Raw genomic sequence first — 63,918 nt, 5'->3', positions numbered from 1 at the left:
AACACAGTAAGACCATGTGCTATTGCAAAACCATAGATATCATAGAGCCCTGGGAGCAAGCTGTCAGTTGCAACCTTCAAAGGAGAAAATAGTGTCAAAAGTCATCAGGAAGTCCCATCTCCAGACAGAAGAATTGTCAGTCTAGGACTTGTTTATGTCTGGGAGAGAGGGAGAGGGAGAGAGTGCCTGTGTTTAAGATGTGAAGCAACTTTTGCCTACTTGGAGAGTAACACACAGTAACAGGCTACTAAGTACCTTCACTCCTAGTTTCAGGAAAGATCTGGCCCTGATTGCTGCTCACCAGAAAAATTCCAAGGCTTAACTCACTATTTGACTTTGGGGCAAGCAACTCTGGAGGGAGAAAGAAAAAATGGAAGCAAATTTAATTTATAGTCCATTTTAACAGTATAACTGTTATGTATTGGTTTAATAGGGACCCAGGTGGCGCTGTGGGTTAAATCACTGAGCCTAGGGCTTGCTGATCAGAAGGTCGGCGGTTTGAATCCCCGTGACGGGGTGAGCTCCCGTTGCTCGGTCCCAGCTCCTGCTAACCTAGCAGTTTGAAAGCACGTCAAAATGCAAGTAGATAAATAGGAACCGCTACAGCGGGAAGGTAAACGGCGTTTCCATGTGCTGCTCTGGTTTGCCAGAAGCGGCTTTGTCATGCTGGCCACATGACCTGAAAGCTATACGCCGGCTCCCTCGGCCAATAATGCGAGATGAGCGTGCAACCCCAGAGTCAGTCACGACTGGACCTAATGGTCAGGGGTCCCTTTACCTTTACCTTTATTAGTGTACATGAGTTCTGTAACTACCTTTCCCGTTCCAGGTGATTCAAATGGGTGCGGTGACAGTTGCTATTGATTAACTTGTTAGAACAATTTGGATCCTTACTCTGATTGGGTCCCGCCAAAATCTGAATGTATCCTTTCCCCAACTCCTGTTCCTGAGAGTACAGTATATAAGGAGCTCACCCTTTCCCTCCAGTCAGTCAAGTTCCTACTGCAATAAAGGAGATTGTTCTTGTTAGACTTGACTCCTAGCATATCCTTGCTAGCATGCTGAATCACTACCCAGAGCTGATTACACGAAGAGCTGAAATCGTATAGGCACTGCAACCACGACATAACAATAACATTTCTGTATCTCACAACAGCGTGCAACATACTCTGTCAAAATATGCAGGCCTAAAGCAGACTTGTTGTTGTTGTTTAGTCGTTTAGTCGTGTCCGACTCTTTGTGACCCCATGGACCCTAGCACGCCAGGCACTCCTGTCTTCCACTGCCTCCCGCAGACTACTGCTACAGAAATGCAGGGTCTATTTTATTTAGGACCGAACTTGTTTATTTACTTTGATTCCTTGCCCTCCCTTCACCACAAGGTCCCAGGGCAGGTTAGAAGATAAAGATCAACACCACCTGAAAGAAAATAAGGCATCTGGTGAAACCACTTTTGATTGTTGTCTGGTTAGGACAGATTCCTTTTAAAAGCACCGAGGCTTCTGTTTTCTTCCAGTTCTGTTGCCCTGGTTTAGTTATTGTCCTTGCTGTGTCATACATACACTTAAGGGGGAATGCGGGTGGCGCTGTGGTCTAAACCACTGAGCCTCTTGAGATTGCCGATCAGAAGGCTGGCTGTTTGAATCTGTGCGACAGGGTGAGCTCCCATTGCTCAGTCCCAACTCCTGCCAATCTAGCAGCTAAAAAGCACGCCAGTGCAAGTAGATAAATGGGTACCGCTGCGACGGGAAGGTAAACAGCCTTTCTGTGCACTCTGGTTTCCGTCACGGTGTCCCATTGCACCAGAAGAGATTTAGTCATGCTGCCACATGACCCGGAAAGCTGACTGGACAAACGCCGGCTCCCTTTGCCTGAAAGCGAGATGAGCTCCACAACCCCATCGTCGCCTTTGACTGGACTTAACCGTCTAGGGGTCCTTTACCTTTACCTTTACATACACTTAAATTTTTGTTGATCATAAACCACTTTGAAAGTAGCCTACTTTGAACTGACGGGAAGGATTTTGAAATAACAGCACCACCCTGTTTTAATAATCACACAAATTATTATACTGTACTTGAAATAGTTTGTTGAGGCACCATGCAGATCATAGGATAAGTCAGGCTCAGCCCCAAAAGTACAAAATGGCTGAAAAAATAGAAAAGGAGAAGTTGCCATAAGGCCTCTGTTCCATCAGAATCTGGCATGGTTTGATGGCTGCGGACGGAAGAGGAGGAAGGAGAAGAAGCAGGCCAGGCCAGCTTTAAGGTCCTTCTCTGGGGATGGAGTTTCTCCCCTTGTGACTCCAAATGTTGGGAAAAGGGGAGCAGATCCACCCTCACTCTCCATTGCCCCTTCTGAGAGCACAGAGCCTTCTTTGGGATGGGAGAGAACTTAGACCAGTCAATGGGAGGGGGCCAGTTTGGAGGCAGATGCGGAGCTGGGGACAAGAGGGGCAGAGGCACGGTCTTGTCACACGGAACCATGTGCCTCCTCCATAGGTGCAATCAGAGCATAAAGAGAGCTCATTCATATCAGGCCCATCTAGTCCAGCATCCTGTTCTCACAGTGGCTAGCCAGGTGCCTCTGGGACACCCACAAGCAGGAGCCAAGAAGAAGAAGAAGAAGAAGAAGAAGAAGAAGAAGAAGAAGAAGAAGAAGAAGAAGAAGAAGAAGAAGAAGAAGAAGAAGAAGAAGAAGAAGAAGAAGAAGAAGAAGAAGAAGAAGAAGAGTAGTTTGGATTTGATACCCCACTTTATCACTACCCAAAGGAGTCTCAAAGCGGCTAACATTCTCCTTTCTCTTCCTCCCCCACAACAAACACTCTGTGAGGTGAGTGAGGCTGAGAGACTTCAGAGAAGTGTGAGTAGCCCAAGGTCACCCAGCAGCTGCATGTGGAGGAGCAGGGAAGCGAACCCGATTCACCAGATTACGAGTCCACCGCTCTTAACCACTACACCACACTGGCTCCAAATGTTGGCTACCCCCAACTGTGATATCCAGCAACTGGCAGCCCTGTATTAGGAAGTTTTTAATGTTTGACTTTTTGCTATGTTTTCATATGTGCTATAAACCACCCAGAGTGGTTGGGGAAACGCAGTCAGATGGGCTGGGTAAAAATAATAAAATAATTTATTATTATTTATTATTACTATAGAGCAGTGGTTTTTTTCTGGGGGGATGCAGGGATACGCATACCCTTAAACATTTTGTGAATCTTTGTACTTTTGTCCCTTTACTGTATTTATTTTTCCTGATTTGAACTATAAAAATGGTGATTTTCTTGAGTCAAAATGAGAGTACCCCCAAACATTTTGGGGGGGGGGAGCACTGCTATAGAGGCCTACTGCTACCAACATTAGAAGTACTTAGTGTCATGTGAGAAAGACACTAGAGAACAAGAACATCAAAGTCATTCGGCCTGGTAAAACTGTTGAAGCCTAACTGTTAATTGTAAAAGTCATTTTGAACCATGTGACTCACTTACCTTATATGTAGCGACCATTTTGTCTGAGTCTCAGAGTCGTGCTAGTATGGAACAGAGCCTGTACTCAGTGTGTGATCTCTTAAATGTTTTTGGAAGTATATTATGAAGATGTTTATTTTCAACTTAGTAAAGATTTTATTGCTTCAATGAAGAACTCCGCGTCGTTAATCAACGCTGCTTGAAACTTAGATCATAGCCATTGTGGCTAGAAGCCTTATACATACTCCACAAATGGCTCCAACCCTCTTCCTAAAACCATCCACGTTGGTGGCTTGTCATCACATTACACGGGAGCAAATTAGTTTAACTGTGTGGTGTTTGGAGACCTCATTTTGTCAGCCATTCAGCTTCATTAGATGACTGGATGGCTTTCAAGGAGGATCAGGGCTGTCTTAAGCGCCCCTGGTGCCATGGTGCGCTGGATCTCTCCGGCGCCCTCCCGCCCCGTTTCCCAGCATGGTGGGCGGGTGGGCGCAGCATGCACCTGTGCGGCGGGCCGGCGGGCGCAGCTCGCGGCACTCTCCTGGCGGGCCGGCGCCATGGTGCCCTGCACCACCCAGCCTACCCGTAGGGCCGGCCCTGAAGAGGATGAGGACAAATTCATGGAGGATCTGCTTGACCAGTACTGCCAGAGGCATGGTGCCTCTGTGTACCTGCTGCAGGGAATCCCAGAGTGGGGAGAGTGGCAGTGGCAACTCAGGTCTTGCTTACAGGCTCGCCACACACATCCAGTCAGCCACAGTGCAAACAGGATGCGGGTTTAGAAGGGCCACCGGCCTGATCCAGCAGGCTCCTGTTCTTGTGACCTTAGCATTATAATAGAGAAGGAGAAAAGGGAGAAAAACCTCTCCCATGCCACTTTCTCTACATGATTTTAAACCCCTCTATACGTCTTGGCTTACGCGTGACATCGGTAATGTCTACCCCTGAGCAGCAGCAGCAGCAGCTCTCTGGAGTCTACAGCAGAGATCTTTTCCAGCACATTGGTCTTGAGGCTCCAGAAACTGAGCTGGGAACCTGTCCCATTCAATTCAAAGTGTTGGTGCTGACCTTTAAAGCCCTAAACAGCCTCTGTCCAGTATACCTGAAGGAGCGTCTCCACCCCCATTCGTTCTGCCCGGACACTGAGGTCCAGCGCCGAGGGCCTTCTGGTGGTTCCCTCGCTGCGAGAAGCCGAGTTATAGGGAACCAGGCAGAGGGCCTTCTCGGTGGTGGCCCCCACCCTGTGGAACGCCCTTCCATCAGATGTCAAAGAGAAAAACAACTACCAGACTTTTAGAAGACATCTGAAGGCAGCCCTGTTTAGGGAATTTTTAAATGTTCAATAGATTATTGTATTTTAATATTCTGTTGGAAGCCGCCCAGAGTGGCTGGGGAAGCCCAGCCAGATGGGCAGGGTATAAATAATATCTTTTCTTCTTCTTCTTCTTCTTCTTCTTCTTCTTCTTCTTCTTCTTCTTCTTCTTCTTCTTCTTCTTCTTCTTCTTCTTCTTCTTCTTCTTCTCTTTCAAGACCTGGGAGAACTAAGGCAGCTTTCCCATCACATTAAAAAAATTGCAATGCCTATTCTCGTTCTCACACATCTTATTCTTATATGGATGCAACAAGCTTTAACTAATGGGTAGGGGGCAACAGGGATATCGGGGAACACTCCTCATATTATTGTACATGAGGCCTTCCAGAATAATATCAGGAGGTGGACTCATTCCTTCATATGTACAAATCCAGTCCTTTCACCGAAGTTGATTCAGCAGTCCCTGCAAGAGGGGGATTGGGCTCCCAAGGCTGTAAACATTTTTTTAAAAAAAATTGGGCCAAATGTCTGTGTCTTTTCCACAGAGTCATCAATGTCATGCCTTGTTGAGACCAAAGGGCTGTTTAATTTCACCAGGCAGGATTCTCCCCTCCCCTTGCAGAACATTTAACTAGGCGAAAGGTTACGACACGGCCAGGTCTCCGCCGGATCAATGATTGACAGCACTGAATCACCAAGTAGTGGTGACCTGACCCTTCCAAAGAGCAGAAAGGGGCCAACTTTCAGTTCCAGCGGCAACATCAACAGACCCCATTAACTGCCTCCCCTCCCCCATTGCAGGCTCAATGGGTGGACCAAGACCCACAGAGCAAGTGGGGCTCAAGTGCAAAGTTGCTCCCCTTACACCTGAATGAACAGCACGGACCTTTCCCCCCTCTTTGGCAACTCTATATGTTTTTCTTCCGTGCACCTGAAACTCACATGATGCAATCGCATGGCAACCCCAGAGGGGTCATAGTTTAATACTAGCATGGTGCAAGCCAAGGGTCAACAGCGTGAGCAAGCAGAAACAGCGGGAACAGCGAAATGACTTGCATTTTCTCGACGCTGTTCTTGACAATGTCCTGAAGATGATCTGCAGAGCTGGAAGGAACCCCAAAGTTCAACTAGGCTCGATCCCCGGCAATGCAAAAAGGATCTCTGACAGATGGCCATCTAGCCTCTGTTGACAAACCTTCAATGAATGAAAGTCCACCACCTTCCAAGGTAGTCTGTTCACAACCACACAGTCTGTGGTGTAGCGTGGGCAAGGCTGGGGGAGCCATCACAGAGGGCACAGTTTGAGGGAGTCACATTCCTCACAACGCCCTAATGTGTCATGAGCTGTTGTGTCTTTCTCACATCGCACTCCAGTTGGAGGCCACCATGAGAAGGACACAACAGCTCACAGCGCCCTGCAAGCCCTGCACAGTTTTGGTGAATCTCGCAAAGCAGCGCTGGCTCTCAGGACCCCGCAAGTGCGTCCCTCAAAGCAAGGCCGCGTCAGCCAGCCGGACTGCCCACTGGGCAGGTGACACAGCATGGCCCTGTTTAGCTCCAGTGGGCGGGGGGCACTGGCAGTGCCCCCATGGCGCACCCGTCCACCAGTGGGGAACGCTCTGCCACTGCACACAGCTCTTACTGTCAGAATGTTCAGGGCTGATTTAGTTTTCCCATTTGTAGTCTCTCTTTCTCGACTGGCCTTTAATCCCATCCTCTTGGTCAGCCCAGGCAGGACCCCTCCATGGTGAGAATTGTCCATTTAATCCTAATCCGGTTTCCTGTTATTGGATCTAGACGCACTAATGATTAGTCACTAATGATGACTAATGTGCGAACACGCGGGCTAAAAACTCCTTTTGACAAACTAAGCAAATGGGGACGCTTCTCGTTTTAGCAATCCTCAGAAACTGCATACAATATCCTGTTTGTTTCTCAATTCTTGTGCCAGCTACCAATTACTTAAGCCAACGTGGGATCAGGATTTTGAGTCATCTGCCTTTCGTTCTTTTTGACGTTTGCACAACCAGGTGAATGCAAAATTGGGGTGCGGTGAGAATTAGCACAGTGGGGAGAGCAGGAAGCTCAGCCTGGAGAGATGGGCACAAGTGAGCACTTTGTCAGGAACAAATTGCCAGGAACAAATAATCCTATGCACTCCAATATTCCTGAGATGAAAATAAGGGTACTTCTGTCATCTCCCACCCCGCAAAAGGAGGAGTGCCACCACCACTTGGAACACAGCACAACACTTTCCAATGTCCTGAGAAAACCCCTTAATCCCAATTTTATTTTATTGCTTGGTAATTTTACAAAAAGGGGGGGGGGAAGCACACACACCAATAAATAAATTTTAGAAAGGGGCAAAATTAGATGCGGATGCACAAAGCACTTTTATTTTATTTTAAATCAATACTCCTTGCGCTCCTCTCCCCCTTTCTTCCTGGAAAGCAGGCAGCAGAGAAAAATCTCAGTTCTTTTTGACCAGGGGTGGCAAACCTGTGGTCTTCCAGATACATCTCCCATCAGCCCCAGACAGCATAACCAATGGCCTGGGATCATGGGAGTTGTAGTCCAACACCGTTGGGTGGGCCAGAAGTTGCTCAATCCCGTTTCAGACCTGTTGCTACCCAGCATGACAGTGAAGTTGTCTCTCCCAAGCAGATGCGTGGTCAAAGAAAGGCAGTCAGGACATTAAAAAAAAAACAAACCAGAGAATCCTAGAATTGACAGGTGACCATGAAGAGTTTTCTGCAACCTGTGCTCACTTGCTCGAAACATTAGGATTTGATTTTATTGCTTTCAATGCTGATGTGGTGCACCTTGAATGCTCCTGCTCTTCACCTCTGTTGCAACCTGTCATCCTGGATGATGTACAGTGGTACCTTGGTTCTCAAATGCCTTGGTCCTCAAACAACTTGGAACCCAAACACTGCAAACCCAGAAGTCAGTGTTCCGGTTTGCAAACTTTTTTTCGGAAGCCAAACGTGCTCCGTTCTGAGTGTTACGCTGAGGTCTGTCTGTTTTTGCTATTTGTTTTGTGTTTTTGTTTCGCGGCTCTTTTTCGTTTTGTTCTTGTGCCTGTGTGGAACCCAGTTCAGCTACTGATCGATTGATCGTGTGACTGACTGCAGTACATTGTTTGCTGCTTTCATTTTATGGATCAATGGTCTCATTAGATAGTAAAAATCGTGCTAAATTGCTGTTTTAGGGGTTGTTTTTAGAAGTCTGGAATGGATTCATCCATTTTGCATTACCTTCTATGGGAAGGCACGTCTTGGTTTTGGAACGCTTTGGTTTTGGAATGGACTTCCAGAACGGATGAAGTTCAAGAACCAAGGTACCACTGTAGTCCATTTCTTTGGGTATGTAAAGACATTGGGAATTGCTTTATCCTGAGTCATATCTCCATCTGGCCCAATATTACCTCTACAATGACTGGCAATAGCCCTCCGGAATTTCAGCTGAAATCCTTGCCCAGCCCTGTTGTCTGGAAATGCCAGGAATTCAACCTGGGACCATCTGCATCCAAAGCACAGGCTCTGTCTCCTGAGCTATGGCCCTTCTTCTTGGTCCTGCTACCTTTGACCTGGATAGCCTTGCTGCTGTTCTACTGCTGCTAGTCCAGGACTGGTACTGGACAGCCCAGGATTAAAGAGACGCCTGAACTAATCTTCCTCCAAGGTGGACCATTCACTGACCATCTCCTGCCAGATAAGCATAAATATACTGGGAGATGTTTGTGGAGAGGCAGTTCACTAGACTCATTCTTGGCTTTGTTATTGTCTGCTGGAACATCCTTGAGAGAAGACTTGAGTCATTATTCGTTTATTTACATTTTGTTCGTCAACCTCATGTGTTCTTCAATGTGGAAGTTGCCCTCTGAACTACCATAGTAGCTTACTCCCATGCAATGCTATCTTCAACCCTTCTCTAAACCAATCCTACAAACCCAGAAACCACCACCGCAGCCAGCGATAAATCGGCCTAGCAGGGATGCAGAACCGGTGGCCACCCAGATGTTGCAGGTCTACAACTCCCATCATCCCCTGACCGCTGGTTATGCCAGCTGAGGAGGAGGAGGAGGGTTGGGAGCATAGCTGCCAAGTTATCCCTTTTTTACAGGGATTTTCCCTTATGCTGAATAGGCTTCCTCGCGAGAAAAGGGAAAACTTGGCAGCTATGGTTGGGAGTCCAGCCACACCTGGAGGCCACAGGTCCCACACCCTTGAAACAAGACTCCCCTTCGCCCACAGAGTATGATATGGGAGTGGCCACCCCACTGAGGTCCTTGAGCAACACCAAAAAAACTCATTCAGGCAGGGGTTTAGGATCTCTCCCCAGATGTTCCTGGTTTAGGCTGAGCCTGGGAATGCTCCCTTATTCCCACACGAGAAGGTTTGGTGACGGCAGCACCCTGCGCTGCTGAGGCAGGCTTCATGGTGTATCTGGTGCTGATGGTGCGTCCAGACACACACCGGTACTCCGCATGCTCTTTCCTTTCCTTCCCATTCTGGCAGATGGTCAGCTCCACCGGCACCGAGGTGGTGGTCTCCTTCTTGACCACCTGAATCGTGAGCTGGGTGCAAGGAGGGATCTTGGCAGGCAGCATGACCTCCACCTTCTCGCTGGTGGTGGTCGACTCGTGCTTCCCTTTCTCCACCACCAAGACGTTGGCACCTCCCACGGTGACCTGGAAGGAGAAGCCGAGCTTCAGGGACGTGGTGTTGCTGAAGTGGAAGCTCTGGATGACAGTGGCGTTGTACTCCCGGCAAGTGTTGGCGGTGAACGCTTGCTCGTACTCGGTGCAATTGGTTCCCACGATCTCATCGATCAGAATGTCCTTCTCGTCCTCTACTTTCTTCTGGTCCCACAGGAGCTTGGTGGTGACGATGGGGCGGCCGGCCTGCAGGGGGCGCAAGTGGGACAAGCTGTCGTCAAAGTCGAGCTCTGTTTTGTAGTCGTGGACACGCTCCCCGGGCCAGGCAATGTGGCACCACCCGCCACGGTTCGGGTGCTTATACAGGAGCCAGACGCCGCTCTGCACCACGTGGGAAGAGACCCGGTCATTGAAGTAGCCATAGGTGAGGTTGGTCTCTTCCTTCACCACTTTGCTCTGGCCCTCATAGTTGGGGAGTTCATAGAGGGTGATCTGGGGGTCGGAGAGATCGTAGTGGACCAGTCGGAGGGAGGAGATTTTGTTGTTCTTATCGATCGCTTCGTAATCCCCTTCCTCAAAAGCAAAGCCGTCCCCCTCAAACTTGGAGGCTTTGTAGGCGACCCAAGGCTGCCCAATCACCTTCAGGGAGGAGATGCAATCGCCAAAATCCAGGTCGTGAAGGTCAGGGATGTCACAGGTGAACTCTTTGCTAAGCCCCTCAAAATTGGCCTTGTCGTACACAATTATCTTGTTCACACTGGGCTGTTTGGCAGGCATCCCAACCTTTGCAGGAGCGTCTCCCATGGCAAATGGGAGTCAGAAGCGGTGGTGTTGCCCAAGTCTCCACTCCTGAAATAAAAGTGGAAAGATTTAATTTCTTGGTTCAGTTGTACCAATTTCACATGGAAACAAAGACCTTTGCATGCATCTGCATGGGGCAACTTTTCTCCCTCTTCCTCCAAATCCTTCTAAAAAAAATAATCTATGTTTTTGGTTAAAACAGGGCCACATTCACACCATACATTGAAAGTATTATGATACTACTTTAAACACGAGTGGCTTCCCCCCCCCAAAGAATTATGGGAGCTGTAGTTTGTTAAAGTTGTTAGGAGATCCCTATTCCACTCACAATTCCCAGAGTTCCTTGTGAAAAGAAGAGGACTGCTAAACTACTATGTGAGGGGAATAGGGATCTCCTAACAATTCTCAGCACCTTTAACAAACTACAGCTCCCAGAATGCTTTGGGGGAAGCCATGAGTGTTTAAAGTAGTATCATAATGTTTTCAGTGTATGGCGTGAATGTGGCCTTAGTCCTCACCCCTACCTGAAATACACTCATTCGTAACTGAAATGTACAAAAGTGCAAAAGCCCTCATCTGTTGTTACCTTTGCCACCATTCCCACCCAACCTTCGTTGTCTTTTTCCGTTGTCAGTAGACAGACAGGATTAAGAGATTTTACGGTGCAGCAGCAACTAGGCCACATTGCACCATAAACTGAGATTACATTTCAAACTGTCCTCTTCATTCAGTACATGCATCAAACTTTCTTCTGTCAACATACCAGATCCAAACAGTTTCCAAGGACTTTAAAAAAGAGAGATCAACCAGCCAAGATGACACACATATTAACATATCAGTGAAGTGAGACCAATAGTATTGATAGGAGAGAAATTCGATTAAGTTCTCATACAAAGGCAAATCTACCTAATACACAAATCAAAACACACTCATCCTTTGAAAATTCCCACTCCTCTGAATTTTGCAACACAGCTCTCAGCTGAGGAACGTGTACAAGTATGTGCAGGGCCGGCTCATCGTAGACCCCCGGTGGCGCAGGGCACCATGGCACCAGCCCGCCAGGAGGGCGCCGCGAGCTGCGCCCGCCCGCTGGCCGGCCAGTTCGCCGGTCAGCTGCGCGCGGCGCCCACCTGCCCACCGCGCTGGGAAACGGGGCGGGAGGGCGCCGGAGAGATCATGCTGTGTCTGCCCGCCGCGCAGCAGCGTCGCGCCCACCCGCCCACCGCGTTGGGAAACAGGGCGGAAGGGCGCCGGAGAGATCCGGCGCACCATGGCGACAGGGGCGCTTAAGACGGCGCTGAGTATGTGAATGCTAAATTGTGCACTGAAATGCATATATTAGTGAAATAACATACAAAAATGTATTGCATATGGGAACATTGCAAAAATATGTACATTAGGAGAAAATTATACTAAGATGCTGACGAATGTCCATGTTGGCTTTAAAAATAATAAAGAAATCACAATCTGGAGGAAACAGGAAACTGAAATGGTCAGGTTCACTCATTCCTAGCCCACAAATACAGATCGGATGGCTCAATCCGCAGAAATAATTGGTACGCATTTTTAAAAATGTGGATGTTAAAGAAATGCAGGTTTCACAACTAAGAGCAACGGGGCCTTCCCTTTAGCAGAGCTGGCGAGGATGGGCCCTGCGTCCAATTCTTGGGACCAAATCAGATGTGTGTAGAAAGTGGAGAGAGACACATTTTCTCTCCTGCTTTCCTAATGCTAGAACTTTGTGCTATCTAACAAAGCTTTGTGCTATCTAATGAAACATTGGAAGTTTCAGGACAGACCTCTGTACTCACTCCCGCAATGGCTCTGTTCTCCGTCCACATTTGGAGGCAACGCGCCTTTGAAAACCAGCCTCCGGGAATCTTGCCTGCATGAAGAGGACCAGATCCAGCAGGACTTTTATTATGTTCTTTTGCTATGCTGCTTTTTATAAAAAAAAATCTGAATTACTGAGCTGCCAATTAAGCAGCAGTTTGTGTCGCAGGCAGGGAGGCGGGGAGAGACTTTTGTGCCATATCTAATGGTCAGGTAGGGTTGCTCCGTTTCCAAAAGTAAAGACCAGAACACCCCGAAAGTTGTTGTTTCCCCCCTAAAAGAAACCACTGAAATTGTTGAGCCAAAAAAAAAAAGAGGAAATTTTTCGATTGACTTGCCTAAGATCCGGACGTCAATTCTGCCTTTGAAATCCCAGTAATGTCTGGGACAATCCAGGCATCTGGCAGCCCTACTATGATCAAGAATACTGGGCATGGGAGGGGAAGGGTAATCAAGTAGTGACTAGCAAATCGTTCAAAATTGGCTCTTGAGGGGACTGCATAGGAATCAGGAAGGAGGTAAAGGCTTACTTGCTGTTGCAAAGACTGGTAGGCATTTTGAATGGGGGGTGGAAGCAACACAGATAGCTCGGTACCGCCTTTTTGAGAGTTTCCTGGAACATAGAATCATAGAATCATAGAGTTGGAAGAGACCACAAGGGCCATCCAGTCCAACCCCCTGCCAAGCAGGAAACACCATCAAAGCATTCCTGACAGATGGCTGTCAAGCCTCTGCTTAAAGACCTCCAAAGAAGGAGACTCCACCACACTCCTTGGTAGCAAATTCCACTGCCGAACAGCTCTTACTGTCAGGAAGTTCTTCCTAATGTTTAGGTGGAATCTTCTTTCTTGAAGTTTGAATCCATTGCTCCGTGTCCGCTTCTCTGGAGCAGCAGAAAACAACCTTTCACCCTCCTCTATATGACATCCTTTTATATATTTGAACATGGCTATCATATCACCCCTTAACCTTCTCTTCTCCAGGCTAAACATACCCAGCTCCCTAAGCCGTTCCTCATAAGGCATCGTTTCCAGGCCTTTGACCATTTTGGTTGCCCTCCTCTGGACACGTTCCAGCTTGTCAGTATCCTTCTTGAACTGTGGTGCCCAGAACTGGACACAGTACTCCAGGTGAGGTCTGACCAGAGCGGAATACAGTGGTACTATTACTTCCCTTGATCTAGATGCTATACTCCTATTGATGCAGCCCAGAATTGCATTGGCTTTTTAAGCTGCTGCATCACACTGTTGACTCATGTCAAGTTTGTGGTCTACCAAGACTCCTAGATCCTTTTCACATGTACTGCTCTCAAGCCAGGTGTCACCCATCCTGTATTTGTGCCTTTCATTTTTTTTGCCCAAGTGTAGTACCTTACATTTCTCCTTGTTAAAATTCATCTTGTTTTGTTTGCTTTGGCCCAGTTGTCTAATCTGTTAAGGTTACATCTGGTTAGCCGTTTTGGGGAGACCAAAAGCCTGAGCTTGGTACACACGCCTGGCTGTTCTTCCCGTTTTCTAAAAGGATTCTGTCCACTATAACCCTGTTGCAATGATGTAGCCTAATACATTTCATCAGAGAGGAAGGTGATCTGAGCCTCATGACAGATGTGAACCCATTCCCCCTGTATTGCAATGCTTGGATTGAAACAGTCTGGATATCTTCTGTGGCGCCACTTAGGCTGCAGACACAGCACACTTCTGAAGCACCTTTAAGGCTCTCCCCACCCAGAAAGGAATAATGGGAACTGTAGCTTACTCCTGGTGCAGAACTACAGTTCCCAGCACCCTTAGCAAACTATAATTCCCATGATTCTTTGGGGCCGACACTGCTTTAAATGTATGTTGTTTGCAAAGCCATATAGATTTACAACCCAATGAGCTTAGGGCTCCAAGGAAGAAACCAACCTACTCCTTCACAGATGTTGAAGGCTCAACGTATCAGAGCCAGTTTCACCTATTACATTACCCATGTTGGCCGCGCAGCACCTCTGAACTCAGGACTCCAGTTAATTTCTAGGTAGAAAGAAGTGAGGCCGAATCCCACCCCCACCCCCGCTTGCTTTGGGCCAACAGATGCAAACACAGAACCCAATTTATTGCACCCCTTCTAAGTTTTGGAAAATGTAAGCACCTGGTATGGGAGAACATGGGTATGTTACAGGAAGCAGAAATTGGGATATGATCACAGTAGTGAAGCATTCAGACAACAATGTCTCCCTTGATTCAGAGGACTATAACAAAACTACAGTTGTACCTTGGTTTTCAAACAGCTTAGTTCTCGAACGTTTTGGCTCCCAAACGCCACAAACCCGGAAGTGACTGTTCCAGTTTTTTGGAAAGCCGAACATCCGACGGGGCTTCTGCAGCTTCCGATTGGCTGCAGGAGCTTCCTACAGTCAATCAGAAGCCGCGCTTTGGTTTCCAAACGTTTTGGAAGTCGAACGGACTTCCGGAACGGATTCCGTTTGACTTCCAAGGTATGACTGTACCCCCCCCCCCCCAAGCAAATAAAAGTATCATATTTATCCATAGCTTTTAAACAAATGTGTTGTGGCATTTCTTTTTTTTTTTTGTGGAACAGATACTTTTTGAAGTAAACTAAATAAGTGATGCAGGACTCATTCACACAACCGCAAAAAAATGCAGGTTACGTGGCTGCACAGGTAAGCTCCACTCAACCTCCATGCTGAGCACATGCCCCAAAACAATATTTACTGCACCGATGCTCTTGGCTGCTTTCCACTGACTCGGGAAATGTGTGTTAGGTTTCGAGCTGGATAAGTTCATGAGCAATGACCCTGACCATTTCCCTGGATGAGCAGCAGATTCCTCACCCTGCTTGAGTTTCCAGCATGCCAATTTGGGTGTGTGAGTAAACCAAGCCATTCCTTCTTCTTGGCACTACCCACCTTGGCTGGTTCTCACCCGAGGGCGCCAAGAAATCCTGGCGAGGCAACTTATGGTAGTTTCAAACAGGTCATCAAGTAATAAACCTAATGACTGCAGGATTAGCATGCCCCAAACTCCCACTCGGTTGTCTATCCCAGAGGCTCAGAGTCAAGCATGAGGCAGGCAATGAGTTTGTAAAACAACAGAAAGGAAGACCAAACTGAAGTTACTAAGCGCTCCCACCACCAGGCACCTAATTCCTCTCCTCCCATCAGGGATCAAACTCTCTATCGTTGTGTTTTAATTGTTGTAATAACAACACTGGTTCTCTCGGTTTTTCATTTTTCCAATATCAAATTCAGTTTTCCACATTCCAGCAGCAAGTTTGCAATTAAGAAAAATAACCCTCTTGAAAATTCACCAGTGTTTTAGATCGAATTTCTCCCAGTAACACACATTTAGGGGTAGCTTTGACTAACATAGCATATTCCGGCAAGCAATTTTCATAAACATAATCATTTTCATGCAGGACTTCCCCTAATTTTTGTTAATGTTATTTTTTTGGTAAACATTGGTTGGATGACTGCATTACAAAATTTAGATACTGTACATGCAAATTTCAAAGGATGGTTAAGTTTCAGTTCAAATCTCAAATGCAGATTTGATACATTCACCTTTGAATGCGAACTGAGTTGAGTTTCTCCTCCATCCCTACTTCCTATACACTATTTGAAATTATAGTTGTAGGGTGTGTGTGTGGACCAAATCTTTTCCCACTCTTTCCCTCTTCCTTTGGCTTTCAAATATCTACAAAATATTGCAGAGAGCTTCTCAATGAGGTGGCATTGAACTATAGCTGGTTCGGTTAATTTCTCTGCAGGACTGGGCAAAAGGCAGGTAAAGAGCAATTTTTTTTATTTAAAAAAAGTTTTAAAAAATATTTCCTGCATTTAACAAAGGCTCAAGATACTGGTTCCCTAAGCTTCTTTTGCTAAAATGATACACAAACATAATCACTCCCTCTAATACCGAACTCAGGGTGGGTGGGTGCCGACAAAATTGTAACTAAAATAGTACCACCGAAAAGCAGAAGTGTGGTATAAGCATGCTCAGATGAACCCAAAATTTGCAGCATTATTATTATTATTATTATTATTATTATTATTATTATTATTATTTTAATTGGGGCGGGTGAGGACCAAGCTTGCTCAGGAGTCATGGTTAAAGTAAAATGTCTGTTTACACACTGTACTTTTAAATTGTAAACAATGCTGAAAACCCTAACAAGCTACAGATAGCAAAAACAGAAAATGGGGGTGGGGTGGGGTGGAACATTTCATCCTAGAGAACGGCGTAGCTGGCTGGCAGAACCCCAGAGCATTCCTGTTAGGTGAGGCTACCCTGCAACATTTTGTTGCAGATCCCACTCGTTTGTCCTATTTTTAGGACTTGCATCTCATCTCCCTGTGCTGTTTTCCCTTCCTTCTGCAGTACGCATTGCCCAAGTGTTCCAACTGCTGTGAAAGCTGAATGATCTACAGCAGGCATAGGCAACCTTGGCTCTCCAGATGTTTTGGAACTACAACTCCCATGATCCCTAGCTAACAGGGCCAGTGGTCAGGGATCATGGGAGTTGTAGTTCCAAAGCATCTGGAGAGCCAAGGTTGCCTATGCCTGATCTACAGCAAGGACAACATTCCTGTGCATGTTAAAAGTGTGCAAGTTGACACAGAACAGCAATTAAGCCCATCACCTACAAACTAGAAGCCGCTGGTCCAAATCTCAGCAGCGATCTCATTGTGGGAGGGGGCATGCAGAACTTGGCATATCAGTTCTTAACCATGTGCTCAAAGACTGAATTGAGGTTACTCTAATATTGTACTCCATGAATCTGAGAATAAAAAAATAACAAAATGCAAATATGCTGGGTAAATTGGGATGGACTCTTAGGTTCCTTTCCTGCTGAAAAATCACCATGCTGAATTAGCCAGACTGTTAGCAACCCACCACAGATTTAGCAGGACACCCTCTCCCCACTCCTAAACCCCATTTAGGTAGGTGGCATGGCTTACCCGAGACGACTGGCATCAACAGCTGTGTCTTAAAAAACGACCGTCCCAGCACAAGAAGTGTTTATATCCCCGTGTTACAAACACACCCCTTTTAATGGGGCTTTGAAGGCTGGGCTTTGATCTTGTCAGGACCTGAACAGCAAAACTACAGGTTTTATCTGCCTCACGCCAACAGCAGACACATCCCACACATCTCGGGGAGCCGGATTCTCCCTCGCCCTGGGCGTGCAGCAATCGTGTCACACCAACTCTTGCCCACTTCCTTAGCAGGGCGACTACCGCAGATTGTGGTAGGTTTGGCTTGTGACCTCATCCAACATTTCCACCCCTCCCACCGGACGCTACCCCAGCAAAGGCTCAAGGGACAACTCCCTCTGCTTCATCAACCTGTGTGCAACCAGATAATTTATTGAGAACAGGTTGAATCAGTCTCAAAAGCTTTTGCAACTCCCAAGTCAATCGCTGCAGTTGTTTCCAGCTGCTGTTGCAACACCGCCAGTTAATTCCCTTCACACCCTTGGGAAGGTTTACCACTGCAACTTTGAAGGAAGCAGGAAAGGGTTTACACAGACTTCCAGGATGGAAGAGACCAAACTTGCTAGGCCAGAGTTTGATCAGAGCAGATCAAGCTTTCCCGTGCTATGAATTACAGCGTGACATGGCGCTTAGTGTGTCGGGCAAGGGAGTGGGAGACCTGGGTTCAAATCCTCACTGGGGCACAAAGTTCGCCAGGTGACCTTGAGCCAACCACCACACCTCAGCCCAACCTCCATTTCTTGGTCTCATTCGAACTCAATGCAAGGGTGTTCCTCAGCTGCAAAGCAACCCTTAAACTCATGCACCCACAGCCTTGATATGGCGGAGGCGGCGGGTACACATGCAGCACCAGAAAATTTAGTGCCGGATTTATGTATAGGCTAAACAAGCTATAGCTTAGGGCCCCACTCTCTTGGGGGCCCCCAAAAAAATTAAAGGGGAAAAAAGCCGGATGCACATTTCCAAAATATAAGATAAAAAAGAAATAAAATGAAACATACATACAGCTACAGTGTTTTGTGCTGTGTAGGCTCCTATCACTTCAGATGGCGACAGCAGTCACGAAATTAAAAGACGCCTGCTTTTTGGGAGAAAAGCAATGACAAACCTAGACGGCATCTTAAAAAGCAGAGACATCACCTTGCCGACAAAGGTCCGTATAGTTAAAGCTATGGTTTTCTCAGTAATGATGAATGAAAGTGAGAGCTGGACCATAAAGAAGGCTGATCGCAGAAGAATTGATGCTTTTGAATTATGGTGCTGGAGGAGACTCTTGAAATTCCCATGGACTGCAAGAAGATCAAACCTATCCATTCTGAAGGAAATCAGCCCTGAGTGCTCACTGGAAGGACAGATCGTGAAGCTAAGGCTCCAATATTTTGGCCACCTCATGAGAAGAGAAGAATCCTTGGAAAAGACCCTGATGCTGGGAGATTGAGGGCACAAGGAGAAGGGGACGACAGAGGACGAGATGGTTGGACAGTGTTCTCGAAGCTACAACATGAGTCTGTCCAAACTGTGGGAGGCAGTGGAAGACAGGAGTGCCTGGCGTGCTCTGGTCCATGGAGTCATGAAGAGTCGGACACGACTAAATGACTAAACAAGCAGCTCCTATAATGTAAGTAATGGGCCCTGTCTGCTAGCCCGCTCCCTAAAATATCACTGGTTTGCTCATTTCTATACAGTATATAGGGTGCCTACATTCTGCATGCGCAAATGGCTTTAGATACCCATTAGGTCCATAAATTACTATATAGCATACATTCAACACAATAAACAGCAATGATTTGTTGTTGACAAAGGACAGCTGGACATATAAAGGGCCCCATTAATACCTTCAGGGCCTCATCAAACCCAAATCCAGCCCTGCCAGAAATGCAGAGCACTACGATTGATCCATGTAAGAACGAAAGACAAGATTTGCTTCTTCTTTCTTATAAAAAGTTTATTTAATCCCGGAAAGGGGCTTTGTAGCTGACGGGAGCCCACAATGGGCGAGGCACTGTGTTATGTGGTTGCACAAATGTGCACGGGAGGCAGTTAACAAAATTCACACGCGCACACACAAAAATCCAGAGATACGGAAATGAAACCCTGAACTGGCATATAAACAATTCTTCAGCAACATTGCCCGGAGGTAGCAGGCTCAGAAAGTGATGCTGGCATTTTCCCAGGCTGGAATCTGACAGCTCCCATCTCCCTTGGCTAGCACTCTGCTTGTGTCAGTATGCCTTAAGAGAGGCAGTATTAGAAACCATTGCAAGGCTGCTCAACTCACCAGGGGTCTCACGCTGGTGTGGGTGCAGAGATCTACACAGGCACTTGCTGGCTTGCCCCCGTGGGATATATGCTTTAGTATGGCAAAGGAAGCATCGTCCTTAGTGGGTGTGTGAGGGGGGAATAGTCTCGTTGCCACACTGAGCCCTGGAAACACTTGCAAAAGGCTTCTTCACTTCTCCCCAAAGGTCTTGGAGGTTCAGGAAAGAGGGTTGAGCTCTGGCTCTCCTTTCCAATGCAAGAGCTGGGAAAAGGAAGCTATCTTGAACACAGCGTGGCGTCATGCAAGACCTGTGTCCCTTTCGTACTGCAGAGGGGCATGTTTGTGACCAGCACGCAATAGGTTGGCTTCTTAAGGCTGGCCGTGATTTGTGGATGCCTGGCTAATGAAGAAGAGTTTGGATTTGATATCCCGCTTTATCACTACCTGAAGGAGTCTCAAAGCGGCTAACAATTTCCTTTCCCTTCCTCCCCCAAAACAAACACTCTGTGAGGCGAGTGGGGCTGAGAGACTTCAGAGAAGTGTGACTAGCCCAAGGTCACCCAGCAGCTGCATGTGGAGGAGCGGAGACGAGAACCCGGTTCCCCAGATTACTAGTCTACCGCTCTTAACCACTACACCACACTGGCTCTCCTCTCTAATGAGGACATAACTGGATGAACATCCAAGACCACTACACATTGTGTGTTAAAAGCACAACCATAGCTCCCCTTCCCCCCCAAAGAATTATGGGAGCAGCAGTTTAAGGGGCGCTGAGAGTTGTTAAGAAACCAATAGTCCCTTCAACGAGATTAAATCCCTCTTCACAGGAAACTCTGGGAACTGTAGCGGAATTGGGGGTGGTCCCCTAACAACTTTCAGCACCCTTAACCTGTAGCTCACAGGATTCTCTTGAAAAAGCCATGAATGTTTAAAAGCGTATCACGGTGTCTGAAATGTACAGTGAATGTGGCCTAAAGTCAATTTGCCACTGTCAGACTTAATGGCCCCTAGCGCCAATATCTGCCTCTCCTCCTGTGATTTGACATAAATAAAATTCTACAGGGATTGGAGACTTGGGCTAAGAGAAGGGCATTGTTCCGCCACTCAGGCTTGAATCTGCCAGAGGCTGGGCCCCACTATAGCTATCCTTAAAAATACATATCCCAGACTCTCTCTGGGGCCAATGCAAGGAGCTGGCGAAGGCCCTGCCAGCACTCTTTTGATGAACCACCTCCCATTAAAAAGACAAGGAGGCATGGGGCCTAATCATTTCAGGTGCCCCAAGGGAAACATACCTCCAAGATTCAGAGTCAATGGTATGGGATCCTATTCTTCTCTCAGATTCTAAGAATCTGTCAGTGGTTGGCTGGCTGGCAGGTCGAAAATATCTAGCGCCAGTGCTTTCCGAAGTTCCAAAATCTTCCTTCGATTTGCCTTTCAAGTTAGAAGCGGCAAACACAACTCCAGGTCCTCATTTGTACGGGACAGTCCTGGCACCAGGGGTTTTGATCAACTCCGACAAAGAAACCCAGCAACTCATGGATTTATTATTTTTCTCGTTTTCACTTATTGATGAGGTTAAGTGGGGCCTGCTTTCCCCCTGCCACCCCTTTAACTTCCCCCAAGTGAAAGGAAGAGGGGGTAAAACACACACACACATATATATTCACACACCCCACCAAGTCAAGGCACTAGAGGAAACTGGATTCAGACTTGGAATGGCTGGACAGGAATGGAAGCATGGGGGCTGTTCACAATAACCATGTCACTTTCCCGGCTGGGCCGGAGAAAACGTTTCTACGCCCAAAAAAACCACAGCAGGTAGATGATGGCCTAGAAAAAAAAAAAACAGGAGGAAGGAAGGAAGGACCCGGGGCTCCCCACCAAAGGAACGTCATGCCAAATAAATAAGAAGCTGACCACCAGAAGAAACAACCCCCGGCACCCGCGTCACATCAAAACGCCGATCCAGTCCTGGTGCCTGAAGGTCGGTCCAGGGGTCCACCAAACTCCCAATACTGACAAAGGCGTAACAAGAGGATGCCGGCACGGGCAGCTTTAAACACTGTTCACTCGCCGCCAGTCTTCTGCAGCCCCCGCTGGTGAACGGGGACAGTCCTTGTGTAAACAGAGCAGTGCTCATTGGTCTCTTTTGTCTTGGGGGGGTCAGGGGCTGCACGTCAGACCCCCTGTCCAGTTGGGGTGGGCAGCGTCTCTGCCACAGACCTGGGATTTCACAAGTCACCCCCCTCCCCACGGGCAGGAACTCAGCTAACAGCAGGAATAACAAGGCAACGAGTACGTCAGCCCGTCGTCGCAGGAGAAACCGAGCTACGTCCATCCCCTTCTGCGATGGCCCGCCCCAGTGCTGCTGTCCAGAGGCTACCAGAGTCACAGGCTCGTGCCAGCTTTGGGGACTGTGGGCTGCTGGGCTTTGCGTCCACCTTGTTCCGAGAAGGCAAGGAGCCAAGGATGGGCCAAGATCTGCTCCAGGGAAGGCCGGTTCTCCGGGGAAAGCGAGAGGCACCACTCAATCAGGTGACGGCAGTCTGTCAAAGTAGGAAAGAACCATTGTTATTACCCCGCCCAATAGGAACACACAGGAAGTTGCACAAGAGTCAAGGAAAGCTAAACTCTTCCTACACCAGAGGTTCCTAACCTGTTTCCACCACCACCACCACAGAGCACTTGAAAACTTCTGAGGGTCTTGGCACACCATTTGATGATTTTTCTGCCTGCTGTAGTAGTTGTGATGTGGTTGTGTTTTTATTGCTTTTTTTCATTTCTTAGATATTGTAGTACCGTATCAGAAGAGCATCAAACACAATGTAAGAAACAAAAGCAGCAATATTTACTTTGAAAAAATATGAAAATCGAATGTGGTCGCACTGCAAATCACCTGAATGAAGCTCGCGGACCACAGTTTCTGAACCCATGGGCCAGTGTTCGAAATTAGCCAGGCGCATTTTGCACCTGGCTATTGGCCACTTGCAACCAAGTGAAGATGCCCGGGCACCAGGATGGCGCCTGACATCTCCACCATCTGGAGGTGCAAGCCTGGGGAATCACTGGATCTTGACTGTTTCCGCACACTAATAACACATCCTGCAGAATTCTATCAGTTATATTTTATCGGCACAATTGGAATGAATTTCAGGAACCAAAATGCTTTCCTTGTGCAGCCCGAGCAGGGGTAGCGAACGACGTTATAGCTAATTTTTGTAGCTCGTCTTTACTTAACCCATCCCACTGCCCTCCTCACACAGTTGTGAAGAATATTCTGACGTTATGAATGGTCCGTGTCACCATTAAGAAAAAGAGGTAGGAACAGGCCAATATATATGTGGACTGTCCCTGGATCAAGTTACTTTTCTTGTTTAACGTTCTCAGAGTTCTTAACCTATAGCTCAAGATTGTCATCTGAAATAGCCAGATGTTTAACTGATGAACAATCACAGTCACTCCCATCCTTTGAAATGCAAGACTTTAGAGCCATCTTGCCCCAAAATGGCAACCAGACATTCTGTTTTGGTGACTGTTATCCTTGGTTTAAGGAGCCATTTAGTGCGTAGCTTACATATCTGAGTTTCTAACACTGCCCGTGGCCTAACTCTGGCTGCAAGCAGCTTTCCAGAACTTCAGAAAGGATCCTTTCCCATAAAACCCTACCTGGAGATGCTGGGGATTGATCCTGGGGCCTTCTGTGCGCAAAGCAGATGCTCTCCCAGTGAGCTACAGCCCTTCCTCATATCATCGAATAAAAGAATTGCAGGGTTGGAATGGCCCACGAGGATCATCTAAGTCAGGCACCCCCAAACTTCGGCCCTCCAGATGTTCTGGACTACAATTCCCATCATCTCTGACCACTGGTCCTGTTAGCTAGGGATCATGGGAGTTGTAGGCAAAAACATCTGGAGGGCCGCAGTTTGGGAATACCTGATCTAAGTCCAATGTTCCCCATACTTGGGTCTCCAGCAGTTTTGGACTACAATTCCTATCATCCCTGACCATTGGGTCGTGCTAGCTAGGGATGATGGGAGTTGTAGTCCAAAAACAGCTTGGGAAACACTGATCTAGTCCAACCCCTGCAATGCAGGAATCTTTTGCCCAACGTGGGGCTCGAACCCATGACCCTGAGATTAACAGCCCCATGATCTGCCTACTTGAGTTATGTTATCCCTGTCTTGCAAAGCACTTCGTGCCTTGCACCTCATTAAGAACTTATCCCAAAATGCCCTACAATTAGTCCTATTTTAAGAGATAAGGAGTTGGAAGATTTTAACTTACCCCAAGGGTATTCAGGACATTATTTACAGTAGAGCACAGCCTATTCAATTCAACAATGCTCATTTCAACTGAACCAAGCAGGAAGTGCTATGCAGATGGAGCAGACTTCAATCAGCTTTTACGAGGTAGGCCAATCCGCCCCCGAGGGCAGTATCCTGTCACATGAGCCTACCAACGCTCCATGGTCCAAACCACTGTGGCACTCCAGGGCTCAGTGACAAATTAAGTACAAAGGAGTTGCCAAATTCAAGAAGCATACATTAAGAATTCTTAAGGAACCTAGCGGTGAAATTGCTGGCCTAACAAAAATAAGCATCTTGACTGGGGAAAAAAAAGAAAGAAAGAAAAACAAAACTTGTCCTAAAGATCAGGGGTCAGCAAACTTTTTCAGGAGGGGGCCGGTCCACTGTCCCTCAGACCTTGTGGGGGGCTGGACCCACCCTCTCCCGAAAGGACACCCCTTTTCCCAAAAGGACCACGCCGCCGCCTTGTGTTCGTCATCGTCCTCTGCCTCAGCCGGGGGTCCACAAGGCCTAGAGCCCAGGCTGCTGGCCTGGGTGGTGGAGGCAGCCTCCCCGCTGCTGCCGCTTCCTCCCACTCAGCTCTTGGCCATACGCGGCCGTCTCAGTGGGAAGGAAGGGGCGTCGCCCAGAGGCGTCCGCAGCTTTGGATTGGATGCAGGAGCTTCCTGAAGCCAATCCGAAGCCATGCCAGCATCACAGAAGTCAGCCGCCGTGCCAGCTTAGCGCGGGGACTGACCGAGCGGGCGGCAGGGTCCACGGGCCGGATTTATGAGCCCGGTGGACCGCATCCAGCCCCCGGGTCGTAGCTCGCCGACCCCTACTAAAGATAGTCCACAGAATGCCAAAGTTAATTAGCCGAACATCTATCTCAAGGTAAACTGAGATACAGCCTCTTCTTGCACCCTTGCAAATATCCACTGGCCTGGGTCTAGGGTAGTGTCCGTACCTGAGGATACCCTGCAGGGGTAGTGGAGTTTCCCAAGGAGGATATCTTCATCGCGCTCGAAAGGGATGTCCCCGCACACCATGTCATAGAGCAGCACTCCCAAAGACCAGACAGTGGCAGACACGCCGTGGTACTGGTGGTATTTTATCCATTCAGGAGGGCTGTATACCCGGGTGCCTGTAAGAATGGAAAGGAGCCGGTGAAAACATACCTGGAGAGGTGCAAAAGGAAGCAGAAACAGAGCTACCAAATCCCTCCCAGGTTGCCCCTTCCTCAGCCATGTTGAGCATGACTACCACCATTGCCTAAATTCCAAGAACCAGATAGGAAATTCTTGTGTTATTTATTAAATATATATCCCACAATTTCTTCCCGAAGAAGCCCATATAAAAGACTTCCACGATGAATTGGCACTGGCACAATGCTGCTCCAGCCTCGGTTTCCCCCATCTGTAAAATGGGGTGTTTTCTCCGCAGTCTTATTTACTTAAAAGCAACGTAAAAAGCAAGACACAAGCAGAATGAGAGATGGGAAGGGAGGGCTTTTCGAGGGGATAAGTGAAATTGCGGGTCGTGTCTCAGAATAAAAACCCACCGAAATTGACAGACAGGTACTAATTTATTTCAGCAGATCCACTCTGCGTTGGAAACACCCTCAAGATGATAAATGATCCTCCATAAATAAATGAATGCCCCGAGAGAGAATTGGTTTGTGTGGAACAACATTCCATCATACGAACCTTTACCTGCATTTTGAGGTATTGCAACGTGAGATCATGTTTACAGGCCAGTGACATCTAGGCCAATGACCTTAGGGCACACACACAAGAGGACACCAATACAGATGAGGCAATCTGGAGCAACTGCGCATGCAAACAGACCAGCTAACAATTACCACTGACCAACTGGAATTCCTTCTCCGTGTAAACAGGGGACGGGGGAGAAGAGCGTAAACCAGGATGGCTACGATGAATTAAGGACTAACTCATCCAACATGACAGCAACAAGAGTGTACACCTTCAGGCCAAGAATTACGCTGCCACAAGACTTTATTTTGCAACCTGCGTTTCTCCAAATGATGTAACAATGGCATCTCTCAGCAAGAAAAAGGCCGGTCAAGCTAAGAACAGAGCAGATTGTTTAGGCCTTTAGCATACTTTACAAACGCTCAGAAGAGAACTCCCAGATCGACACTTTGCGCACAAACATGCACACCTGTTTGGTCAACTACAAAAGGCGCAACCCAAAGCCTCTGATTTTACATTGGCAATGGCACATAATGTGCTTTGCTATGTGGAAACCAGACGCGGGGAGACACTGAATTGCTCAAACCTCCAGATAACAACTTCCTGTGCCTCTCATAGGGAAACTGCAGCACATTCCTGCTACCCCTTTTCTCTCTCCCTTCTCTCTTTCTGACATCTCTTCATCTCACTCTCCTTCCCAGAAGGCTGCTAGGAGGAAGAGACAACCAGCTGTTGCCAGAGGTCTGAACTATGGTTCAGATTTAGGCCAAAGTCTGCAAAAAAATTGGCTGAGTGTGACTGCCCCGCCCCCAAACGATTCAAGTTCCTGGCTTGTTTCCTTCCTGGGTGCTTCTCTGCAAGCATGCAAGCAAACAAAGCCACCTTTTGCACCGGGACCACTGAGTCCCCAGCAGCTAAATAGAAAAAAATTCCTTCAGTAGCGCCTTAAAGACCAACTAAGTTTTTATTTTGGTATGAGCTTACGTGTGCATGCACACTTCTTCAGATACACTTGAAACAGAAGTGGCAGACCCTTATATATATATATATATACAGAGGGTGGTGGGGGTGGGTGGGAATGGGTGATGGGCTGATGGGAGTGGTAAACCTGTAGATGGCTGTTAACGACTGCTGATGACTGCAATTAGTCCTGGGGGGGGGGGAAGCAAGGGCTGAGGCGCTAAAGAAAGCTTGATCATGCATAATGAGATAAGAATCCGATGTCTTTATTCATCCCAAGTGGCTCCATGGTTTTAAGCTTGGTAATGAGTTCCAATTCAGCAACTGTCCCCTGCAGCTGTCAACCTGGTGCCCACGAGATGTTTTGAACCACAAGCCCAAAGGTTGGCAACAGCTTGCTTACACCGACCACAGTGGAGCTGCTGCCGACTCTTTCGGCCCTCCCTGGAGATGTCAGAAATTGAACCCGGGAACCTTTTGCAAGCAAAGCGTGCGCCCTGTCACCGAGTGGTGGTCTCTGGCATATTCTCTCTCTCTCTCTCTCTCTCTCTCTCTCTCTCACACACACACACTCACCATCAAAATCTGTATAGGGGGCATCCCGAAGCAACGCCCCCGAGCCAAAGTCTATGAGCTTTAGGTCTCCCTGCAGGAGGTCGACCAGAATGTTCTCGTCCTTGATGTCTCGGTGCAAAACACCGCAGAGGTGGCAGTGGCGCACCGCCTCCACCACTTGCCGGAAGTAGCTGGCGGCCAGGCTTTCGGGGAGCGGGCCCCTGTCGGTGATGACGTCAAACAGGTCCTGGGAGACGAGGGGGCGCTCCATCACAATGAAGTACGCGTCGGGCTGCTCAAACCAATCCAGGAGGCGGATGATGCCTCGGCAGCCCGGCGAAGACACCTTCTTCAGCAGCACGACTTCCAGCGGGACCAGGGTGCCATTCTGGAGAAGGAAGCAAGGAAGGAAAGAGAGAGAAAAAGAAAGGGAGACAGGCATGAGCGCAAACCTCTGGCACTGTAGCTCAATGAGTCAGGCAGCCTCAATGGGAAGAGAAATGGTGCAAAAGAGCAGCAACTCACCATGTGTTGAAATTGCAAGACTCTGTCTTTGGCAACATATTTGATGGCCACCTGCAAAAGGAAGGAGAATGCTGTTATGAGGCAAAGCCTACTGCAGAATTCCCAGCACTATTTTGGATCCACCTTCAGCACAATCCCCATTTCACCATGCATGGAGATAAGCATGGCTGTTGTGACCCGTCTCAGGTCAGGCTGCAAGCCTGGGGAAGCGCCCAAGATGCTGGGCAGCTGCTAGGGGTTTGCCCCCCCCCCCGCCTGCCTTGGGCTCCTTCTGATTCGTTTGTTTCTTTATTTCCAACTCGGTGTTCCAAGCAGCGTTGGGCAGCCAAGCCCAGTTGCCATTTCCCAACGATACCCCAGAGAGTAATGATTTATATGGCGGCCAGAGAGTAATGATTTATGCTGCCACCAGGGGGCGCTTTACTCAGGACCCCATTCAAACTTGAAGCCAGCCCTGCTGCAACCCAGGAGTGAGACCAGATCCAACAACCGTCTACTAGTGGACTTTTTGCACAAAGGAAAGGCATCTTCCGCAAGCTATACAAGGATTCCAACCCATGGCAGGTTGCTGAAGCTTCAAGATTATAAACAAGCAAGTTTATCAAAAAGGCCTACTTGGTACTTGTCTACTGCAGAGTTTCTCACAAATATTTTAATGGCATGCAAACCAGAATTTCAACAAACTGAAATGTCTAAATTGAACAATGTGGAATTTCCTTATGGAGTTGTTACATTTCTTTACCAAGCCTTACCAAAGGCTCTACCGAGAGAGCATTAATTATTCTTCAATTTCAGCACAAGTCATCTTAGGCTTGAGATTGCTCTAACAGAAATATCCCTTATCACGTAAGATTTTGAAGGAAAGGGTGTACCACATTACTTGTTTCAATGCTCTATATTAGAAAGAAGTAAGGTCTTAACATTTAATTGCTGGAAAAGTATACTGCCCCTCCCTACCCCCACCCCTCAGCAACATAGAACTATTTGTTGGAAATAGTAGCTTTTCTATTTTTCAACAACACCTGAATTTACTTGATCAAGAGCTCTTAAAAGTGTAGATCCATGTTTCCCAGACCCGGGTGTCCAGCTGCTTTCGGACTACAACTTCCATCATCCCTAGCTAACAGGACCAATAGTTCGGGTTGATGGGAATTGTAGTCCAAATTTGGGAAACACTGGTGTAGTAGCCATTCTGTCCCTTTGGGAATAAGAATACCTTTAAAACCCCACAATGGACCTACACTCTTTCTTCTAAAGAGAAAACCACAATTTCTCTTCTCAGGGCTTATTTTATTCGTGCTTCAAAATAGCATACTGCCCCTTGACTCTGCACCCCCCCCCAAAGTTCTTGAAAAAAATACAGAACCAGGGAATTTCCACCCCTTCCCAACCCCTCCCTTCAGTACACTCCCTTCAGTTGCCCACGGACAGCCATGACTTCACCTGCAAGTCACACACAACCAATGCAACATTTTGTAACTCAAGCACAGCCAATAGCAGATAAACAGGTGTGCATCATTATTTGCTGCAGCTGTATATTATTAAACTATTACCGCTGCATTAATTTCCAAGATCGGAACTCAGCATAGCCCTGCGTGGCTATTGCACATATATTAAACAGCAGTGATGCTTTCCTCGTCACAGGATGAGTGTTGCTTGAGCGCTCTCCCCCCCCCCTTAATAATTATTACCAGGAAACCAGATTGATGAGCCACTGTGTGCTCCAAGCGCCTGAAGTGGAGCCAAAGGCTCAGGAGTTCAGGCGCATCACTCATCGAGGACAGTAACGCACCCTTCTGAGAAACAGAACAGGTTGGAGAAAGGGAAACCGAGCCGATAACCTGGGATTCAAAGCAGCCAGCGCGCATGGTGCAGCCCCGAATTGAGCAAGAGTCACGCCTCTCTTTCCCCTTTTGTTCGTTGCTGGCTTCTCTTTCTCTCTCTCTCTCTCGCGGATCATTAATTCCACCCCAGCCCTCAGAATAGCACAAGTATACAATTTATTTCCATCTCTCCTAAAAGCCGCCGGGTCGGCTCCTCGTGCTACATTTGGCCATTTCAGTAGCGCGTGCTGCATGTGTAAGATATACGTATTATACATTTACGTGTTTGTGTGCGTTTGTGTGTGTAGCTAGACACACAAACACACAAGTAATGTACATCTACACATGCACGCGCGACTGATATATACTGTATACGGTATATAGAGAAAAGACGCCGATCGGTCACTCACCGGGAGAGAATCGCTGAGCCGGGTCCCCGCGTAGACGGTGCCGAAACCGCCGCTCCCAATCAACGCTCCCAAGCGGTAGCGCGTCTCCAAGGTCGCCTTCCCTGGGGTGGGGGGGGGGAGGAGAGAAAAGGAAAGAAGCGCATCAGCGTGGCGAGTTCTGCCGGGACCCGCCCAGCCAGCCAGACACCCAGACTTTCACCCACACCGGCTGCGGTTTGCTTGCAAACAACAACGAAAACCACCAAGCTCGCTCGCTCCATTCACAAAAACCGCCGCACGTGCTCCTTGTTGTTGCTGCTGCGTACCCGCGGAGCGAGGCGCCTCTTCGGCGGCATCGGCGGTCGGCGGCCCTTCGGGACCCTGGTGGCAAATAGGGCCTTGAGCCAAGAGCATGGCCTGATAAGTCGGGTCCTCTCCGGCCAAATATTGCCTCGCGTGTGTTTGTGTGTATGTGTGTGGCCGCTTGGCGCTCCTCCCCCCCACCGCGTGCGCCTTTGAATTCCTTCGCTTTTACGAACGTTCCAACTCCACGCCGACCCTAGCCAATGGCGGGGCGAGCTGGAGAAAGCCGCGAAAAAGCCGAGCCAATCAGAAGAGGCGTGTGTGGGGTAAAAGGAGGAGGACTTTTCGGCCGCCGACAGGGCGAGGCTTGAAACCGGCAGGGGTTGAAACAGTCGAGGGGAGAAGCGCGCACGGCAATAAAAACGTGGCGGGGTGCGCAGCAGGCAGGAGTCCTTTAAACGAATTGGAAGGGCAACGGCAGCCAATCGAGGAGAGGCGCGCGAGGACCCTTTACGCTTCTCGCCGCCGCCGCCGCTTTTTTTTTTTTACCCACGTGCGATATAGTATTTTAAAGTTGGCGCTCGCAAAGTCCGCTTTTTGCAAATCCTCTGCATCAACGCGCTCCCCCGGGCCCCACCCCGCCTTCACCGGCAGAATTTTTGCAGCCTGAGGCCAGCTCTTGGAAAGCTTCGCCGGGAGCTCTCCTGTCCTGGACATTAAAAGCCATCGCTCGATCAGCCCTCTTTCGTCTTTCCGAAGTGTGGGCTGAGTTGCAACCATCAACGGCTGTGAAGTAGGAGGAAGAGGTGGGGGAAACTTTCCTCGCCCTCCGGCCCAGCCTCCACTGATTCACGGGCGAGCGGGGCACTCTGCTCGCCTTCCGCCTCTTTAATTAAATAGCAAGTGGCACAACTGCTCCCAGCGTCCCACCCACCCACTTAAAAAAAAAGCAGTCTTAAAATGCAGATTTGCTCTCCCCCCCCCACTTGATTTGCTTGACCAGAGACCCTGAGTGTCCAGCAGAAGGCATATTCTCCTGGCGCCCCCTTCATTGCCATGGTGGTACAAGTTTATTTATTATTCATTTATTAAATGTCTATACCGCTGTTCATTTGAGGATCACAAGACAGTTTACAATATAAAAACACAAATATAAATACCATAAAGGTAAAGGGGCCCCTGACCATCAGGTCCAGTCGTGTCCGACTCTGGGGTTGCGGTGCTCATATCGCTCTATAGGCCGAGGGAGCCGGCGTTTGTCCGCAGACAGCTTCCGGGTCATGTGGCCAGCATGACAAAGCTGCATCTGGCGAACCAGAGCAGTGCACGGAAACGCCGTTTACCTTCCCGCCGGAGCAGTCCCTATTTATCTACTTGCACTCTGATGTGCTTTCGAACTGCTAGGTGGGCAGGAGCTGGGCCCGAGCAACAGGAGCTCACCCCGTTGCAGGGATTTGAACCTTCTGATCAGCAAGCCCTAGACTCTGTGGTTTAACCCACAGCGCCACAAACAAAATCAATACCCCCCCCCAAAACACACACATAGTTTAAAAGACCATGGATTGATTAGTTAGTTAGCCCAAGGCCTGGTTATAGAGAGACGTTTTTGCCTGTAATGAAGGCATCCAGTGAGCATCCCAGGGGAGAGCATTCCACAAGTGGGGAGCCACCACAAAAAAGGCCCAGTCTCGTGTTGGCTCCCCCCAGGCCTCGCATGAAGAAGAGCCTCAAATGGTAAGCACAGGGTCAGTTCAAACCTCAAGGACCGGGAAAGGTGGCCCTAGAGGTATTGCAGCTCGTGGGACCTTTACTGTTCTGCACAGCTCTCCCTAATATGGAGCACAGCAGCGCTTTCTCAAGGTCTAGACCAGGCATCCCCAAACTGCGGCCCTCCAGATGTTTTTGCCTACAACTCCCATGATCCCTAATTAAGAGGACCAGTGGTCAGGGATGATGGGAATTGTAGTCCAAAACACCTGGAGGGCCGAAGTTTGGGGATGCCCAAAGCATTTCCTGCCACAAAGCCAGACCCAGCCGCTCAGCCATTCAGAACGTATGTCAACAAAGACGAAAACTGCTGTTTTGCAAACCCGCGGCACTAGCCAACGTACCCCCTTCTATGACACTGCTTTTTGCATTCTGGAAATGGAAGTGGAAATGCCCTGGCGTGTAACACTCTCTTGGCTGCCTAGGTCAAAAGTTAGCTAAAACATATCACCAGAGACCAGCCTCCAATGCTACCGGTATAATAAAGAAACCCAGGCTTTGTAGTTAGCTACGTATATCACTGCCACCACATCATCGTTTCAAAAGGCTGCATTTTACTAATATTATAGGATCGGCCTCAATGCATATCTGCCACCAGTGCATGGACTTGGGACTGATCAATCCGAGCACACGTTGCATATTCTCAGCCATAAATCCTTTCCTCTTTAAAGCAGGGCGTGAGCCAGCTACGGAAATGACTAACAACAACAATCCCATTGACTCAAAGTGAGGAGTACGTTGCAGCCGAGCAGATACCCCCAAATCAGTGTAAATCATCCAGCGACACACCAGGTGACCACATCACCTTTTCCATCGCAGCAGAGCAAGTTTCACTTTCCCGCAAAGGCGAGCTTCAAAATGATAAGCCAAGCCTTTTCCTATCTATCTAAGCTCCCTTGGAATGCCCGGAATGCCCCCAAGACAGGGAGCAATAGCCATAAACGCTTTGATACGGGACTGCCCACGTCACAGAGCACAACAGCAAGGCAGAGCCACGAGGCAGGGGCGATGTTTGCTCAGCCCCAAGAGAGGGCTAGTCTGTGGGTTTGGTGATGGGGCAAGAATTTGCAGTCGTTTCCTGCCTGCTGGACAGATAAACAGGCAAATTTGTTGTTTGTGTACCTTTGTGGGAGACAACACAAGCACAGCCACATGGGATAAAGCCGCGAGGCCAAAGTCCTGGCTGGGTCCTAAAGCATCATTCCAAAAATAAATCACTGGGAATGTCCCAGAGGGATGCAAAATACCATGTGTTTCTTCCTCAGGGGCAGGTAGTCATTGAGCAGAGGAGGAAAGGATCATGCCAACCTATTTCCCCCCTCCCCACCCCACTCTCAGTTAGGCTAAAGGTAGCTCAGATTTTCAGTCATCTCCCTGTGTCAATAAAACAAAGGAGAACCCCATTTACTATAGGTACAGGTGCTGGGGGTGTCACATAGGCCTGGCCCTACCATTAGGCAGAGTGAGGTAACTCCTTCAGGCAGCAGATAGTCTTGTGGGGACGAGTGTCCCCCTAAGCAAGCCTCAGGGAAGGTGGATGGTGTTGTCCTGGGACAGGTGCCGAGCTGCCAGTTTGACCAGCTTGTTGGGGGGCGGGAGGTGTGCTGTGTCCCTTGCCTCAGGCAGCAAAGTGTTTTGGGCCGGCCCCGTTGTTGCATGTGCAGCTGAGTGATGGAAAAGGCAGAGAGCTAAGAGAAAGGCCTCCTTTATATCTTGCCTCTGCTACGAACTCACTAATGCAGATAACATTACTGGCCTATCTTACAGGGTCGTCGTAACAATTAAGGAGGCAATTATGTGAAATACGTTGAAAGAGCAGCAAAGGAGAGAGGTCAATTATTTTTAAGGGCGACACTCTTTCTGGTCAGCAAAGTCTGCCGACCCAACCAGCAGACTGCTTATTCTTTTCTTTTTTTTAACAGCTGTTGTGACACCAAAGAGTCCACCCTGGGAGGGTTTCAAGGCCATGTGCAGAAAACAAGGCAAGATTCTTCTCTCCTCCTCCACCCACCATTCAACTCAGTGGACACCAATGGGTGTTTAATTTGCGTACACATTTAAATTGCGTACACCTTTCCCACATTTCCTGCAGAGCAGCTCAAGGCCACCTTGCATGGCTTTCTCCCTCGCCCCCATCTTGCCCTCTTAGCAACAACAGTCCTGTAAAAGGTAGGTTAGGCGGAGCAATGGTGACTGGCCCAGTGTCACCCAGTGAATGTCACGCCTAACTGGTTTTCCAGGGGTGGGGAACCTGTTGCCTTTTGGATGCTGTTCAACTCCTGCCAGTCCTAACCAGTATAGCCAAGGGTTTTGTGGATGGTGGGAGCTGCAAGTCCAACGGTGAGCAACAGGTCCCCAAAAAATAATAAAATGAAGCTTTTAAACGCAGTAGCAAAGGAACTCAGAAAACCAGCCGCCGCCTGCAGAGGTCAGCACTGAGCGGTAATGGAAATCTCCCGGAGCCGAGTTTCTCAAGAGCCGCGCGCCCGCTCCCACAAGCCAAGGAAATAACCGCTCCAACTTCTGCAAATGTACGACACATTGACGGAATCATAGAATCGTAGAGCTGGAAGGGGCCACCAGGGTCATCTAGCCCAACCCCCTGCAATGCAGGAATCTTTTAGCCCAAGATTGGGCTTCCATCGTTAATTCGCATTCTTAGCAAGCGGATCAAAGAAAAGGAGGGGAGGAGAAGTGGAGTTTCACGGCCCTGCGAGCGGCTTTAAGGCATTTGGCGGAGGGACGCGTCGCTCCTCACGGATCCCCAGCATTGACTAAAAGCAATCTGATCGCAGACTCGTGTCCACGATCCGGCCACCCACTGCAGCCTCGCTAGTGCCATCTGATCAGAGAGGGGATGTCACCTTCCATGGTGGGACTGCTATTCATTTGATCTCCCCAGGGGACTGTGGCTCATTCGGAGGAGCGCAAGGAGTTAGGGAGCCTCTCGTAGAAAAGTCTCAGCAAATTAAGTTTGCACAAGGCTGCGAGAATTAAACCAATAATGCAAAGCTTGCGGCGCAACTAAGAGGTGCCCCCTCCCCTTTTATTTTGATGGGCTCTCAGAAGTTTTGACACTGAGCAGCAGGAAGCCCGCTGCAAAGACGAGTCAGACCCCATTGCAAGAAAAGGGATCCGCTCTGACCCCGACTCTTATCAAGCCGCGGAGCAACTCACCCTGCGCCGGTTCGTCTTTGGGGAACGCCGCCGAGCTGAGCATGCTGCAGCGGTGCATGTTGGGAGGGTAAAGCACCTGCACCGAGGACATCGCGGCCCCAATTCGGGCAAAACGAGGGGAAAGTTGCGAAGAAGTTGTAGCAGAAGCGCAGCTCCGACGACACCGGAGCCGCAACCTGAATCCCCGGGGAAGCCTCTCGGGGTTGGAGACGGGCGGAGAGGCACGCCCACCGCGGCTAAGCCACGCCCTCCCGTCTGATACAGCCACGCCCCCTTTCCCCCTTCCCGAGCTCCGCCCTTCTGGGTGGGCTTGGCCAGGCTATTGGTCGCTCTGGCTTCGCTTCCATGCACTGTCAGGGGCATTTGCGCTGCTGGAAGCGGATTCTTCAAAAAGGAGCAGCAGTCTCCGCCAACGATCGCACGTGGAAACGGCGCAAAAGAATATCTAAGGCCGGGGTCGCCTGCCAGAGTGCGCCAAACACGAGTTAAAAATAAGACCCGTGTGGCATTTAAGAAACTTAAAACTTTATGATGGGTTAAGCCGACCCCAGTAGACTTCATTAGTTGCGTGAAATAAAATCCCGGAATAATCACTCCGGAGAGGCAGCGTGGTGTATTGGTTAGAGTGTCAGGCTAGGACCTGGAAGACCAGGGTTTGAATCCCTATTCGGACAAGAAGAGTATTGGGTGGACTTCGGCCAGTCTTGCTCTCTCAGCTTAACCACCTCATTAAAAATAAAATAAAAAATACTGTGAAAATAAGAAACCATGGCTGGTTTCTGCTGGCATTCAAGACTGGCCCATGGGAGAAGCAAGAACCTCTTGGAGTGTAATACTGTGACCCACTCCATCAGAGACTCAGGTTGTATATATATAAAAAGGTAAAGGGACCCATGTGTGTGCAAATATATCATAAAGACACCACCGTCTCCATTGTGCCACATGTCCAAAGGAAACACAAGCCCTGGGTTAGCCCCTGGATCCCTGGAATTTTGCACCTCTTGGGGATTGGGGTGGTGAGCAACAATATTTAACCAGTACTAGGACTCAGTTCTAATACAGTCATACCTTGGTTTAAGTACACTTCGGTTTGAGTACTTTCAGTTTAAGTACTCCGCGGACCCATCTGGAACGGATTAATCCACTTTCCATTACTTTCAGTGGGAAAGTTCACTTCAGGTTAAGTACGCTTCAGGTTAAGTACGGACTTCCAGAACGAACCAATTACACTCATACTTCAGGTTAAGTACGCTTCAGTTTAAGTACTCCGTGGACCGTCTGGAACGGATTAATCCACTTTCCATTACTTTCAATGGGAAAGTTCGCTTCAGGTTAAGTACGCTTCAGGTTAAGTACGCTTCAGGTTAAGTACGCTTCAGGTTAAGTACAAACGTCCGGAACCAATTGTGTACTTAAACCGAGGTACCACTGTACTGCAAGTATTGCCAATTAGCTGTGTCATCCTTAGGAAAATTAAAAGCATGCTTCTGTTCCACCTGGTCATTACAAGAAACCCATATCCAAGAACCACTACCTTCTTTTCCCTCCTTGCTCCCAATCCCTTTTCTTTTTGTGTTATCACTGACCTTGCTGGGGGCTAAAAATGCTAATAGCACTGAATCAGAGTGCAAAGCACATTGTTCACCTTATTGGGCTGCTTGCCCTCACACAGCAGGTTTGTGAAGTAGGAAAGGGAATGACATGGCTACCCGGCAGACAGAACTTATCGGTGGTGGCCCCATAGTTAAAGCCTGATCATCTACTAACTAGAGACATTGTAAATCTTTCCTATCATAACTGGATCCTGATGAGTAAGAATAAACTGTTCATTGTGCATTAGGCATTTTTATACAGTGGTACCTCGACTTACGAAGACGATCCATTCCACGGCCGTCTTCATAAGTCGAGGTTCTTGGTTGTCGAAGCATGCGTAGAACACGCGTGTCGGGGTGAAAAGACTTCCGGGGTTGTCGACTTTGGAAGTCGAAACCTTTGGAAGTCGAAGTGTTCGGATGTCGAGGTATGACTGTATTGATTATTTAACGACGACGACAACAAGAACATTTATTAATTGCTTCCCATGAGGCACCTCAAAGCAATTTACAATAAGACAGAAACACATGAAAAACTGCTGGCTATATAAAAACAGTGAAAACAATTGCATATCTAACATTATTCTATATTCTATGTTTTTATGTAATAATAATAATATTATTTATATTATTTATTTAAAAGCAACAATGAGTACATATAAAACAATTAAAACAACAACAATTACATATATAAAGTTCATTTTATTATATTGTTATAGGGGAATTATAGTTTATATAATTAGCTTTTCCAACATGAGCTTCCAAAGTGGACTGGACTACAAATCAAACACACACACACACACACACAGAGGACCACATTATAAATTGTACAGGCACCCCACAAGCCCTCATAATAGACGGTTAATACAATATGGTTAATCATTACGCCTTATGAAGCAGCTCCCTGATGTCATGCTGGCAGAGCAAAGCAGCAGCTAAAGGCCTGTTTACTGATATATAACCAGAGCTACTCACTATCACATGGCAACCGCGGAGGGCTCTCAGTGTGTCCAAGCTGCTGGGCCGGAGCAAACTGTCCATTCTCTTTCCTTGTGGCAGCGTGTGATGTTCTTCACTAGAACTCAGCTGCCCCTGGGCCAGCAATTGACTTTGGACAAAGCAAATTGCATTATTTCCCATGAGAATTTGCTTTCTCCGGGATCTTGCCTACTGCACTAACTGTAGTTAGATGCTCTAGAAAAGGCTGTAATATCCGTATGGTTACGCCTACCCCTCTTCTCCAAGTGGTGAGAAGTTCCAGGCTCTCAGCTCTTACCTGGGCTTGGTTTCCCACAGAAGGAGGTCGCTGGAGGCTTATTGGCATTTTGCTATATTTGCATCAATTTACAAATATACAGGTTGTACATAGATGGAGACACAGTTTATATGGCTTAGCGACAGTGATTAACTGGCTATGAGAAGGACTTATCCTGTCTTGGGAGAGGTGAATCTGTCAATTGTGTTTTCTCCCAGTTCCTAATTTTTTCTAACCTTATGTTAAGTGCCCCACATTCCCACCTCACTTTGTGATTTATATATTTACAGTCATACCTCGGTTTAAGTATGCCTCGGTTTGAGTACTCTTCAGTTTAAGTACTCCGCGGACCCGTCTGGAACGGATTAATCCACTTTCCATTACTTTCAATGGGAAATAAAAAATTCCTTCAGTAGCACCTTAAAGACCAACTAAGTTTATATTTTGGTATGAGCTTTCGTGTGCATGCACACTTCTTCAGATACACTAGAAACAGAAGTGTCAGACCCTATATATATACAGAGGGTGGTGGGGGTGGGTGGGAATGGGAGATGGGCTGATGGGAGTGGTAAACTTGTAGATGGATGTTAATGGCTGCTGATGGCTGCAATTAGTCCTGTGCTGAGGTGCTAAAGAAAGCTTGATCATGCATAATGAGATAAGAATCCGATGTCTCTATTCATCCCAGGTGCTTCCATGGTTTTAAGCTTGGTAATGATTTCCAATTCAGCAACTTCCCTTTCCAGTCTGTTCCTGAAATTTCTCTGTAATAAAACAGCTGCTTTGAGATCTTGTATAGAATGTCCTGGGAGATTGAAGTGTTCTCCTACTGGTTTTTCAGTCTTATGGTTCCTGATGTCAGATTTATGTCCATTTATCCTTTGGCGTAGGGTTTGGCCTGTTTGTCCAATATAGAGAGCTGAAGGGCACCGTTGGCATTTGATGGCATACACAATGTTAGAGGATGAGCAATTAAATAGTCCTGAGATGGTATGTTGGATGTTGTTGGGGCCAGTAATGATGTTGTCCGGGTGTATGTGGCAGCAAAGTTGGCATCTGGGTTTATTGCAGGCTCTGGTACCAGTGCCCATGTTAAGTCTGGTGGTTGTATTATTGTGGGTGAGGAGTTGTTTAAGATTGGGTGGCTGTCTGTCTGTTTCAATGGGAAAGTTCGCTTCAAGTTAAGTACGCTTCAGGTTAAGTATGGACTTCCAGAACCAATTACACTCATACCTCGGGTTAAGTATGCTTCAGGTTGAGTACTCCGCGGACCCGTCTGGAACAGATTAATCCACTTTCCATTACTTTCAATGGGAAAGTTCGCTTCAGGTTAAGTACAGACTTCCGGAACCAATTGTGTACTTAAACTGAGGTACCACTGTACTTAAAAGCCGCCATGTGTTTTAATGCAATTTTCTCCTGATATTCACATTTGTATGCTATTTTGATTAATATATACACATTTTTAGAAAACATTTTCCCCTAATATACTACATTTTTGTATGTTATACTCACTAACAAATGCCTTCTCATGTGTACTTTGCTATGTTATGTTGCGCTGTACACATTACACGCCTGGAGAAATTCATTGCAAATTTTGAAAGGCAGCCCTGTTTCAGTTCTCGTATGGTTTTGGGACTTGCAAATGAGCGAGGGTTCAGCTTTAATTGCAAACTGAATTGAATGTCCATCCCATCCCTAAATCCTGTGCTGCCCCCAACAAGCGTCTCCTAATGGTGGGGAAGAAATGGTGGCTCCTCACCTTGGGAGCCAACTCCTAGGGGCTTCGGCCCCAACAATAACCTATTTGAGGGGCATTCCCATTCAAATGGGGTGTGTGCACTGCATCATGTGATCGATGATGCGGGGCAGGACTCACCTGGGCCCCCACAATATTTTATTCAAGTTGGCACCCCAGCTCCCCATCCCCTGACCGATGTTAAAGAAGCAGCAGAGTGACTTGGAAGAGGTATTGCTCCACATATTTGGGTCCTAAGTCATTTAGGTTTTAAAGGCAAGCACCTTAAATTGGGCTCAGAAGCAGACAGGTAGCCCATGCAATTCTTTAAGGATTGGTGCAATATGATCTGCCCTGGCTGGTCCAGTTGGCATTGTGGCCACTCATTGAAGCTTCCGATTCGTCTTCCAAGGGCAGCCCCACGAATAACTCCTTCAAGTAATCCAAACTGGAGGTTACAAGAGAACTCTCTCAAAGCCTCTCTGTTTTCAAGTTCCACTATCAACCATGTTGATCTCTGTCCCTTTCCAAAGGGCCCGGTGACAGTTTGTTGTGACATTAACTTAGTCAACTGAGTTCGCTGACACGGCAGAGTCAACAAATCCTAAATATTTCTGGGGGAGAACCTGGTAACCACGCTGGACTCTGCTGGGATGTGTCCTTCGTGGCATGCTTGCCCTTTGACCCCGGGGGAAACGGAAGCTAACTAAGATAGTTTCCCTTCAGGGGGGTTGACCATTCAGCGCTTGGAGTCAACTGGTTAACTGTTAGGGCTGCCACACGTCCGGAATTTCCCAGAATACAGCAGTCGGAAGCAATGTCCGGGCGGAAATCGGGGGAAAATGCATGGGAAAATCTGGACGTATGGCAACCCATGTCAGCAGTGTCAGGGGTTTGTGGTTTTTTTTTTTTTTGCCAATTTCCCTTTAAAACAGTTTTTTTTTGCAATTTTGCTGAAAAGGCTCAACATCTTTGGCAAAAAAACAACCCAAACAAACAAATCATCACTTTTAAAAATATGGCAACCCTTATCTGTCTATCTATCTACAGTGGTACCTCGCTTTACGAACACAATTGGTTCCGGAAGTCTGTTCATAAACTGAAGCGTTCATAAACTGAAGCGAACTTTCCCATTGAAAGTAATGGAAAGTGAATTAATCCGTTCCAGATGGGTTCGCGGTGTTTGTAAACCGAAAATTCGTAAACCGAGGTGTTCATAAACCGAGGTTCCACTCTATCTATCTATCTATCTATCTATCTATCTATCTATCTATCTATCTATCTATCTATCTATCATCTATCTATCCTACAGGGTTGTCATGTGGGGGGCAGGGGGCTGAGCCCCTAAAAAAAAAATTCAGGGAGGATGCTAGGACCTCTCAATATTTGACGGCCTTATGACAGGCCCTGTCAAGCCTTCCTGCAGCCCCACCCTGACCTACATATTGCCATGCCTGGCGGCCCCTACCCACAGCCACACAGGACACCCCCCCACGGCCTCCCTGAAGCCATGGTGGGTTTAGCCACGCCTTCCCACATCTACAACAGACCCTGTATGGCCTCCTCCCACTATGTGATGTCACACACACATGCCGGGGCCCCCAAAGTTGGGAGGGACAACTGCTATCCTATGTTTCTTCTAAGGAGCTCAAGGTGGCGTATATGGCTCTGCACCCACCACCTGCATATTATCCTTCCAACAACCCTGTGAGGTAGGTTAGAGCTGAGAGAATGTGACTGGCCCCAAGGTCAGTGAGCTTCCTGGCTGAGTGGGGATTTGAAGCCCTAACCACTACACGGCACTGCCTCTCCAGGCACAGAGCAAAGACGTCCTTCCTTTAGCTTGTTGTAAATCTCCCACCATGCATTGGATAACCCACCCCCCAACCCCTGGTTCTGGTGGGAGAGGGAGGAAAACATCTCCCTATGTTAATAAATGAGCAAAAATCAAAGCGAAAAACCCAACTTTCATCCTGGAGATGAGCCCTAGAATGGCTCCCGTAATGCAGACAGGATTTGTATCAGAGTACAGTACTCACTTTTTGCTTTCTAAAAAGGCAGGTGCTGTACACTACTACCTGAAAATCTTGCCTCTAATCCCAGGTATGTGGGTATTAGTTAACCTCAGAGACATTATTTTCTCATTACTCCATATGCTCCCAGACCTAACCACTGGCAAGGCGATTAATTGGTTTCCAAGGAACAGGAACAGCTCAGATTAAGCCCCGTGCATACTCAAGATAATTTAATACCAATTAGGTGCCTTTAATGACTCTGGCTTGGATCCAAACTCACCCCTCTTGCTCATAGAAAGGCTGCTTCCAGCTTAGCAGACAAACATTTTGTACGGAAGGCTATCCCAAATCCACACAAAAAAAGCTCCAATTTGTGCAAGTCATTGTAAGCACAAGGCTTTTGTACAATGCAAGCTGTTTTTGGGCTCTTTTCATGTCCACCGGAACGTTTATGCACCGGAACAGTCTGCATCTTCCAAGAGGGCCTCTAATTTTAAAGAAGGAGAAGACTTTGCATGCAGCATGCAAGTTTCAGCCTGGCAGGAGCTGGCTGCATACACTGTCTGGTGCGTGTGTGTGTGTGTGTGTGTGCCTGTGCCTGTGCCTGTGCCTGTGCCTGTGCCTGTGCCTGTGCCTGTCTTCTCTGCTCCCCTCTCCCAATTAAGCTCTGTCTCCAGGTGCTAAAGGTTCCCTGGACAGTTAAGTCCAGCCAAAGACGACTATGGGGTTGTGGCGGTCATCTCGCTTTCAGGCCAAGGGAGCCGGCGTTTGTCCACAGACAGCTTTCTGGGTCATGTGGCCAGCAAGACTAAACTGCTTCTTGCACAACAGGACACGGTGACGGAAACCAGAGCTCATGGAAAGCCATTTACCTTCCCGCCACAGCAATACCTATTTATCTACTTGCCCTGGCGTGCTTTCAAGCTGCTAGGTTGGCAGGAGCTGGGACAGAACAACAGGAGCTCACCCCGTCACGGGGATTCCAACTGCCGACCTTCTGATCGGCAAGTCCAAGAGGCTCAGTGGTTTAGACCACAGTGCCACCCGTCCCTCCCTTGACCTCACCAGGGGCCACCCCTAGATCTCAGGATTGGGCCCTGATATGTCAGGGTCTGAGGTGTTCCTCACCAGGCAACCCTCATCACAATTGTGGCTTAGTAATAGGTAAGGGACCCAGGTGGCGCTGTGGTTAAACCACTGAGCCTAGGGCTTGCTGATCAGAAGGTCGGCGGTTCGAATCCCTGCAACGGGGTGAGCTTCCGTTGCTTGGTCCCAGCTCCTGCCAACCTAGCAGTTCGAAAGCACATCAAAGTGCAAGTAGATAAATAGGAACCGCTACAGCGGGAAGGTAAACGGCGTTTCCATGTGCTGCTCTGGTTTGCCAGAAGCGGCTTTGTCATGCTGGCCACATGACCTGGAAGCTGTACGCGCTCCCTCGGCCAATAATGTGAGATGAGCGCGCAACCCCAGAGTCGGTCACGACTGGACCTAATGGTCAGGGGTCCCTTTACCTTTAATAGGTAAGTATCGTGCACGACTCCATCGTGTCAATCAGATTTCTGGTCCTACAGTTTTGTACTTTCCATGCTGTGCTGCTGATGTGTCACGATATCTGGCCTTTTGGGTTGATCCATCTGTTAATCCTTCCCTTCCCCACATTAAAACAAAGCAAGTGTGGTCTTGAACCCACAACCTAAAAAAGAAACCCACAAAGCTGTACGCCCTTTATGCTAAAGCCCTCATCCTTTTATACTAGAACCCTCATCCGCATTAGCCCTTTTATCACTTTTTTTTTTTACTCATACCAAAAAAGTCTCTCTCACACACGCTTTTTCCTCTGATCATTTTTAAGGTGACCTTTCCAAGATCCCTCAGCATATCGGTAGCAAAGCCAGAAATAGAACTGGCCTCCTGCCTTTCAGGTCAGGCAATGGCATCTAGTGATCTGGAAAACCTACGCTAAGGGGGAGGGGGGGGATGTGTTCAAACCCTTTAGAAGAGGGCTTCCCAAACTTGGGTCTCCTGCTGTTGTTGGACTACAACTCCCATGATCCCTAGCTAGAAGGACCAGTGGTCGGGGATGATGGGAACTGCAGTCCCCCAAAAGAGAAGAAGCTAGAGACCCATGTTTGGGAAACCCTTCATGTTTGGGAATCCAGGGTGGATTTCAGTCTACTGCCCCTCACAGCAGAACAGCAATATATGCATATCTGCATATCTCTATATGCAATATATATTGTTGTTGTTTAGTCGTTTAGTCGTGTCTGACTCTTCGTGACCCCATGGACCATAGCACGCCAGGCACTCCTGTCTTGCACTGCCTCCCGCAGTTTGGTCAAACTCATGTTCGTAGCTTCGAGAACACTGTCCAACCATCTCGTCCTCAGTCGTCCCCTTCTCCTAGTGCCCTCAATCTTTCCCAACATCAGGCTCTTTTCCAAGGATTCTTCTCTTCTCATGAGGTGGCCGAAGTATTGGAGCCTCAGCTTCAGGATCTGTCCTTCCAGTGAGCACTCGGGGCTGATTTCCTTCAGAATGGATAGGTTTGATCTTCTTGCAGTCCATGGGACTCTCAAGAGTCTCCTCCAGCACCATAATTCAAAAGCATCAATTCTTCGGCGATCAGCCTTCTTTATGGTCCAGCTCTCACTTCCATACATCACTACTGGGAAAACCATAGCTTTAACTATACGGACCTTTGTCGGCAAGGTGATGTCTCTGCTTTGTAAGATGCTGTCTAAGTTTGTCATTGCTTTTCTCCCAAGAAGCAGGCGTCTTTTAATTTCGTGACTGCTGTCACCATCTGCAGTGATAAAGGAGCCCAAGAAAGTAAAATATGCAAAATATGCATATCTCTATATCTGACCTAACTTACTGAGTGTGTCAATCCACTAACTGGCCCACTTCAGTTACACAAGTGGGGGTGTCAGCTCTATATACAACCACTACGTACTTCGAAGGTGGGGAACGAGATGTTTCTGGATTCCAGTGCCTCAGCCAGCATGGCCAATGGTCAGGGATGATGAGAGCAGCGCTCCAGCAGCATTTGGGGGGGGGGGTAGGGCTATAGGTTCCCCACCCCTGTTTTAGCCTATACCCTTGGTCCCTTAAAAAGAGAACTGGAATGTAGAACCAGAAACCAGTTCTTATGTGGGAGCTGGGCCAAAGCAAACAAGATGAATTTTAACAAGGAGAAATATAAAGTACTACACTTGGGCAAAAATAATAATAATGAAAGGCACAAATACAGGATGGGAGACACCTGGCTTGAGAGCAGTGCATGTGAAAAGGATCTAGGAGTCTTGGTAGACCACAAACTTGACATGAGTCAACAGTGTGATGCTTTAAAAAGCCAATGCAATTCTGGGCTGCATCAATAGGAGTATAGCGTCTAGATCAAGGGAAGTAATAGTACCACTGTATTCTGCTCTGGTCAGACCTCACCTGGAGTACTGTGTCCAGTTCTGGGCACCACAGTTCAAGAAGGATACTGAAAAGCTGGAACGTGTCCAGAGGAGGGCAACCAAAATGGTCAAAGGCCTGGAAACGATGCCTTATGAGGAACAGCTTAAGGAGCTGGGTATGTTTAGCCTGGAGAAGAGAAGGTTAAGGGGTGATATGATAGCCATGTTCAAATATATTAAAGGATGTCATATAGAGGAGGGAGAAAGATTGTTTTCTGCTGCTCCACAGAAGCGGACACGGAACAATGGATTCAAACTACAAGAAAGAAGATTCCACCTAAACATTAGGAAGAACTTCCTGACAGTAAGAACTGTTCGACAGTGGAATTTGCTGCCAAGGAGTATGGTGGAGTCTCCTTCTTTGGAGGTCTTTAAGCGGAGGCTTGACAGCCATCTGTCAGGAATGCTTTGATGGTGTTTCCTGCTTGGCAGGGGGTTGGACTGGATGGCCCTTGTGGTCTCTTCCACCTCTATGACTCTATGATTCTATGATGATGCTTGGCCTGCTCCCACAAGGCAATGTCTTCTGTTTATATTATTTTCCAAATAGATTGATGCTCTCATGATGCAGAGTCATCAGATACATTGGAGGTCCCATCAGAACTATACATTTAAAGCTGTCTCATACCACTTTAAACGCTCGTGGCTGTCCCCAAATAACCATTTTTTGTGCTCTCCATTAAATTTGTATCACCCTCTGAACTTTGAAAACCGGCCTTTTTTCTTAGGGCCAAGAAACCTTCATAGTTCCCTCTTGCATCTTAGCACCACAGGAGCAGCGAAGGATTAAATGTCACCGAGCCTTGAGCAGCTGTGTTCACACTTTGTTTAAGACTGAGCGGTGGATCTCTTGACCCATGGGTGAGGTAAGCCATGTTTGTGATCAACAGGTATGCACTACATGTAAAAAGATTTGCCGGGAGATAAAACATATCTCTGCAGTGACCCTAGCCTGCAAATAGCCAGGACACAAGTAAACTTCCTCCAGACAGGGATTTAATGTAGAAAGCAGGCCATTCACATATCACAAATGGGTCACCGGTAAGAGTTTTAATAAAACTCACCTGATTTTTTCCAGTAGAGAGCAAATCCGGATTTAATTTGGGGGGGGGGGAATCCAGGCTTATATTTTGATGCCAATGACATTGTGTGGACTCTTAGAAATATCTTTTTGCCGTACGTTTAAACAATCTGCCTTACCGATCACCAAAATTGATTGAAACAAAAATAACATTCTTGGTAATACATTCATTTTTATAGTTGACACCCTGCATAACAGTGAAAGATTCATTCTGTTCCAAATCTGCAAATTTCTTTTAATAGCGTCCCAAGTTTTAAAATAATTATCCTTATACAGATTTATATTATTTGCTGTTAACCATACACCTAAATACTTAACCTTCCCTTCAATCTTTAATCCAGACACACATTGTAATTCATTTTTACTCTCATCATTCATATTTTTAACCAAAAATACCATTCCATCTCTTTTGGGGACGTTTCTGTGGGTGATCTCTGTTGCCACAGTCCTATTTCCATTTGCTTGCTGTACAGTGGTGCCTTGGTTCTTGAACTTAATCCATTCCGGGTGTCCGTTCGAATCCCAAAACCATTCGAAAACCAAGGTGCGGCTTCAAATTGGCTGCAGGAGCTTCCTGCACTCAAGCGGAAGCCACATTGGCTGTTCAGCTTCCGAAAAACATTCGGAAACCGGAACACTCTGGGTTTGCGGCGTTTGGGAGCCAATTTGTTCGACAACTAAGCTGTTTGAGAACCAAGGTACCACTGTATACTGAAGGCATGTTTGAATTTCAGAAAACCTGTTGGGAGCAACTGCATTTTTAGGATCTCTGCAAAGTATGTGTGGGAGATTGCCCTGAGGACTGCAATCACAGCACATAGACCAGGGGTCCCCAAACTAAGGCCGGCCCCCGGATGGTCCAGGAATCAGCATGTTTTTACATGAGTACAATGTGTTCTTTTATTTAAAATGCAACTCTGAGTTATTTGTGGGGCCTGCCTGGTGTTTTTACATGAGTAGAATGTGTCCTTTTATTTAAAATGAATCTCTGGGTTATTTGTGGGGCATAGGAATTCGTTCTTTTTTCTCTCTTCAAAATATAGAATCATAGAATCGTAGAGTTGGAAGAGACCACAAGGGCCATCCAGTCCAACCCCCTGCCGAGCAGGAAACACCATCAAAGCATTCTTGACATATGCCTGTCAAGCCTCTGCTTAAAGACCTCCAAAGAAGGAGACTCCACCACACTCCTTTATCGCTCTTGCACAAATCCTCTGTATTAATTTTAAAAAAAACAAGCAAGAAACAAACAAATGGATACCATTGAGGGCTGGGGGAAGAGTGACCGAACAGAAGGAGCAAAACAGCAACAGCCACCCTTAAACATCCCTGGATACGCACCATCAAGCTCCACCCACTGGTGTGGACAGCAAGTGATGAAAAAGTAATGAATATCTATGACGGAAAAGACAGGAATGCGTGGCGCTAATGTCCCAAGCAGGAATGTGTGGCGTTAGCAGACCAAACGCACACATAGGATCTGAACAACCTGCCTGAGATCGAAGGCCCCTGTCTGGAAACAAAGCACCCCAGATGTAAATAATGATAACCGGTTAAGAAAGACAGACAGAGAGGGTGATATTCATGAGGTGAGCATTTGTATCTGAAATACTTGCCTGTTACTTTATGCAAGGCGTGGTAGTATATTTTTTGCAGTTTAATTTATCTGCTATGGAAAATTTTATACCGGTATGTGTCTTTTCTCCCTATAAAAGGAGGATGGACAAATCAGGATCTCCAGCTATGCAGCTAGATAAATTAGTTGCAAGGAAGCAGCCAGACGTTCTCTTTCATCTTCTGTCAATGGGAAAAGGCTAACTAAATATAGGGAGAAAAATTACAGGTAGGTAGCCGTGTTGGTCTGCCGTAGTCGAAACAAAATAAAAAAATTCCTTCCAGTAGCACCTTAGAGACCAACTAAGTTTGTCATTGGTATGAGCTTTCGTATGCATGCACACTTCTTCCTTTCACATACACACGAAAGCTCATACCAATGACAAACTTAGTTGGTCTCTAAGGTGCTACTGGAAGGAATTTTTTATTTTGTTTCGACTACGGCAGACCAACACGGCTACCTACCTGTAATTTTTCTCCCTATATTTAGTTAGCCTTTTCCCATTGACAGAAGATGAAAGAGAACGTCTGGCTGCTTCCTTGCAACTAATTTATCTAGCTGCATAGCTGGAGATCCTGATTTGTCCATCCTCCATCCTGATTTGTCCATATCTGTTAAGAAATGCTCTCTTGGTTATGTAGCCTGTGAGTTCATTCGGCTACCAAAGGCACAGAATGAAACATTTTTGGGTGGGGGGACGGGACATATTGTTCTATCAATCAGTCAATCAGTCAATCAATTGGTCACTTCTTTTATTTAAAGAACATTCCCAATGTTATTTTAAATAGATTAGATAGCAAGAATAAAAACAACCTGAAACACGCACAATAATATGCATAAAAGAGCAAACCAAAGCTCCAGCTTTGATTGCAGAGAATGAAACTGCAAAGATCTGGGTGAATAAGCCTGTTTTCACCTGGTGCCTAAAAACAGATAGTGAAGGTGTCAGATATGTGTAACATTTTCAGCAATTCAGAGCCACCACCGAGAAGGCTCTTTCTTGTGCCACCAACTTCTATACCTCCCTCAGGTGGGGCACACAGAGAAAGGCCTCAGATGAGGAACATACAGTTCAGTTACCGTTGTGAGACGTGGTCTTTGAAATATTGGGGTCCTGAGCCACATAAGGCTTTGGTAGAACACACACTTTGAATTGGCGTTATATGTTCAGACTGTCTTACTTTTGCTGCTGAATTCTTCAGTGGCTGCAGTTTCCGAACCATCTTTAGAGGCAGCACCATGTATAACACTTTGCGGCAATCTAACCTAGAGGTTAATAGAGCATAGGCAACAGAAGTAAGGCTGTCTCTATCCAGAAAGAGGCTGAAGCTGATGGAAGGCACTTCCCACCACCGAAATTGCCTGAGCCTCTAGAGCAGGCATAGGCAAACATGGCCCTCCAGCTGTTTTGGGACTACAACTCCCATCACCCCTAGCTAACAGGACCAGTGGTCACGGATGATGGGAATTGTAGTTCAAAAAACATCTGGAGGGCCAAGTTTGCCTATGCCTGCTCTAGAGGCAGATGTGGATCCAGAAATGCACCTGCTCCTTCAGGGGGACTGTGATCCCATCCTGAGCAGGCCACCCCCCACCCAGCCGTGGGAGCTACCCACTAACAGTCCCTCAGTCTGGTCTAGATTCAGCTTCAGTTTATTCAGTACAGTGGTATCTCGGGTTACAGACGCTTCAGGTTACAGACGCTTCAGGTTACAGACTCCGCTAACCCAGAAATATTAATATAATATATAATAATAATAATAATAATAATAATAATAATAATAATAATAATTTATTATTTATACCCCACCCATCTGGCCGGGTCTTCCCCGCCACTCTGGGCAGGTTCCAACACACATCAAAATACATTAAAATATCACAGACTAAAAACTTCCCTAAATAGGGCTGCCTTTAGGTATTTTCTAAATGTCAGGTAGTCGTTTATCTCTCTGACCTCTGGTGGGAGGGCGTTCCACAGGGCGGGTGCCACTACCGAGAAGGCCCTCTGCCTGGTTCCCTGTAGCTTTGCTTCTTGCAGTGAGGGAACCGCCAGAAGGCGCTCGGCGCTGGATCTCAGTGTCCTCGGGTTAAGAACTTTGCTTCAGGATGAGAACAGAAATCGCGTGGCAGCGGCGCGGCAGCAGTGGGAGGCCCCATTAGCTAAAGTGGTACCTCAGGTTAAGAATAGTTTTAGGTTAAAAACGGACCTCCAGAACAAATTAAGTTCTTAACCCGAGGTACCACTGTACCGAGGTCAGGTGCTTTGGCCCACCTGCGGATATAGAGGAGGAACAGAGCTCAGCAGCAACAGAACTCTCTTGAGGAGTCACGTCAAAGCTTTAGCCTTTGGGGGAAGTGTTGCAAGAACTTTGGACCAAGCTTGCTTAGGCTGACCTACATATTTATAGCTGAAGTTGGATTTATTAACAGTGTTCTATAGGCCAAGTTAGACAGCACTGGAATTAGGGTGGCTGGCGCTGTGGTTAAACCACTGAGCCTAGGTCTTGCTGATCAGAAGGTCGGCGGTTCAAATCCCTGTGATGGGGTGAGCTCCCGTTGCTTGGTCCCAGCTCCTGCCAACCTAGCAGTTCGAAAGCACGTCAAAAATGCAAGTAGATAAATAGGAACCGCTACAGCGGGAAGGTAAACGGCGTTTCCATGTGCTGCTCTGGTTTGCTGGAAGTGGCTTTGTCATGCTGGCCACATGACCTGGAAGCTATACGGCCAATAATGCGAGATGAGCGCGCAACCCCAGAGTCGGTCACGACTGGACCTAATGGTCAGGGGTCCCTTTACCTTTACCTTTACCCCACACAGGGCGCTGGGCAAAAGGGACACAAAATAAATAAATATAATGCAAAGACCTATTTAAAAACCAACTGTACCAAAAGGAATTATTGTGAAAATAAGAAATATTTGGGGTCCACCCCCCAAAAAAAAACCCTTGTCTTTGCTCAGGGTGCCATATTACCAAAGTCCGCTCCTGGGTTAGATTATACTTAAGGGGACAGTGCACAGTTAATTCATTGTGCCAGAACACAACACAGGCATAGTTATTCTTTACATCGAATAGCAGGTTTTAGTTCTGTTTGTCTGTATGCATTGCTTTGAAAAAATTAAATAAATAACCTCAAATCATGAGGACTAGAATAGTGCATCTTTCCCTTCATAAAGCTAAGGTTTGGAGGATTCCAACAAACCCAGCTAGTTCTGGTCTTAGAAAGCAACATGGCGTGTGTCATAATCCTGCGGAAAGCCATCTAATTAGATTTTAATTTGATCCTGACTTGTTTTTAGGAGGTAATTCAATTATTGTTTTATTTTATACTAATGTTATATATTTGATGTTAGCAGCCCTGAGCCCGGTTTTGGCTGGGGAGGGTGGGGTACAAATAAAAGTTGGTTGTTTATTATTATTATTATTATTATTATTATTATTATTATTATTATTAACTGACCTCTAGACCTTGTAGACATAGAGTCATGCTTTGGAGCAAGAAGACCAGCAAAACCAGCAAAAATCCTGTTATAGTCCCACCTGTTCTCTTGCCTCATGAGAAAGTGGGACAAAAAAAAAACCCAACCCCATTTGTGCGTCTGCGTTTTATCTCTGACTCAAGTCCTGCATGTGGAGAGCGGTTAGATTTCTAACAGCTCAACAGGCTGATGTCACAGTGTGCTTGGATAGGTACAAATACGGCAAATTCAATAACGGCCACATAAAATGTGCCATCAGGCAGGCTTCTGTGGAGAAATAAGTCGCGTCGGAAAGAATGTTTCTTAGGAAGAGAGGGAGATTACCAGAGTTGGTCGTTGGGAGAAAAGGTGTCCTGGCTTTAATCTCAGGAGCTGACATTTTGCCACCCATTCGGGTGCCGAGGAGCCTTCGGGATCTCTCTGCTATCCGGGTTTTGCTTCTCTTTTGCCATCCTGGAGCCTGGCCACGGCTCATTAAAATGCCTTATAAGACGCTCAAGTCCAAAGGCCATTTGAGCAGCGCTGAAACATTTCCTTCTGCAAATTCAGGTCAAATGCTATATTCAGCAACGCTCGATGGAAATAACGTGCTTATTCCCCCAAGTTAGTAGGAAATGTATTGCGTGGGAATATTCAGCCTTGGCATTTGGCACGCTCTTGGAAGGCAGGTGTGTGGGTGGTGGGTATCGTCGGCAACTTTTCACGTGGCTGCAGGGAGGAAGCTTTCAATGTAGAAACATAGAATTGCAGAGTTGGAAGGGACCCCCAAGGGTCATCTAGTCCAACCCCCTGCAGTGCAGGCATCTCAGCTAAAGCATCCATGACAAATAGCCATCCAACCTCTTCTCATAAACCTCCAAGGAAAGAGAGTCCACAACTTCCCAAAGGGAAACCGTTCTACTGTTAAACAGCTCTTTATGTCAAAAAGTTCTTTGTGACTTTTAGTTAGAATCACCTTCCTTGTAACTTGAGGCCATTGTTTGAGTCCTGACCTCCAGTGCAGGAGAAAACAAGCTTATTCCCTCTTCCATGCGACAGCGCTTGAGATCTCTTGTGGTGCCTGAAAAAGCATTTGTTTGTTTTTTTGCTGGGGAAACGGCGCGAAATTGTGCAAGATCACGGCAACAAAAATGGCTGCGATAAAAAACGTGAAGATATCGGGATCCAGGAAGATGGCATCCTGGACTTGGGCTTCAAAGTGTTGGAGGGTTTTGCCAGTGCCATTAAGTTCCAAGCCCCCTAGTGCAGCCTTTGCCAGCCTGGTGTTCCTGCAGAGGTTTTGAACTACAACTCCCATCATCCCCACCTCAACCGTTGAGGGCTAGGGTTTATGGAAGTTGTAGTCCAAAATAAGCTGGATGGCACCCCAGCTTGGTGAAGGCTATCCTCTTACAAGCCCCGGGATTCACTGGAATGGAGGCCGGTGTTAAAAAGAGAGGGTTGCCGGGTGATGCTTTCATCTCATTCCTCACTGCTGGAAAGAGCAGGCTAAAATTAGCCTCTGTGCAGCTGTGCACAGGTAGTCGGCCACTTGATGGAAAAGATGAGTCTGCCAGTGTTTACACGACAGCTTGAGCAGACACTGCTGCGCTGACAGCTGCTTTTCTGCACTCCAGATTGGAAAGAATCTGCCTGGAGACATTCCAGCCTCTGCATGGCTGCATGGCTAACGGGCCAAATTTATGCTAAGGGGCTGCCCGGCCTTCGCCAAAACCCGATGGTGATTTCGCTGCAGTGCCACCAGCTCTTTCTTGGGGGTTGTGGGTGGGGGGGCAGGCTTGGGCTGCTGGATTAGGGGGGGACACATGGACAGGGCTGCAGAAAGGACCCCACATTCTGCTCACAAAATGCCCTCTCCAGATTGAGAATGCTGTGCCAAAACCACAAAAAAATGCATCATGCTTATTATGTGCACATTTCTCAAATTTGCACCATTGAAACATATGCTGGTGTTTTTTTTGCTCAGCGAACGTTTTGGCAAAGGCCACGACCAGCAGAAGCAGCACAGGAGGAGAGGCAGGTGTGCAATAAAGTCAGGGAATACAGAGTATGGCTGTGTACACATGACATTTGATTCTAGACTCAATGGAGACTTGAGTACTTGGTTTTTTCCCTAGCCAGTGCACACACAATCTAGACCTCCTGCAATTTTTCTTTTCTTTTTTTCAAAAAGCGCTTCTCAAAAGACTGGTTTCATTCCAAAAAGAAAAGCTCACTGCATATAAATTCTACATCATCCCATAGTGTGTCGAGATATAGGCAGTCCTAGCAAGGTCTACCCACCTGCCCAATGACAGGTGAGGAAGAATGTAGGGAGGAAAAAGTGTGGATAATATAACCAAGGGGTGGGTTTTCAAATGTGCATAAAATAACCACAACCACCTTTGTGGATGGCAAGATCTGGAACCAGTTTAGGTTGCAAGCAGCATGTTGAGGATGATAATGAACAATTCAAGACAGAGAAAATTTGATTTTTGTGTGTGCCACAAATGGGTTAGAATCATAAAATCATTCATAGAATCACAGTCAGAAGGGACACCAAGGGTCAAAGAATCATAGAGTTGGAAGAGACCACAAGGGCCATCCAGTCCAACCCCCTGCCAAGCAGGAAACACCATCAAAGCATTTCTGACAGATGGCTGTCAAGCCTCCGCTTAAAGACCTCCAAAGAAGGAGACTCCACCATACTCCTTGGCAGCAAATTCCACTGTCAAACCGCTCTTACTGTCAGGAAGTTCTTCCTAATGTTTAGGTGGAATCTTCTTTCTTGTAGTTTGAATCCATTGTTCCGTGTCCGCTTCTCTGGAGCAGCAGAAAAAATCTTTCTCCCTCCTCTATATGACATCCTTTTATATATTTGAACATGGCTATCTATCATATCACCCCTTAACCTTCTCTTCTCCAGGCTAAACATACCCAGCTCCCTAAGCCGTTCCCCATAAGGCATCGTTTCCAGGCCTTTGACCATTTTGGTTGCCCTCTTCTGGACACGTTCCAGCTTGTCTGTATCCTTCTTGAACTGTGGTGCCCAGAACTGGACACAGTACTCCAGGTGAGGTCTGACCAGAGCAGAATACAGTGGTACTATTACTTCCCTTGATCTAGATGCTATACTCCTATTGATGCAGCCCAGAATTGCATTGGCTTTTTTAGCTGCTGCATCACACTGTTGACTCATGTCAAGTTTGTGGTCTACCAAGACTCCTAGATCCTTTTCACATGTACTCTAGTCATCTAGTTCGACCCTCTGCAATGCTGAAATCTCAGCTAAAGGATCCATGACAGATGGCCATCCAACCTCTGCTTGAAAACCTCCAAGGAAGGAGAATCCACAACTTCCCAAGGGAGACGGTTCCACAGCTCTTACTGTCAGCATGCCTCTCTACCCTAGACGTGTAAACCATTCCCCCCAACTGTTCCTCTGCTGTTACACAGCATCCTAACCTTAAGAGTGATGAGAGTCTCCAGGAGTTCCGAGCGTTTAGGATAAATGGTTTTATTTACACATGCATACAACCTGGGCAGAAGGACAGGGCTCACAGCATTAACACCTCAGCAGATCTCGCTTCTCCATTCAGTTTCCAGGACAGCCCCAAACTCCAGCATGGAGCAAGACATTTTTTTTTAATATCAAGGATATGGTGTGTGGCACGGTTGTCAGAAATATTCGCCACCATCACCAGACCCTATTTTCCAGGGAACGTCCCAGATTTACAGAAGCCGTCCTGGTTTCTGATTTGATCCCAGAATGTCCCGCTTTTCCTAAGGATATCCCCATTTTCATTGGAGAAACGTTGAAGGGTATAGAGTTATGTGACCCCGCCAAGCCGAGGAGATACAACCTTTAAAAGGCAGCCCTGTATAGAAAAAATGTTTAATGTTTTATTACGTTTTTCTATATCTTGAAGCTGCCCAGAGTGGCCGGAGCAATCCAGTCAGATGTGTGGGGTATAAATAATAAAATTATTGTGATGGTGATGGAATTGGACATTCCTATTTTTATCGGAGAGGGTATGCATTGCCACTGCTTTATATTATTTGCAAGAGCTGTGCCCTGCCTGGCACTGAAAACAAAGGTTGGGGGCCGGGCCTGGCGAACTCTGGTTCAAATTAAGCTCCGCGCTAATGAGAGGACAGGCAACCGAGTGGCGTCTTTGCTGTGAAGCACTCTCCTTCCTGGATTTTGGCCCAGTGAAGGGTTTGAGAGGAGGAAAGGTCAACTATTTATAGAGAGGGGGCTCCAGCCTGGCACGGGGCTTACTTAACTGCAGTGTGTGACTCACCCAGAACAACAACACTGCAGGGACCTTATCTGAGTCTAAGATAAACAATGGCATTTGCTGGGGGAAATGCAGGGCCTCATTCCCCTAACAAGAGGAAGTTGCCGCTTTTAGGTTCCCCTTGGCCAGCCTCGTGTTTTCTGCCAGCCTGGGGAGAAAACGAAGCAATCTCTCAAAACCTTTCTGAGGTACCCGAGGACAGAGCTGGCTGGCCGGCAAAAGTCCCATGCCTCTCGAGTGGGAAGGACACACCCGGGGTGGACACAAGACACGCTCGTGCTGAGAAGGGGTTGCAACAGGCAGCTTCCTTCATCTCTTAAATTACGGGCAGTGTTGTCCTGGCTAGGCCACAGCGAGGTACAGCACGTAATAGGTCCCTTGGGTCAGGAGCTTATGAGTCTCCACCTGACTCCAACGTGTCCCTTGGCTCGCTCCCAAGGGACTGTACTGTCGCTTGTCCTCCTAACCTTGCCAGGAGCGTCCCATCTGCTTAGAGCAGAGGGGTGGTTTTTTGGACCTGTCAGAGATGGTGTGGCCACCTTGGGCTTAATTTCCTGGCTATTGAATGGGAAAGGAGAAAGCTTGTTCTCCTCTTCCTATCTTTAAAAAAAGGGGGGGATGTGCGTTTGTGTGTAAGTAAAAAAGGTAACGGTAAAGGACCCCTGGATGGCTAGGTCCAGTCAAACTTGACTATGGGGTTGCCGCGCTCATCTCGCTTTCAGGCCAAGGGAGCCGGTGTTTGTCCACAGACAGCTTTCCGGGTCATGTGGACAGGATGACTAAACCGCTTCTGGTTGCAATGGGACACCGTCCGTGACGGAAACCAGAGCGCATGGAAACGCGGGTGGCGCTGTGGTCTAAACCACTGAGCCTCTTGGGCTTGCTGATCGGAAGGTCGGCGGTTCAAATCCATGTGACGGGGTGAGCTCCTGTTGCTCTGCCCCAGCTCCTGCCAACCTAGCAGTTCGAAAGCATACCAGTGCGGGTAGATAAATAGGTATCACTGTGGCGGGAAATAAACGGCGTTTCCGTGTGCTCTGGCTTCTGTCACGGTGTTTCATTGCACCAGAAGCAGTTGCCATGCTGGCCACATGACCTGGAAAGCTGTCTGTGGACAAATGCCGGAAAGGGAGACGAGCGCCACAACCCCATAGTCGCCTTTGACTGGACTTAACCGTTCAGGGGTTATTTACTTTTACCTGCGAGTAGGTAGGTATAGGGGACAAGCCTGCCTGAAAACCAACCACACACTAACCTGGAAACCTGCCCCTTATTCCTGGATGTGGGCAGGCGGGGCCATGCTTGCCAGTACTCCATCGTAAAGGAACTCTGTACATGTTCAGAGACAATTTCTACTATGCAACGCATTCGAGGGCCAAAGCCTACCAGCTTGAGCCTGGCAGGGTAGGGCACTACCATATTTGCAGGGCTACTTTGTTATTTTTTAATGAGACTTCTGAGATGGCTTAGGGCAAAGAGGCGCCTAGAATTAAGGAACAGGGTGCCTCTGAGCATATTTTCACCCCAGGACTTGGTTTCCACAAACAGAACTCAGCTCTCACAATCCTGTCGTGCTAAAATCCCCACCCCCACCACGACTACTCAAAAATCGTTTCTTCATCTTAGCAGCCTAATTTAGGAAGAATTGTTGTTGTTGTTGAACAATTGGGAGTTGGAAAGCCTTGGTGATCTATTGCAAAGCGCCCACAGATCTCAATCTAGCTTCTGCTCACTCCTCCTCTAATGGACCAGCCTTCACTGTAAACATTTGCAGATGTGTGCAGGTAAGTAGGCGTGGAAAACAACAGGGCAAGCAAGACTAGACTCATTCCAAGACAAAATCAGTTCAGACCCCAGAGGCCAACACCCACATCCCTGCCCAGGTCTCCAGTACACTTCTTTCCAAGCCTGTGTATCCAGATTCGAAAAAGATAGGCTAAAAGATAGAAGGAGCGTCTCCACCCCCATCGTTCTGCCCGGACACTGAGGTCCAGCACCGAGGGCCTTCTGGCGGTTCCCTCATTGCGAGAAGCCAGGTTGCAGGGAACCAGGCAGAGGGCCTTCTCGGTGGTGGCGCCCGCCCCTGTGGAACACCCTCTCATCAGATGTCAAAGAGAAAAACAGCTACCAGATTTTTAGAAGACATCTGAAGGCAGCCCTGTTTAGGGAGGCTTTTAATGTTTAATAGATTATTTTATTCCATTTTTCTGTTGGAAGCCGCCCAGAGTGGCTGGGGAAACCCTGCCAGGTGGGCGGGGTATAAATAATTATTATTATTATTATTATTATTATTATTATTATTATTATTATTTCTCCCAGAAAATTATTCCTCAGATCCCTTTTTACAAAATTTATTACAATGGCCACTTTCCAATCCTCAGCTGTGGAGGCTAATCTTAAGAGGCAATTTTCACATTTGAGCTGTTTTAAGAATTCTCAGGTGGGTAAGATCTGAACCCGGCGATTTGTTTTGTTATCATTTGTCAATAAGGCCTAGAACAGGCATCCCCAAACTTCGGCCCTCCAGACTACAATTTCCACCATCCCTGACTGACCACTGGTCCTCTTAGCTAGGGATCATGGGAGTTGTAGGCCAAAACATCTGGAGGGCCGCAGTTTGGGGATGCCTGGCCTAGAACTTTGTCTCTTGTCACAACTGTTTGCCTCAGTTCCTCAGGCTCCCTCGCCTGAGAAAGTTAGATCAGGCACCGGGTGGGTCTGCCTGAGGCGGCCCATCCTGTTTCGCCACCTGAGGTGAAAAGGGAATTGCCGCCTCCTGTCCACCATGGCGCCCCAGCTCTCACTGAACTTGGCTGGAGCCAGAGCGCTCCTCAAAGTGTTGCCGCCATAGCTGCCAAGTTTTCGCTTTTCTCGCGAGAAAGCCTATTCAGCATAAGGGAAAATCCCTGTAAAAAAGGGATAACTTGGCAGCTATGGTTGCCGCTCAGCTTCTCTGCCCAGGGGAGAGGAATGAGTGGCAACGCTGGACCCCCAAATGCCCCCCTCTTAGTGGTGTAAATGGGCAGGCAGAGTGCCACCTTTTGTACTACTACTGCCTACACCTCATGGGTAGGCCGTCTTTGGGTCCTGCCTCTGTTTGTTTGTTTGTTTGTTTGTTTGTTTGTTTGTTTGTTTGTTTTCTGTACTGCCCTGCACCCGGGCATCACAGGGTAGTTTACAGTATAAAAACTCAACAATACGTACCATAGTTACAAACAAAAACCAACAACATCTTCCGCTACGATGCAGCTTCAGTTGGAATACTGTTTACAATTCTGGTTGTCCCACCTCAGAAAAGCATATCCTAGAGCTAGGGGAAGGGTTCAAATAGGATATTGCTAGGAAAAGTTCAGAAAAGGGCAAACGAAAAATATTAAGGGGTAGCTATGTTAGTCTTTTGCGGCGACACAGAAACCTCAGTTTTATGACTAACAAATTAATCACGGCCTAAGCTTTTAATGGACCCGAGCCCACTTTGTCAGATGTGAAATCTTAGCTGGCAGGTATACAAAAGAGAGAATTGTAAGGTGGGAATTGAATGGCAATGAGATGCAAAAATTACAGCCAGTGATAGAGCTCAAATGTATATTAAACAGACACATCTTTTACAGCAGCAGACTGCTGATAATTTACTCAGCATTGATATTATTATTATTATTATTAACACCTGCAGGCATGTCAAACATGCGGCCCTCCAGATGTTTTGGACTACAATTCCCATCTTCCCCAACCACTGGTCCTGCTAGCTAGGGATCATGGGAGTTGTAGGCCAAAACATCTGGAGGGCCGCATGTTTGACATGCCTGCCTCTAGAGAATCACTTAAAAAACAGTCATAGATAGCGCAGATATCCTGGCATTGATAAACTAATTAACACATGTAGTGCAATATATTATTATTTTTTAAAAAACACTCTCTTGAACCCACAAGTGATGGTATTGAGCTGCTTCATGAATTGTCATCCAGCTGTTTCATCTTGTATTCTTTTATGTCCCTTTGTTCCTTTATTCATAGGGCTGGAACAACTCTCCTACAAGGAAAAGTTACATCATTTGAGGGTTTTTAGTCAAGGGGGCATGTAGAGACGGAGCTTACTGACGTGAACATTGCCTGAACACTATAAATTTGTTTTCAAGCACTTTGCTTAGTCATAGTACCAGTAAAGTGGGATGTAATGTTTTGCATCGATGTTGGGCAAGGTCAAAAGGCTATCTGAAAGGATCTTCTGTGATCTAACAAAACAAGTCAAAGATGCAACTGAAAGCCGATAAAATCAACAGGAATTTCACCATAAGCAGGATGTGAACTTTGAGCAATGTTATGTTCCTATCCCCCTCCCTTACCTTGTTTGTGGAGAAAGCAAGGAGGTGTGGAAACCTTTAAGATATGGAAACGGTTCAGGCTCACAAACAGCTCAATTAAAAAGTGGTAAATGGTTCAATTCACGTTGGTGAAAAGAGATGAGATTTGAAAACAGAGCAGTTGTGAGTAGGAAACTTGTACAAGATGGCAATTATTCCAACCTAGGGCGAAAGAGTGTTGCTGCAACGTACAACCACAAAAACAATAGTTTACACATTTATTCCTTGCGATTTCAGAGAAAATATTGTGCTTATGATGTGCCAGGTTTTTTTTTGTTTAATAATGAACTGTTGACATTGAAGTATTGCAGGATCCCTGTGTTTTGTTCTGCCCGTTCCTTGGAAATTACTTGGAATAATATATAACAAATTAGGTTGCAATCCTAATCCCATTTACCTGGGAGTAAGACCCATTAAATTAATAGGCTTTGCTTCTGAGTAGACATGACTGGGGTTGTACTGTTGGTGTCTCTCCACCCCCCCACCCCCCAATTCCTCAGGCTGTAACTCAAATTTACATTTGGGACTCACTCTGGGATATCCCCTCCCCACCCCCAGTTGACTTTCCCCATACCCTTTACGACAGAGCCTCCCAAACCTGCAACAGAGCTTTCCATACTCCTGCCTCGGAGCTCTATTCCTCTTCGCAGGAACTGGATTAAAAAGCCCAGCAGGAGGAGGAGAAAAAGAAGAAAAAGCCCAGCAGGAAGATAATCCATCTCCCCTTTCCAACCCCCAACCCCAATTCCCCAGAAGAACTCCCTAGTAGAATTGGAGGCTAGATGGATGGAACAGCCCCCAGCATTCCAGCCCGGCTTCTGTGATGTCATCAGCTTCTCAGGAAGGATGCATAGCAGGGGGGAGGCGTGCTGGATCATATCTGAAAATGGAGAGAACAAGCACTAGGTGAGGCAGCTCACACAGCTCTGAAGCCAAGAATAGAACAGCACTGGTGGTAGGGTGGAGGGAGGCAGCAGCAGGAGGCACTGCCCCCCTCCATCCCCCCCCCAGCCTTGTTCACTCAGCACATACATCCACAGGCAATGCAGCACCTCCCACAGCCTTGCCAGCTCTGACCTCTCTTTTTCTATCAGGCTCCCCCCCTCCTCCCATCCATTACTGGATCAAATAGCGAGAAGCAAGAGAGGCACCTGATGCCATTGAAATGCCAAGCAGAGGTTACTGGGGTAGAGCCTAGTCCTCAAACGGGGGGAGGGGGAAGGGGCAGAAAGAGGATTTAATCTGAAAAGGGCAGGCGGGCATGGAGAAGGTGGTGGTCTTCTGTTAGGGTCCAGCTGTTTCTCCAGGGAGATCTTAAAGGTTGCTTCCGTTATGTTGCTTTTTGTGCTTCTGTTTTTCAAGTTTACATGGTTGGACTCGATGCAGCCAACCTTTGAGCAGAGAGGCACAGGGCTGCACTGGTAAGTTGTCTTAGTCATAATAATAATAATAATAATAATAATAATAATAATAATAATAATTTATTATTTATACCCCGCCCATCTGGCTGGGTTTCCCCAGCCACTCTGGGCGGCATACAACAGAAAAATGAAATAAAACAATTAAACATTAAAAGCCTCCCTAAACAGGGCTGCCTTCAGATGTCTTCTAAAAATCTGGTAGCTGTTTTTCTCTTTGACATCTGATGGGAGGGCGTTCCACAGGACAGGCGCCACCACCAAGAAGGCCCTCTGCCTGGTTCCCTGCAACTTGGCTTCTCGCAACGAGGGAACCGTCAGAAGGCCCTCGGTACTGGACCTCAGTGTCTGGGCAGAACGATGGGGGTGGAGACGCTCCTTCAGGTATATAGTTCCCCTTACTTACAAATATACAAGCAGAGCTTAGTTAAGGGGCTGCACTCCAGGGTTCTCCAGAGAGCAGCCTGGTCAACTCCTTCCAGAGTGCATGCCCAATTTCAGCAGACTCCATGTAGTCAATCAATCAGTCAATCAATCAATCAATCAATCAATCAATCAACATTTGCCTCTTCCAAAACAGCCAGTTATTTCTCACCCATACATACAGCTGCCCCCTCAGCTAGAGGTGTACCAATTTTTCCAAGCCCTGATGGGTATCTCGTTCAAAAACACAGGGAGGTTTCCCAGATTTCAGGACACCCGCCTCCTAACCATTATCTGTCATTGATTAAAAATAAACCAACTGATCCTCCTGCAAACGGCCTAAAAATGGTCACCGGCATTCCATAGCTCATTTAACTTGCATCATGGCGTGGTGGGATTTTTTTTGTCAGCCACATACTCTCAAATAGAGGCCTGGTGACGACGGGGCATTTTCTACTTTGGAACAGAACGTATGTTGGTGTTGCCTGGATTTTAAACCCAGCCTAGCTTTTCTTCTGGCGGTGTGCAGTTGTTCTACCTATGGTGCCCGTGCAACCCTGGAGGCCTGGATTGTGAACCTGCCAGTCCTTCAAGGGCCATAGAAATCTCTTTAACCCGGGACACCCAATCAATGTGGGCCAACAAGCAAGGCACGAGAAGGGCAGGGACTGAGTCCAGCCACTCCATGCAGGGTTTAGTATGCCACCCCTGACAGAAGCAGGTGCATGGTAGGTGCTTTGAGGCCAGGGCGCCCAGTGCTGATGTTGTTGTTTCCCTTGAGGCTTGGGGAAGGAGGAGGGAGAGAGGATGGGGCAGAGCTTGCCAGCAGGCAGGTGACCAGCATGCAGAAGAAGCACATATGTGTGGGGTTGTAAGGGGACACCCGGCCGACTAAAGATAGGAACTGACAGCTGCAGCTTGGGCCAAGCATTGCCGGTGCTGGGCAGCGGGAGGGGGGGGCAGCTCTCTGCAGCCTACCCTGTGCTGCCTGCGGTGTGCCTGGGCTTTTGCTTATACAGCTGACAGCTGACCAAGGCACCTGCTTCCAGGACGGGTGGGGCCCTGGAGCAGCCAAGCCTCTGCCAGAGCATGAAATGCAAGGACCTGAGGGTCAAACTACACATTAAGGGCAGGGCTGGGGTTATTTTACACACATTGCCAGGGCAGGGCCTGGGACCTCTAGTTTAAGGTGGGACCCTAGAGGGGGGGGAGGCAGATTTAGGGGGGACGACGACTTTTGCCTAATCTGGATTGGACTCCTTGTGTGTGCAATTTGCAGGTGGGGCGGGCAGTTACCGGTAGATGACCATTTATGCAGCCCCAAGAGAAAGGACAAAAGAGGAGATGGATTTGAATAAATGTGCACTTGCCAATTTACACATGCATATGCAAATGTAGAAATAATTGCTTTAATTTAAGTAGATAAAGAATGTCTGTGAACCTCCCTCAGATAGGCTCTATCTCAGGGGTCCCCAGACTACGGCCCGGGGGCCGGATGCGGCCCAATTAGCCTGCCAATCCGGCCCGCGACGACCCCCGCCGCCCGCCGCTGCCGCCCGCTCTTACGGTGCGCAGCGCGGCAGCGCTCTTCCGGGTTGGGAAAAAAGCGCCGAAAATCCTTTGTGCGCATGCGTATGGGCCTCTCCCGACCCGGGAGAAGTCATTTCTGGTGCACTTCCGGTGGAGGCCCACGCGCATGCGCACAACAGATTTTTCGGCGCTTTTCCCACCCTGGAAGCGCGCCGCCGCGCCAGTAACACTCCCCCGCCGCACACTCCCCCGCCGGCCCGCACAGGCGCGCGCTCCCCCACCCTCCGGCCCGCCGCGCGATCGGCGCGGTGGGAACCGGCCCAAACGCCGGTAAGTCTGGGGACCCCTGCTCTATCTCTTCTATGGTTCTTTATTTTTAAACTGGACTAGACACATGTTCAACTAGAGAACGCCTCCAAAGGGAAAACTGTTCTCTGTCATGTAGGACACATGGCCGGCAAACCTGGGGTGTGAATGGGTGCTAACTCCCATTTGCTTCCATGAAAGCAATTTTTTCATATGGCAATTGAAAGTGATGGGAGGTGATCCAAACCAGGACCATAGTAGCTGAAGCCCTCTATTTCCTCATGCTTGGGTCCCAATCCAGATCCAAGTCCTGCGGTCTATTTTGTGTAAACCAGGGATGGGGAAACTTTGTTCCTCCAGTTCCTCCTTTGTTCCTCCAGTTGTTGCCGAACTACAACTCCCATCAGCCCCAGTAAGCAAGGCCAATGGCTAGGGATGGTGGGAGTTATAGTTCAATAACATGTGGAGGACGAAAGGTTCCTCATCCCTGGTGTAAACAAGCAAGTAAACAACCCTGCACTTTAAGCAAGGG

The 63,918-nt window shown here is 47.6% G+C and overlaps 2 protein-coding genes and 1 long non-coding RNA gene across 4 annotated transcripts in view; all 3 read right to left on the bottom strand.

Annotated features, from left to right (window-relative positions):
- Positions 1 to 7,155: 7,155 nt before the first annotated feature.
- Positions 7,156 to 18,009, bottom strand: LOC118080876 (epidermal differentiation-specific protein-like). The gene is made up of 2 exons (XM_035106846.2): positions 17,036 to 18,009; positions 7,156 to 10,290 (listed from the first exon to the last, which is right to left on the bottom strand). Exon 2 carries the CDS (start codon positions 10,243 to 10,245, stop codon positions 9,109 to 9,111), a length of 1,137 nt encoding a protein of 378 aa, XP_034962737.1. The 5' UTR covers positions 10,246 to 10,290; positions 17,036 to 18,009; the 3' UTR covers positions 7,156 to 9,108.
- A 438-nt stretch (positions 18,010 to 18,447) lies between these two features.
- On the bottom strand, positions 18,448 to 35,036 carry LOC118080877 (serine/threonine-protein kinase pim-3). Of its 2 annotated transcripts, none has more exons than XM_035106849.2 (6): positions 29,911 to 30,802; positions 29,606 to 29,706; positions 27,373 to 27,423; positions 26,869 to 27,235; positions 24,588 to 24,764; positions 18,448 to 21,880 (listed from the first exon to the last, which is right to left on the bottom strand). In XM_035106849.2, exons 1-6 carry the CDS (start codon positions 29,996 to 29,998, stop codon positions 21,723 to 21,725), a joined length of 942 nt encoding a protein of 313 aa, XP_034962740.1. In that variant the 5' UTR covers positions 29,999 to 30,802; the 3' UTR covers positions 18,448 to 21,722. The 2 variants fall into 2 exon arrangements, with proteins under 2 accessions (XP_034962740.1, XP_060127251.1); XM_060271268.1 differs by lacking the exon at positions 29,911 to 30,802 and adding an exon at positions 34,832 to 35,036 and having other exon boundaries at positions 18,450 to 21,880.
- A 25,241-nt stretch (positions 35,037 to 60,277) lies between these two features.
- LOC118075918 (uncharacterized) overlaps positions 60,278 to 63,918 on the bottom strand; it is a 14,707-nt gene continuing 11,066 nt past the window's right edge. Inside the window, exon 3 of the long non-coding RNA XR_004691453.2 lies at positions 60,278 to 60,589. This is a non-coding gene — a long non-coding RNA (uncharacterized LOC118075918). The remainder of the gene's footprint in view (positions 60,590 to 63,918) is intronic.

This window comes from Zootoca vivipara, chromosome 2, assembly GCF_963506605.1.
Source record: "Zootoca vivipara chromosome 2, rZooViv1.1, whole genome shotgun sequence".
Taxonomy (NCBI): Eukaryota; Metazoa; Chordata; class Lepidosauria; order Squamata; family Lacertidae; genus Zootoca; species Zootoca vivipara.
Note: the sequence above shows the minus strand (reverse complement) of the source record. Positions and strands in the feature narration are given on the sequence as shown.

Excerpts from the sequence above, each read along its gene's own strand:
- LOC118080876 (XM_035106846.2), bottom strand. The coding sequence starts at position 10,245 with ATGGGAGACGCTCCTGCAAAGGTTGGGATGCCTGCCAAACAGCCCAGT.
- LOC118080877 (XM_060271268.1), bottom strand. The coding sequence starts at position 34,922 with ATGTCCTCGGTGCAGGTGCTTTACCCTCCCAACATGCACCGCTGCAGC. Across the intron at positions 27,236-27,372 it reads TCTTGCAATTTCAACACATG|AATGGCACCCTGGTCCCGCT; the intron begins GTGAGTTGCTGC and ends TTCCTTCTCCAG. Across the intron at positions 24,765-26,868 it reads CCCCTATACAGATTTTGATG|GCACCCGGGTATACAGCCCT; the intron begins GTGAGTGTGTGT and ends CCATTCTTACAG.